The 72,089-nt window shown below is 40.1% G+C and overlaps 1 protein-coding gene across 3 annotated transcripts; it reads left to right on the top strand.

Moving 5' to 3' along the window:
* Positions 1-35,903: 35,903 nt before the first annotated feature.
* On the top strand, positions 35,904-68,963 carry PLS3 (plastin 3). Of its 3 annotated transcripts, XM_053472374.1 has the most exons (17): positions 51,969-51,986; positions 54,722-54,772; positions 55,295-55,380; positions 57,869-58,032; positions 61,443-61,572; positions 61,812-61,944; positions 62,141-62,222; positions 62,459-62,624; positions 62,912-63,054; positions 63,907-64,002; positions 64,230-64,425; positions 65,039-65,117; positions 65,336-65,450; positions 65,615-65,748; positions 66,067-66,190; positions 66,774-66,898; positions 67,141-68,963. In XM_053472374.1, exons 2-17 carry the CDS (start codon positions 54,741-54,743, stop codon positions 67,271-67,273), a joined length of 1,938 nt encoding a protein of 645 aa, XP_053328349.1. In that variant the 5' UTR covers positions 51,969-51,986; positions 54,722-54,740; the 3' UTR covers positions 67,274-68,963. The 3 variants fall into 3 exon arrangements, with proteins under 3 accessions (XP_053328350.1, XP_053328351.1, XP_053328349.1); XM_053472375.1 differs by lacking the exons at positions 51,969-51,986; positions 54,722-54,772 and adding an exon at positions 35,904-36,018; XM_053472376.1 differs by lacking the exon at positions 54,722-54,772 and having other exon boundaries at positions 51,871-51,986.
* The last annotated feature ends 3,126 nt before the right edge of the window (positions 68,964-72,089 follow it).

Genomic DNA, 72,089 nt, shown 5'->3' with positions numbered 1-72,089 from the left:
TTTCTTTACTACAAAATGGAATTATTACTCCAGGTAGGTCTTGCGCAGGGGCATCAAGCTAGTTTCTGGTCAAGGGGTACAATTCCAATTAACTGGAAATACCTGCTCTTCGTGTACCATATTACTACTCATATTACAATGAACTTTAACTTGGTCTGTGGCTCAAAAAGTTCTTAATGTGACTTTCCATATTGATAAATAACTCATGTCCTTTCATAGAAGTAATGTTTCTATATTTACATTCCTGTTCTTTGCAGCCTAATTTATTTAAAAGGTCACTATTGACTGAAATGACTTCATACTGTTTAGCCTGTCAGTTCACTAAAAATTATTACATTTTCCAAATAATAGGTACATTTTTTTCTGCACCTCATCCATCCAGAATGACTCTAGCAAGAGCGCAGAATGGTCCGAGAGCCCAAATGTTGCAAAAAAAAGTATATAAATCAAAGAGAAAAAATGATTATTTGCAGCTGGTTATGTTATTTTAAAGATTCCATTGAGAAACCGAAGAACTGAATTCAGGAAACGGTAGAGTTTATTTAACCATCGAGACAGAAACAGCTGTTTAAGATGTCAGCTCAACATTTGTCATTCTGTGACCTGCTCTTGATAACTGTTTTGATGGATAACATGGAACTCATTTATGGTTTGGTAATTTCTTAACTACAGATCAGAATAATTAAATATTAAACGTTTGCTTCTGGCATAGGTATATCATAAAACTTACAGGAAAGAGAAACTTTTCTGGAAAATATTCTGGATTTTATTTTCTGTAGGGTAAGTTTATAGTGGATCCCTTTTCTCAAATTCATGACGTTACAGTTTTGTGTACTGAATAAACTCAAGTGAATGCACACAAGAATAAGCAGTATTTATATATTTAAACCCCCTTTTCTCAGAAACGCCATGATTATCACCCTCCGTTAACTTATCCCTGCCCTTTTGTTAAGTTGCCTATTTTTGTTCCTTGGTTCAAACCTCGGCTTCCATTAAGAGAACAATTAAACTAACAATTACACTGATTGCCAAATAAAAAAAGATGAAAAAGCAGGTAGCTCACATAAAGGATGATAACATCTGTGATGGCAACAATTCTGCTTTAACATAGAAAGTTGCACTCATCTTTGTGTTCAAATATTTGTATTGATTGTCATAAAAACAAAGGAAAACATACAATGTGATATCCAAAAAAAATAGAAAATGTGATCATCCAGTATAAGAGTGATAAGCAGGTATGTCAGGGGTGCCCAACATGTGGCCACGACCCCACAGTAGTAGCAAGCGAGTTGGTGAGTTGCATCAAAGAGTGGCTGAGGCTTTGCAGGGAAAGTTGCACGCGTGTGTCTACATGTGTATGTGTCTATTTGGTTATGTTAGGCTGTGTATGTGTATGGGTGTATATCACTCTGGGTGTGTCAGTGTGTGTGCCTGGATGTGTTTATTGTATGTGTGCAGGCATGTAAGTGTATGAACATGTGTCTTTGAATATGTTAGTGTGTGTATGCTAGTGCATGTCTGGGTGTCTGGATGTGATAGTGAGTGTGTCTTAGTGTGTGAACATGTGTCTTTGGTTATGTTAGTGCATGTCTGTTAATTTAAAAAGACAGTATCTAGTTTTCTAAACTCCCTTCTCTAAGAGCCTCTCACCCATCTACAAGACAGGGCCGCCCATGGACATCTCTGGATCCCTTCACTCATGCAATTACTTAAAAAAAGATAGAAAGAGGCAACCCCCAACTCAACACCGTAAGTGGTTGTCATGATGGGGCCAGTGGCATTCCTGTTAATGATTAAACATCAGGTTGTTGATTCACTATGCTCAGTCCTTCCTACATTAGGAAATATTCTTCCCCCTGGAGGTTGGACATACTTAGGTGAATAGGTCATTAGTATATTAACTCCTGAGACTATCTAGAACTTATATGAAATACAGTTTAACAACAGAAATGATGCATCTATCTACATAATATTGCATAATATAACATTTGTTCTTTTTTATTTGCTTACTGTGCCTTAAATAGACATAAGTTCTGAACGATTTCTGTAGCCGATAATATTTATTAATAACCTTTACATATCTTAGAGCTTACAGAACATTTCCCACCCAGGAGACAGACTATTGTTTAAAATGATGGATTATTCTGTACATATCATAAATGCAATCTATCTCCACCCATGTTTCCATAGCTGAACTAGTTCCCGATGATAGCTGAAAAATACAATGCCACTCCATATTCAGTGTTTGCTCTTATCTAATATTGGCTTTTACATGTCAATCAATTTTTGAAAAAAGACTGATCCTGGTTGCTGTAATTTTCTATTAAAATGGAAACTCAGATGTTAGAATGGATGAAAAGGGCAACCAAATATATATGTTTTTATTTTAATTGGTTGTGCTTTGAAAAACAGTTATGGTGCAGCCCATTAGGGAATAAATTCATTCCGGAAACAAATTTCTAAAAATGAATGAATGAAGAAACGGCTGAGTGCACAAATGAATGAATAAACAAAGATTGCAATAAATGTTGTCACCATGGTCTAGCTTTTCCTTTTTAACAGCCATGATAGAAGACTTTTTAACAGTAACTGATAGAAGACTGAACATTATTCCTTCTTGCCATTGATAGCCCAATTGCGTCATTAACAATAATCAACATTTTTCAAAAACAATATTCTTCTGTAATAAACTATTTCTACTCTCCTGTAGATTTGTTTTACAGCTTTAATCTTCCCTAGATGTTTTTCATGAATGTTTTTCATTATCTTTTCACCACCCAAAAATATTAAGGTGCTTCTAAGGTCCATCCTTCTTCACTACAATTTTGTTAGAGGTGGACCATAACTCTACTGTCAAGCGGAAAGGAGAAGGCATTTTGTATGATGTGCGGGTCTTAATGAAGATTCTGGATTTATAGAAATAATCTAAGACAGAACAGACCCCAAACATAGGAAGTTGTAACCAGGTTTCTTGGGGTTCGGCACAGGGTTCGAAGTCCTGCTCAGTGCTAACATCTTATATTCTTTCAAGAAGTGGAAGATGGAGCAGGAGTGCTGGCATTGAATTGCTCCTCATCCTGTGATGCCATAGTAATAAGTCAGCCTTAGACAATGTGATCCTGAGAATCTGCCCCTTCACCCTGGGATTGGGGCAAAAACCCTTTGACTCAGGGTCCAACATGAGAGTTCCCAGCTATGATTATAAAGAGTATTTTTATATAGAACTAGTAGTATAGAGTATGATGAGCTCAATAAGTTATTGATTAAATACAAATATAGGTAAATGTCTTTTAGCTCTATTATTATCTTACTTTCCCAGTAGAACTTTTTTCTGCATTTCCCGCATTCCTCAGAAGCAAAAACCATTCAATCAAAATGGTTATTATGCTCTCTCTGTGTAATGAAAAGAGAATAATGTTCATGTCAAGGTTAATCTTCAGTTCCTAGATCAGAAGCCTGTACTATAAACAATCTGTGTTCATTCTGATTAGTATAATAGATTTTTAACTTGCAATAGCATAGTTCTAAAAAATATACAGAATTACAAGGTAACTAGATGGTTCATAATTTATACGAGGCCAATAGCAATTTATGAAAATAAGGCATCTGTGGTATGCGTCAATATGTATTTTCACAGCAACTATTGAAACCAATGCTCTCCTGGGGCTTTACCAAAGCGAGGTTTCCATGCAGATGAGATACTTCCCATTTATAAGCAACTGATCATAAGAGAATTTGCATGATCTCACTTAAAGATCATAATCTACCAATAACTGAGTCTGAAATAATTATTATCTACACCATGTTCTAGTTCATGTAACATAGCTCCACTCATTCAGTGTCCGCTACCTCCATACAGCAATGTCCCACTTGCTGGTAGCTATTGTTGCATGTTGTATGTATTGACTGCCTATTAGGGAATACTATTTTAAATATATATATATGTGGATCCAGCAGTTGCAATGTTGACCTATCAAAAAAGTGACTTGGTTTTATTGCCTTCCTATAAATTCAAGCAAATGCTAAACATCTACATGATAATATTGGGTTAAGACGCTATGCAGAGCACATAACTAACGAGGTATTTAAGTTGGATGCAGCTGTTTTGCATTCATACTTTCTTGTCACGTGCAAATACCCTGTTGTATTCCAGATGTCACAATTTACAGGAAAATGGATGCCAGCCAAGGCTGATATTTTATCCTTTTAACCACAAACAATTGCAATAATATTCCTTTGTCACTGTAAATAGAGATGGCGACATACATTGTATCACATGGATTCTTCTTTTCCTCCTACCAATATATTTAAATGGTTGAATTTACTGCTCCCATGCTCTTTTGGACTCAGATCTTTTTGGAAAGTTATGTGGTGATCTCATATAACTTAAAAAACAGCAATTGCTTAGGACCTTATACAGGCAGTGGGCAAATTGATATTCCAGACTAATCATTTTTTTCTTATTCTCAGAGTTTTTGAAAATCTCAAAAATAAAATTGAGCAGTTGTTGGAATACAGGTTAAAATATCCATTTTATAATGTGAGCTCTTGTCACCCAATGAAAGATGTGGAGCATGTGTGTCCTCAGCGGCAGATGAATGTTCCTACATGTTAATGCGTCCTAGAAGGTCACGGATACTGTGTACATATGTATAACTCTGTGCTATTTATCTAATATTCTTAATTGCAGTAATTAACCTTAATATGCCCTCAAGATTCTGCTTCATTGACCCTTTTAATGTAGTGTACTAATTGATTTGCTTTACCTTTTTTTCTTGAGCTTGAGTTTCTTGGTCCTTTTCTTTTTGTGTTGATGTTCATTTGATCTCTGATTTGATTGACCTCAGATGTTCCTTCAATGAACAAAACAGATTTCCGTATCTGATAAGATGTTCCATAGTAACTCCAGCATAGATCATTCATACACATTTTCTGTTGATGTTCTGAGTGATTGTGATGCTATACCCATTGGGTATAGCAGGGTATTAGCAGGGGTGCTGCCATAGGCCTGACCTAGGGCACAAGCCCCAACTGCTCATACCTCATACCTACCTTGCCAGTGGGTTCCATGCACTCTGCACCTTTGTGCAGAACACTGCAATATTATATATCCCAGTGATCCACTTCAGAAAGTCAAACAGGGAGAGCTAGGGAGGTCTGTGCCAGCTAAGCACATCTGTAGTGCAAATGGGCAGGTATCATAGGAGATCAGAAGATCTTCCCCTACCAGGTCCATTAAGAAATGGCCAAGTAGGCCAATTCCTTCTGATAATGGGAGACAGGGACTGTCGCAATACAACCAAGTCAGAATATGCCACTGGTCATATTATGTAGCCACTCTGACAGTAACTGGTGACTTTATTCTAATTATGAGTTTCATATGGCACAATAAGATGGACAGACCATCACATTTTTATAGATCAGAGGACAGAGGTTAGAGGTTCGGAGCAAAATGGAAACAATTGCTTGCTTTAATAACTATAAAGACAATACTTAGATTATTAGCAATAGCTTTAATTATCAGCTGATTTCAGATAATGGTCCAGTGGAAGAAAGACTCAGTGTTTCAGAGCAGATGACTAGGGGTGACCACGTAAAGAGAAGCAATTGAGTATTGTGCTCAATATATTAATATTATATAATACCACATTCTTCTTTTGATGCTGTTAGAATACTTTGAAATGTAAACAATACCAATCACAAATTGATCCAGTTACCAGATTAACCATCATAGTGAATAAAAGTTTGATTGTAAAGTGATGCATACATACAAGCTCTTTCCTTTAAACTTCCTAAGCAATGTTAATTTTTCCCAAGGGTTTGCAAGAAAAGCATCTGTTAAATTTCAGTTCATCTGGAGTTCTAAACTGGTGTTTAGCAATCACATTGTGTCACATGGGACTGAGCTGTAGCTTTTTTAGGAAAACATATCATTGCCCAATACCTTGCAAGTCTGAAAGTAAACATATAGAGAGAATTAAAACCAATATTATTTTACAGATACATCTAGAAAGTGAGCATTTTGATCTGCACTTGATTAAATGGCAATGTTTTTATCAGAGTGTAATTATAGCTACGATTTTATGAGGAAAGATCTGTAATTATATAAAGTTATTTTGTATCCCTGTTTTTTAAAGATTGATATAAACCTTATAAAATCCTAATACATCCATTTTGGGGTGATATGAGTGCGAATCCATGTAAACACGCCCATACATATGCTGATTTACTAACTAGTACAGCATTAATTAAAATGGTTATTAAAATGAAGTCTTCTATATTCTTCAAGTATATATAAATGTGTATACGTATATATAAATATATATATACATACATATGTGTGTGTGTGTATAAAAAATATGATATGATGTTCATCTAAGTTACAATAATAAACAAGCATAATCTGTTTTAACTACTAATACATATTATTGTATTGTTGTTGTCCATATTGAATACAGCATTTAAACATTCACCGCTTGGGTAGGAAAAAGTGGACCAATCACTTCAACAAAAGCTAATTGGAGTTAGGAGTTAGCAAACTTGGAGTCTAATCAATGAAACAGGACTGGAGGTGTGTTTTAGAGATACTTTGACATAAAATTGGAAAGGGTTACAAAGTAATATCAACAAATTTATAGAGTTATCAGTCCACAGTTAGACAAACAGTTTACAAATGGAGACGATTTAGTACTGTGGCTACTCTCCCTAGAAGTGGGCACCCAGCCAAGATGACTCCAAGGACACATGCAGAATTCTCAATGAGGTAAATAAAGAACCATAGAGTAACAGCTAAATGCTTGAAGGAACCATTGGTTAACTGTTAATCTCTGTTCATGAGTCTACCATACGCAAAATATTGAGCAGGCACGGAGTCCATGTCAGGACACCACAGAGGAAGCCACTGCTCTCCAATTTAACATTGCTGTTCACCTGGTTTGCCAAAGAGCACATCCACATAGCTATGTTTTGTGAACTGATAAAACTAAGGGTGCGTTAGAGACCAGGAACAAGACAGAGCAGAAATTATGATGCAATATATATATATATATATATATATATATATATATATATATATTGTGATCAGACAATCAAGGGTCAGGAGTATGGAGATCAGCAAAGTCAGAGTCAAAGCCAGTAGTCGGGAGCCAGAAGGGACATCAGCAGAGCCAGGTCATACACAGGAATACACTGAATAGCAGGAAATGCACTTGCTAGCCAGAAACAATGCAAAGGAGGTAATGAGTCTTGCTGCTTAAATAGCTTGGACTGAGAGGCTGGCCGATAGCAATCAGGTGAGCAACCGTGGTAACTGAGAAGGAAAGGGGCTGGTGCTGAGTAACAATGACAGGTTGAATTGTCCGGGAAGAACAAGCAGCTCTAAGTATGGTGTAAAAAGGTTGTCACATACCCACATGGAATATCATCCCAACGGTGAAGTATGATGGAGGGAGCATCAAGATTTGTGGCTGCATTGCTGCCTCGGGGCCTGGACAGCTTGCCATCATCGAGGGGACAATGAATTCTCAAGTTTATCAAGGTAACTAAAGCTCGGTAGAGGTTGGGCGATGCAGCAGGATGCAGCTTTGTCTTCATGGGGTCCTGTCTTATTAGTTCTAACATCAGCAGCAAGCAAGACATACTTCTTTTTCTTATTTGAACATTTATTAAAGAATGAATAAGCATTCATTCACTCATTTCCATATACCCATCGCTGTCGCTTTAAGGCTCCTCTTAATCCAGCTCGCACAATGTGAATGAGTATTCATTGTGTGTCATTTCCTGTTAACGTTACCGGGGAATGCAAGGTCAGGCCACAGAAAAGAAAAATAGCTCTCCAAAATGCAGTCCACAACAACTAGATAACCACACAATGAATGTTAAATAGACAAAATACTGTTATGAAAGAGAGCATTGCTTCTGAAATAACTTACCTCCTGCAATTTCCCAAATAACTCTGGATGATGACACTTAAAGATAGAAAGTTGGCAGCATGTGCAAAGTTCCAAAATGTCATCTTTTCATAAAAATACATTCTAATGGCTAGTTTGTCTTCATCCGTTGAAGTGAGGTCTTTAACAGTGCTTAAAATGAACTTGAATAAACATTTTATTCCAGGCAGATCACAAATCCGTATTGTACTTAGAAAAAAAAAACACTTAGCAATGCACTGAAGAATAAAGCGTGTGCTCTCAATGCACCATATGCCTCTAGCTACACGTACTCTCTACTCTACTTTTAAAGACACAGTTCTTAACAATTTTAATTTCAGTGAGCCCGTTAGAAACCAAAGTAATGTTTAGGTAGCTCATAACCACAAATGTAAACCTCCCCCGGGTTAGCCCCCCCATATTAAATTTTTTTACAAAAGATCATGGCATTTGTTAGATCTTTGTTAGATCAGGTTTGATCAACTGTTTTTTTCGTTAGATCAACTCTAAAATAGGCAATATTAACAATCTTTTTCAGGGGGGGCTAACCCGTAGCCAGCCCCCCCTCAACAAAAATTTCAACAAAATGTTACTGATTATGATAGCTCTACGTTAGATCAGGTTTGATCAGACAAAATTTTTGTTAGATCTAGTCTAATTACTGAGATATTGCATATTTAATGAGGGGGGGCTGGCCCCCCCTCAACTGAAATTTTGATTTTTTTTAATGGATCTTGGTAGATATTCGTTAGATCAGGTTAGATCAACAGTTTTTTTCGTTAGATCTACCACGCAGGAGGCGGTATTCACAATCCTATTTTGTGTGCGGGGGATGGGAACACATACGGTCTGGCCCCCCCTCAACTGAAATTTGGATTTTTTTTAATGGATCTTGGTAGATATTCGTAAGATCAGGTTAGATCAACTGTTTTTTTTGTTAGATCTATCACACAGGAGGCGGTATTCACAATCCTATTTTGTGTGCGGGTAATGGGTATACATAGGGGCTGGCCCCCCCTCAACTGAAATTTGGATTTTTTTAATGGATCTTGGTAGATATTCGTTAGATCAGGTTAGATCAACTGTTTTTTTCGTTAGATCTACCACGCAGGAGGCGGTATTCACAATCCTATTTTGTGTGCGGGGGATGGGAACACATACGGTCTGGCCCCCCCTCAACTGAAATTTGGATTTTTTTTAATGGATCTTGGTAGATATTCGTTAGATCAGGTTAGATCAACAGTTTTTTTCGTTAGATCTACCACGCAGGAGGCGGTATTCACAATCCTATTTTGTGTGCGGGGGATGGGTACACATACGGTCTGGACCCCCCTCAACTGAAATTTGGATTTTTTTTAATGGATCTTGGTAGATATTCGTTAGATCAGGTTAGATCAACTGTTTTTTTCGTTAGATCTACCACGCAGGAGGCGGTATTCACAATCCTATTTTGTGTGCGGGGGATGGGAACACATACGGTCTGGCCCCCCCTCAACTGAAATTTGGATTTTTTTTAATGGATCTTGGTAGATATTCGTTAGATCAGGTTAGATCAACAGTTTTTTTCGTTAGATCTACCACGCAGGAGGCGGTATTCACAATCCTATTTTGTGTGCGGGGGATGGGTACACATACGGTCTGGCCCCCCCTCAACTGAAATTTGGATTTTTTTTAATGGATCTTGGTAGATATTCGTTAGATCAGGTTAGATCAACTGTTTTTTTTCGTTAGATCTACCACGCAGGAGGCGGTATTCACAATCCTATTTTGTGTGCGGGGGATGGGTACACATACGGTCTGGCCCCCCCTCAACTGAAATTTGGATTTTTTTTATGGATCCTGGTAGATATTCGTTAGATCAGGTTAGATCAACTGTTTTTTTCGTTAGATCTACCACGCAGGAGGCAGAATTCACAATCCTATTTTGTGTGCGGGTGATGGGTATACATAGGGGCTGGCCCCCCCTCAACTAAAATTTGGATTTTCTTTAATGGATCTTGGTAGATATTCGTTAGATCAGGTTAGATCAACTGTTATTTTCGTTAGATCTACCACGCAGGAGGCGGTATTCACAATCCTATTTTGTGTGCGGGGGATGGGTACACATACTGTGAATGCAGAGAATAAAAAAATATTGAAAGTTATCTATACATTGTGTTAGGCAAACTGCAAGAAAATGCCTAAATTCGGAGAAAAATGTGTTTTAAATGTGGCTGCGGAGTCTGTTATTTATGACATTACCTCATACCTCCCAACATCTCGGCAAATTGGGACGCTGGCGCGCATGTGCATTGCTGCCATCACTCTTCCTAAACTGTGAAGATCAGAGTGTCAGCGTTACCGCGCATGCGCGCTAGTGCTGTCACTGAAGCTGGCAGTGTTACTGCGCATGCGTACAATGCTGAGCATGTCCAGTAGTCGTTTTCTGGTGACCCAGGCACCAGAGAACTAGATCAGGACCCGCAGGATTCTGAATCCCGAATTCCATGGAACAGAGGTAGAGCTCAGCGGGACAGAGCCTCCAAATCGTGACTGTACTGCATTAATCGAGACAGTTGAGAGGTATGCACCTGTGGCTTGATGTGCAAATGAACAGGCATGGATATGTAAAATCAAAAGAAGATTGTGAGTAGATAGATCTAATGAAAAAAACAGTTGATCTAACCTGATCTAACGAATATCTACCAAGATCCATAAAAAAAAATCCAAATTTCAGTTGAGGGGGGGCCAGCCCCTATGTATACCCATTACCCGCACACAAAATAGGATTGTGAATACCGCCTCCTGTGTGATAGATCTAACGAAAAAAACAGTTGATTTAACCTGATCTAACGAATATCTACCAAGATCCATTAAAAAAAATCCAAATTTCAGTTGAGGGGGGGGGCCAGACCGTATGTGTACCCATCCCCCGCACACAAAATAGGATTGTGAATACCGCCTCCTGCGTGGTAGATCTAACGAAAAAAACTGTTGATCTAACCTGATCTAACGAATATCTACCAAGATCCATTAAAAAAAATCCAAATTTCAGTTGAGGGGGGGCTAGCCCCCCCTCATTAAATATGCAATATCTCAGTAATTAGACTAGATCTAACAAAAATTTTGTCTGATCAAACCTGATCTAACGTAGAGCTATCATAATCTGTAACATTTTGTTGAAATTTTTGTTGAGGGGGGGCTGGCTACGGGTTAGCCCCCCCTGAAAAAGATTGTTAATATTGCCTATTTTAGAGTAGATCTAACGAAAAAAACAGTTGATCAAACCTGATCTAACAAAGATCTAAAAAATGCCATGATCTTTTGTAAAATAATTTAATATGGGGGGGCTAACCCGGGGGAGGTCAAATGTAATGCTTTGACATACCAAAGCATAGAGAACCCTAATGCCTCTGGTGGAGTTTTTCATTATAACCAGATGCTGGGTTCAAGTAGCCAATGATCCATGACCTCACAGGTACCAAATGTAACGTTAATGCATACGAAGAGAAACCCATTAAGATAAAAGTAGAAATATACCGATAGGCTGTGGCAACTACAGAAAAGAGGAAAAACAAGATTATGTGTCAAAATTCAGTTTGGGCCACCAACAAGACAACGAAAACTGCACAGAAGCAATAAAGAACGATGCAAGGGTTAAGGCACGCCGTGCGAGCTCATATAGATGTTATGTGTATAGATAGTTGCACATTGCTATCACGCATGAATGGTGACCTGTAACAGAAGCTGAACTCTTCTAAAGTACCCTTCCTTGCATAATGTTTGATCAAGCCCTAGGTAGCAGTCTATACAGCCGGGTTAATATTGGCCTGTTCTTATCTTAATCAACTACAGAATCATTATAAATATAGATTCTACCTGTTGTGTGTAGAGCATTTATTGAGCACTTATCTACAAATTGTGGATCCAAGTGCAAACAAGTACCAGGTATTAACTGAAATACGATTTTGTGATACAATTTAAGGAACAAAGCCTTGCTTGTACTAGAAACCCCTCTACAGTTAGCAAACCGTGGGTCCTTAGACCTCCGCAGTTCCATATGTATATTTGTTCCATCTATATGTCATATCTACAAACACAGTAGCAGGTTACATGTAATATATATATATGTATGAAGGTCCTTCCATTGGTACGCAATATAGCCATGTCAGTGTGAGTTTTAAGTGTTTTGACCTCCAGTTTTTTGAACTCATTTACCCCGATCACATTGTGATAAGCTCTAGTGTGGACTGCAGCTATCTCGACCGTGTCCAGTTCTGACCTCCAGCGTATGGCTCCAGCTACTCTGAACTTCCAACTAGTCTACTCCCCGTTGAATTGTACTCCGATAATTAAAGTCATAGTGCCACATGAGCTGGGGGACTAAACCTCTAGGGTGCGGTGGTTAGGTGCAGGGCCGGCCCTATAATGGGGCAGACTGGGGCAATTGCCCCAGGCGGCACTTTAGAAGGGGCGGCACTTTGCCGCCCCAAGCGTTTTTTTTTTTTTTTTTTTTTGAAGCGGAGGAGAGAGAGAGGGGCTTACCCGCTCGGCGCCCCTCTCTCTCTCCTCTGCGGCGAGTCTCCCTGTTCGGTCCTGGTGCCGGCTTGTAATGCAGAGCGCCGGAAGTGACGTCAATTTCCGGCGCTCAGCATTACAAGCCGGCACCGTGGCAGAGCAGGGAGACTCGCCGCAGGACTGTTTAAAGGTAAGTACCGGGGGGGGGGGATCGTAGATTATGGCGTCGGCGAAGTTTAAAATGCCGCCCCCCCCGGCGTCGGGGGGGGGGCGTCGTTTTAAACTTCGCCCCAGGCGGCGTTAAGTCTTCGGCCGGCCCTGGTTAGGTGGCTCCAAGAGACAGCTATTTGCATCTAGAACACACATTGAAAAGGGAGTCCTCAGCGCAGCCTGCAGGGAGCCGCAGTATTTTTGCTACACCACTGACTCACACCAATAAGGAAATGAGGTCTGGCAGCTTGACAAGAATCTCTAAACATCTAAAATGCAGCCTCTCACAGTGTTGGAACAAAAGGACAAAACAAAAAGGTTAATAAACAGGATTGGAGTCGTCTCGTGAACTGTGGTAGAGGCAATTGTTTCACCGACAAATATGGAGCTCAACTGAAACATTTTTGGTTTTGTAATTTTATGCAAATGGAAACCCTTGCAAGGACAACATTGTGAGATTTGAGAAGGTTGAACTTTGCAAATAATCCACAGATGTCCCGTGAGGCTTGAGAGCCAAATTCAACTCCCAAAGTGATAGACACACATCTGCAGAGGGCTCGAAATTTGAATCATTATTCAGGGCATTATTTACATACCAGGTTCCTCAAGACACCAATATAAACATTACACGTGGTAGGAATGTACTCGTTAAGCTCTAATTTATTTCAAACTTTGTCCAATGACATATCTATATGTGACATTGCACTGGCCCCTTTAAATCAAGCCAGGGTTCATGTGTTAATCAACTTTATCTAGCCCTAGGGTCTGGTCTACTCAATGGTCTACTCAATGGGCTGTTAGGGGATATCAGAGATTTCCCTTGTAACCCACACAGTTACACCATGGAGGCCTAGTAGTGCAGCCTCCATAGAAACCTTACCCGGAGATGCATGTATTTCAGAGGAATATGATGTCATGCCATACTCACTGACTAACTAAACTACTTCCTGTACCACTTACCACAGGATGTTGCAAAATGTCATTCTGCAGTAATGGCGGAAAAACACTGTTTTTTCATCAAAATTTACACAGCGCGGAAATGGCCATTTTCTGTCATTTTAACAATATGGACAAAAGCTTTAGACTAACTCTACCAGATCTACTAAGTGCACATATGACTACTACATAACTACATAACCCTACTGAAAGTTTACTGCGCAATAAAACATATGCTCTTCCTATTACCTACATTAAGTGTTACAGAAAATTCATACAACTCCTTAAGGAAACAAACACTCCAAACACTCTAAAGAGGTAAAGTCATTACTTTTTGCATGCTGTAAATATGAACCTTTCTAATAAAATTTAAACCTTTTACCGACTAAAGCTTGGATCCCTCCGGACATTTCCTAGCGTATTTTGAATAACCAGCCAACATTTCCATGCAAGTATTTGCCTTAAACAAAAGAGCTGATCATTTCTTGCTTGTCTGCGAATTAGAATAGTCAAACCATTATCCACATAAATCCGCTGGACGTCTGAAAAGGAATATTCTATAGATGGAGATATGAAGGTCTACAATTATTCCCAGTGTGTGTAGTACAATTGTCATTAATTATTATCTCTGCGGCAGAATGTCAAAGCCAAGAAGTGATGTATCCATGTGATCAGTCCGTATAATGTCCACCTTGTCATTTCTCCATTCACTTCCTTCACCTCGATCCAAAACTCACACAAGACGCCCGCATTGTATTTTCTATTTGTAGATGCCAGAAAGAATAATGACATATCTAAAGTTTATTTTGTCCTTTCCTTTGTAGTTTGGCTGCACTGCAAATAAGTTTAGCTTATTTAAAGAACTTTTTCAAGACCAACCAAGGGCCATTATGTCAAATTCTTCTTTTGGTGTAAATCTTTAAGGTGGGTGTTTTTTTTCTCCGCAAAATAATTCGTCCTATTAAAAATCCTTACCTACAAGAAGTGTTTTGTGTTCATTCATTTCAGGCTTATGAAGGTGAAGGTGCAATTAATAATTTGCTGGTGTAAATTAATTGAACCATATTACCATATTGTGTGTATATATATACTGTATATAAATAGTATATACAAAATAGCCCCACTGTTTCAAAAAAAACCCTGATTTATGTCTACACTTGTGTAGTGTGCAGTGAGATTGTATCATCTGATTGCTGAGACCATCACCCATGTTCTCAACCGCGCCCCAAAAAAATGATGTACTATTATGTCCTCGGTCACCTAGGGCTTGTTTCTGAGGATGTAATAGTACATCCAATGTAGACGGGTTCATTATTTCTCCACTGTGTTCTCCTCAAGAGTCAACCAACCCAGTGCATAGTTGTGCACAGAGAATCAGCTTGACCCAATTTCTGTAGTCATGATGTTATATATGGTGTTTTTCATTGTCATTTATGTTTTAATAAACATATATGTTGTTTGCTTGTTGCATGAACAAGGCTTTACAGGTGCAGGTAAGTTATTTGACAACTTTGCAAATTTTACTCATCTGCTTTTTTCCCTGGTGGCCTGCAGGGAATGGTGGAGAGCAGGGTTATTTTTCCTCAAGATAAAGTTCAAGGTGACCTCATAAAGGAGGGGGAAAAAAATTGTAAACAGTTAATTGAACAATTCCAAGAAGGAATGCAATGGATACCAAATATATTCAAACACTTGTAACTGTGCCTAGCTTATGAAAACAACGTTGGCGTTAAGAATTGCGCAATGATAACTGTGTCTGAATGGGTCACTTAACGTCCTGGTATTTTAAAGGAATCGAAAACAACCTGCGCTACTTGTTCCAGTTTAAGTACGCTGCCCAAGTGTTGACATTTGAAACAAAACTGCTAAATCAAACTTACCCCCTCGATGAATTCATGTTGTTTCTTGACTCTTCGCTCTACTGATGCAATCATAATACTCTTGGTTCATACAAACACAGATTAGTCCTGGAAAAAGTATTGCTGATGAGGTTTTTGTTAGGTGAATAGTCTGTAAACAGGTAACATTCCAAAGAAAATAACATTTAAAAGTCATCAGAAATATTACTGTTAAATTGCAATGCTTGGTTTAAATCACCTATTATTAAGTTTAATAATAATTATATAATAAATAATAATATTAAGTAGTCTTCCTGTTTTAGAATATTTGGTTTGGATGTTATGCTGTGTTTTTTGCTTAGCAGAGGTGAGTCTGGGGCAGTCGGTGATATAATATTATTCATTATTCAGGACTTTCTTGTCCTGGAATAATTCTCCTTCTTCTTAGTCCACCTTCTGGATAAGATTCAAACGGGAAAAGTAACATTAAGGGAAGTAATAAGTATGCAAATCCGGTGGCAAGTATTCAAGAAACTGGAGCTGGCATTCAACAGTTTTTAAGTTATGACTTCTCTGCTGCTTTTTTCTCTTTTGAAACATGGGAGCGTAATGGCTAAAAAGTTAACTTTTCTCACTTTAGCAAAAGTGGAGTGTTCCTTTGGTAATAGGACCAGGTTTTATACTCTGCGGCAGAATCAGCTTCACTTCTTCCCATAGTATCAGATGGCAAATAAGAGCCAATTCTTCTCTATCTGCTGCAAAGCCTTCCCTGAACCCAGCCCGTAGCTTATGATCAGGATATCCCTAGCATGCGCACATTGCCTCTAATAATAAATACTTCAATTCATTACACTGTATAGAGCGAAGCACTTGCCATTGCATACATTTTGCACTTTTAAGAAGGGATCGGATTTGTGATATTACAAGAATGACCAAGACCATTAATTATTTTTTCCCAATTAGTATGGCTGCTTTATTCCATGAGCGATGCTGGAATTTGTCCAATGTCCACAATTAAAAGCCTGGATCTCATTAGAACACATATGAATTCTGCTGAGGTTGAACACATGCCATGATTTTGGTTATATTCTATATATTTGATATTTGGATGTATTTTTTAAGTTGATGTTGATGGTCTAACATTAGCTGTGAGCAAATTAACAGATAGGTTCATTTATTACATCCTTGGAAGGTACTTGCATAACACTCAAGCTTTAAGAAGCTTTTTCAGTTTCTATGGCAACAGCTCATCAGCATTTGCAAGTGTTTCTGGCAAAATTAAGAAAGATGCCGAGTTTTACATGATTAGATTTTTTTTTCTGAACTTGGAAAGATGCTTCCAATGCGGTAGTTAGCTATAACCAGCGACATATTTTCTTTAGGCCCTTCATGGCCACCAAGTTCACTCCTGAGCTCTGGTACATGATGTCTCCTCGATTCATTAGAGAGTTGACCGAGTTTCTGACCTAAAGCTGTTAGATTGTTATTAATATTTAAAAAAAAGAAAGCCTTTTGAAGGTTTAACTCTTTAGAAGAAATGTTCTCCTATTCTGTTTTATAATAATGTTATTCAGCTGGTAGGTAACAACTGGGTTCTGTCTTTTTGACCCAAGCAGCCTGGGAAAAGCAAGTTATTTCTCTCTGGGCAAATTGTTTATTGCATGGTTGTGTTGAGCTGATAGCACGACCTTGCCTTCAGACAAAGCAACTTATTATTGTGCATAGCTGAACTGTTATTGATGTGTTACTTGGAATTAATTACAATTAGGATGCCTCGTTGTTTTTGTCTTTATGCTAATATTGCAGCTGCAAGCAATGACAGATCTGGTTGTGACACTGAAAATGTGTGACACCCCTGGCTTTCCAGTAATTAAAGAAATTAATTTGTTAGAAACATATTAAAAATGTATTTATAATGTACAATAAATCTGAATAAACTCACTATGGCTCAGTTTTTGGATACGCAAAAAATAAAGGGCATTGAGGAAACCGGGTAAAATAATGGATTTAAGACAATAAAGAGTTTGTGTGAAACTTGGAAGGAATTCGAGGTGACCCTGGGTTCCAGTGTATCATATGGTGGGCTGGTAAAAAAGATGACTTTTTGTTGAAAAAAACTGTTACATGTGTGCTGTTTTTTGTACTGGGAAGCAGCTCACCAGCCCAGTCCAAAATATGAGTAGGTTTTTGTTTGTTTGCCTTATTTTGTTTCAATAAAAGCCTGAAAACCTACTGGGTCTCGGATCTCTTACCTTTCCTGCAGCTGAGAAGTGTCCTGGCAGGTACAATCCTACTAATATATATATTATACATACATTGTAGGGGACAGCTCACGCATGGGGCGGCAATGACAGTATTCACACAGGTTTCAAAAGTCAAGCGTGTTTATTTAGATGCTGTAGGCACAGAGCACCTTGAAAATAAAACAAACTCTAAGCCTGTCCGGCTCTAACTAAACATCCGGATACCTCTCTAGCAGCCTAAGGTCTGGCACAAAGCAAAGTAACAGGTTTTGCATGGGTAAAGCTTCATACCTGGTGGGCTGCAGCGCTGGCTGTAGCTGCTCCCTGCCTCAGTCCCTCCTCCACCCTGCAAACCCAACAGCCCTCTCTTTTAAGGCTTCCTCCCCAGTAATGAGCATAGGAAGCCTCACCTGAGGGCTCCTGGCAGGGGCGTAACTAGAAGCCTCAGGGCCCCAGTGCGAGAATCTGTTCCATCTATCCCTTTCTCACGATCTACCCTCTCCCTCCCTACCCCCCTTCTCACGATCTACCCACTCCCTCCCTACCACCCATCTCATGATCTACCCACTCCCTCCCTACCCCCCTTCTCACGATCTACTCCTGTGTTGGGAGCGTGAAGCGTTTGTCTCTGGTGCCGGCGCTTCACTGCTGAGCGCCGGCATATGACATCATATGCCGGCGCTCAGCGTGAAGCGCCGACACCCGAGACAAACGCCTCACGCTCCCAACACTGCACTCTGGGCAGCGCTGAGGCAGGCGGCGGCAGCGGCGGCAGCGGCAGCAGCGGCGACGGCGGCAGCAGCAGCGGCGGCGACAGCAGCAGCGGAGGCATCCTGGATTTCTGTCAGTCAGGGGGGCCCAAGAGTTGCCGAGCGGTCGTTTTCAGCAACCGCTCGGCACCCCTTGGGCCCCCCTGACTGGCAGAACTCCAGGGCCCGGTCGCAGTCGCGACCCCTGCGACCCCGGTAGTTCCGCCACTGGCTCGTGGGTTTGCTACCGTGCCTTGCTGAGGAAACCAGGTGAGATATATATCCCATCCACCACTTTCCCATACACTTTACCACAATATATATATATATATATATATATATATATATATATATATATATACAGTATATATATTTAATATAAATTTATATACATGCAGTATATATATAACTGTTATTACAATAACTATTCAGAAAGCATAGCCTTTACTGTATCAGAGTTAATATAATCAGATTTGAACCAATTTCCCAATTATTGTCAAACTAATAATAAATGGAATATTTAGGTGTCTCTGTTAAAAGGACAGTCTAGGAAGTTGGAACCACCTATACAATCAATACATGTGAAAGTATCTTATAAGTACTTACATATGTATTACTCAAAATGTGAAAAAATTTACCTTATGGAGCCCTCAGCACTTGGAGATGAAAAGGTGAGTGCAGTTCTTTGTACACAGAGTCCTGCACCAGTTACCGATGCACAAAGGAGGTGGGATTTTGGTCTCCATTAAAATTTCATGGCTTTCGATAATTTTGTGGCTGGACGTGCAGAAGATATGCAATCATTAACCAAGTTAAAAGTCCAGAGCTAACTGGTTTTAATTGAATATGCTAAGTATAGCACATGCAAATAGGCAATATGACTGTTTACAAATATTACACCAACTTAAATGTCATTAAAATACATAAAAAATCTGCTAAACCTCAAAATTAGAAAGAAAACATAATGCATATTTTTTTAACAGTTTAGCTCTCACACTTGAAGTTCCGGATTATAAATCAGCCTTAAAGTCACAGAAAGCAAAAAAAATAGTATAACGGTTAAAAGACAACATCAACTGCCAGACAGGTGGAGATATATAGAAAGAAATTGGAATAACGTGGATTAAACCTGCCCTTGAGTGGAGACAGAAGGGCAATGACATCTGGGTTCTAAGGTTACCAAGTACATACAGCTGTTGGCTGTTACATAGAACAACAATGACACGAAGGTCACCTGCTGCTGTGCTGGGCGGACTCCTGCTTACTGATAACACAATGGTCTGAAGGACAAACGCTAGGAGGAACACAAAATCAAAATAATACAGATTTTACCCAGTCTGCTGCAAAATAACACATACAATGTCACAATGACACAAATACACAAATGTGTCACGCTGAACATGGCGGATTTCTTTGTTTTTAGAATTTCACTAATAATATCAATACACATGCTTATGATGGATAATCATCAAGTTTTTTCATCATTTTAGGCTAGGAAGTGTTTTAGACCATCCTTGTTCTTTAATGCGTTGTGCAAAGTTGCTATTGGTTCTATAAAGTGATTGATCAGGAGTGAATTGGCCCATGAGCTGAAAGACTTAAGAAATTACCCAAACACAATTCAGAGTCGGTGCAATTCTGGTGCGTTTCGAAAAGTGGAGCAATTATCATGATCATTGTTGCTTTGGAGAGTGCTCCACTTTTACAACTTTGTACTGGGATTACTCTATACTCATTCTACAATCTACTTTTCTTCTCACGGCTGTCACTGATTAGTCATTGGTCTGTATACAATGATAGCACCCTACACATTAATTTAATATAGAACATTTTAGATCCTTTTTGTTCCTCAAATGTGTTGATCATTCTAGAATCTATCAAGGTAAGGTATCTGTGTAACTTGAGGATGGGTGGTAAGCTCAAAAAAATATGTCCATCTTGTCCTTCTGTAGCAGTACATCTTCTGCGCGCTCATGTTATCGTTAATGTTGTATAGTGTTGATTTTAATGCTATCATTAATTTGTATTCTCATCTCAATAGTGTAATGGAATTTGCCCGCTCTCTAAAAATAGAACATAATAATTGCATTACTTCAGAAATCTGAGCCATGAATATGACTAAGAAAACCTATTATTTGTTTTAAATTACCAAAGGCTGTGATCCTTAGAACTGTAAAAAAAAAAACACAAAAAACCACATGAATTATTTGCAATTCATCAGATAGATGGCTTTAAAAAAATAAATATGTTAATTTATTTAAATAAAGACTGGATGGTTGACCACAAATATGTCAGAGTTGATTCTTGTTTCACCAGAACGTTTACGTATATCTAGAGCACCAGATATGTTTCTAGAAGTTCTCCCGCTTTTAACCCCTTAAGGACAATGGGCGGTCCCAAAACTCATTGAAAACAATGCATTTTGAGCCTGTACATGTACGGGCTTTGTCATTAAGGGGTTAACATAATTAGCAGAGACTAAAGAGAATACTGCAGTCTACTTAACGTTTAATGAAATTTGTCAATTTAACTAATTTGTACGAATGTATGAAAACAAGGAAGGACCCCCAATGAAACAACAGGAACAAAGCAGAGAGCTCAGAATTTTTGTTTTCATTTCATTGGTCCCTCTTACTCACACTCTCTCGCATTCTTTCTCAGTGTCTTACTTCCTTCTCCACCGATGGCTTCTGTGTCCCTGTCTCCTTTCCTGCAACTCTGCTTCTCTTGACTCTTCTTGTTCTTCTACCTTTTGTCTTCTGCGCCTCCCTGTGTCTTCATTCTTTGTCTGCCCTTCTGTTAACAAAGGCCGCCAGGCACACGCAATTGGAGGAATGGGGGAGAGGATGTCCCTGTGGCTCCACCCTTTTGCTGAAGTGCACCAAGAGCCCAGAATAATGAAGATGGATTTGCTGAGAAAGAGAAGCGTCTCTGCATTTTTCTTTCTCTGCAAATTTCTCTGCATTATCTCTCCCCCTACAATCAGGGGAGAGGTTGTCCCCGTTGTGCAGGCCAAGGCTCCACCCTGATGCGGAAGTGCTCCGGGAAGCCAGCGTAACGCAGTGGATCACCAGAGATGGAACAAGAAGAACAGAAAGAAGAACAAGATCAAGAAGGGAAGATGTGGAGACATGGAGAAGGAAGGGAGACATTGAGAGACAGATAGTGAGTGCGGGTAAGTGAAAACGAAATTTGTTTCAGAATAAAAAAGCCCTCTCACCTGAACCAGGAGACAACATTTGTTGTCAGTAAATGAATGGGTTTTTGGTCCATGTGCACAAGTCTATTCTTTATTGCGTTTCCCCATAACACAGCCGTTCTTATATCTAGGTTTTTATATACATTTTTACCTGCTTATTCTTTTGGTTGTTTTGGTTACTCGATGACCTTACTCTTCAAGTGCAAAAGTTATAAAAAACTCTAAGGTAGCTGAAAGAAAATAAATGTCAGAATCTGCAAAGTAATGAACGGAATAAAGCACGCTACCACAGTTTTCTTCATTTCTATAAATATGTGCGATCTGTTGACTGAAGTAATATTTATGCTAGATAACCGCTTAAGCACAATGCAGATCCCTTTTTAGACCTGACGTCAGAAGGCCATGGAACGCACTATGCAGAGCAGCTGATACTTTGCGTTATTCAATTATTCAGTGAAATTGCAAAGATATAAATGGATCAATATATGCATGACCAGATTAGCCACAACCTGAGCTAATGCACGTGGACTGTGAAGGCTAAGATTAGCAAGCCTTGGATACTTATGGTGGGCTATGTCCCAGGTAAGGGGGATAATTAAGAAACGCCTTACAAATACCATGAATAGGATATCCTGTAATTGTATAAAAAAAAGAGGAAAAAATATATATTTTTTTTTTTTTGACACAGTGACTAAGCACTGAGACATTAACCAGTGCCATACCCAGTGGTTATTTTGGATCACCATAAAAATACTTTTTGAAGTCATGTATTTCAAATACAGAAGAGTATTTTACCACTGAGATTTTCCACTGTCCTGCTTTTGGAAAACAGACCGCCAACATAGTTCCCGCCATGCAATATATGGAATCATATCGCTGTGATATGATGTCAATACACCGCAAGGGGGTTGGACATGTAACTTAAGTGAATGGTCCTCTCCTAGGTCTTGCCTCCAACCACATCCCCCAACGAAAATGTTTTCCAGATTTGGGCACCTGAAATGCCGGGTTGGGGGCATGTCAAAATCCACTTCTTAAGTTCTCTCCTCCCCCTACCTTTATATAAGCTGCCTAAATGTTTCAACAATAGCAACTGAACAGTAGAGGAGGTATAACTTAATGGGTGAAATGATCATGCCGAGTATGAGAACAGAAAGTCAAGATGGCAGCCCCTGTTTTATACACATAATTGGGGTTTCCGTTGCATAGGTACTGCTTTTTTTAAAAATTATAATTGCCAACAGGTTTATTTATGTACAGAAAATCTATGGATTGGAATGGTACTCCCAGTAGGCAGTAAAGTATTTCTATAATGGGTTCAGAAACTTACCATTTCATTGTTCCCCATATTTATACAAATTGGAATCCCCTGAGTTTGAAGAAAGATCTAAACCTGAAATATATGACTATTACAACACATTAGTATCCAGGCGTATTATATCTTCCAGAATTCATGTCTTAGTCATCGGTTATAATTACTTATAAGTACTACCACAGGAGTCCGATTATTTGCCTGCCAAATGCTACCCAACAAAGATCAGCATTTATTACATGTGCCTGCGAGCGGTCTAAAAATACAGAGACAGCCAGAAACGTCATATCTCTTCCTTCCTCTCCTCTTTCTTTAGCATTTCAAAGCCTTTGCTCTATAGTGGCCATACTATGCAATTTCCTTTTACTTGTTTGAGTTTCACATATTCATTTATAATGGGGAACATTTTCTATACAGAGAATTTGCAGAGAACTTGATATTCTCAATGTTGAATGTATCACTTTCAGTCACTCGAGAAAACTTCTAAGTAGCCTGGGGCTGGTGGAAACTTAGATGTTTGACTTTAATGACCACAGGAACTTCAGGGACTCACCAACAGCCAGTCTTGGCGTGATTTGGTTTTAAATGGGTATTTCACCCCAGCCCATCAGTACAAAGGATAGGCTTATATTACAACTCATTTAATTATTGTTTTTTTTTTTTGGCAAAATAAATGTAATAATAATAGTATTCACAAAAACTATTTAATGTATATAATTGGTAAATAAAAATACTGTAAAACATAAAACACAAAAATTCTTACGTGACAACAAATCAGGATCTGCCCAACATTTGGGAATCAAAATGAATTGCAGGCAAATGTATTTTACTTTAGAGCAAAATAGTCCTATAGACAATTAGACTTTTTTACTTTGAATTTAGATTTCCACTTTGTTTTCTTTCTTTCTCTGTCTGCATTATTCTGGCCTCCTGGAGCACTTCTGCATCAGGGCGGAGCCTCAGCGCACCCCCCAATCAGGGGAGAGTTTGCCTTCATGGTGCGTGCTGAAGCTCTGTCCTGATGCGGAAGTGCTCCAGGAGGCCAGAATACCGCAGAGGAGATTGAAGACGCAGAGAGAAAGAAGCAGAGCAGCGGAGACACGGAGAAGGTAGAGAGGCATTGAGAGAGAAGGAGAGAGAATGTGATAGAGAGTGACGGTGAATGACAATAAATTATGTTTGCAAATAAAAAAGCCCTCTGATTTTCATCTGAACTGAAAGGGCAGGAAACCAAATTATTTGTCCGAAAATTCATGGAAAAAGTGTCTAAGCATTTTTGCAGAAATGTGGCCAAAGTATACCCCAGGAGTGGTTGTTCTAGGAGCTTCTGGATGTTTGATCTGACCCATTCCATCATCCAGTAATAGTTTTCACTTCTTCTTTAATTATGCATTATTAGGATTAGATGCTTTACAAAGAAGTTATATCCTATTAACAAAGTTATATAACGTACAAAAACAGCTTCCTCTTCAGTTGGGAAACAAAATTGGCTGAATAGGCCTATAATCAACAATACACAAAGGCTTTCTTTTTATTTTAGGGATTGCATTATTTTTACCTTGTATAAAAAAGGGAACTTAAAGCACAGCGCACAAAAATTAAAACACAATTAAACAATTGTAACAACCTTTGTATTTGAGTTAAGGAAGTAATGGGTCAGAATATCAGCACTTACTATACATTTAAGTGGAACAGGAAAGAGAATAAGTACACATGGCCTTGTTTTATTACAGAGAACTATTTCTTCCGCAATCCATATGGAAATGAGGAAGTCATAACATAATGCTACATAACATATAGTTATCTAATTAAACGTACAGCAGAGCCATGTCCTTTACTCTAAGCACCAAAAAATCCCTAAGGCCACAGGGCATATAGAGAATAAGGCAGAACATGAAGGCAGCCAATATACCCAATCATCTTATAGGGTTGAGCATTAATTAACGCTCACCCAAAAAAATCTGTAAGTAGCTCTCTCGTATCGTTCATAATTGGCTACTCCCATGGTTTTGTACTGCTATAGCAACACATCATTCCAACCAATCAGTGCCATGCAAACAAGCTATTGACAAAATCATGCATGGAGCAAAATGTGACATTATTAAGATCAGATGTTCCTAATGCTGTATTTTATTTAAAGCAGGTTACATTTAAAAAAGCAGCAAGAAGAGTTCCAATTCTTACATGCCATGCCATGCAAGTGCCCCAACCTTAATACCAAACTTTGGCATTTAAAGTAGACTTGAGTACCAGCAGAAAGTTCATGTTCGTTTCTGTGGAAAAAAATTCGGTCTTCTGTTCGTTTTTGGAAATCCCATTCGTCTGTCCGGGTTTGCCATGGAAACAAGAAATAAACGCATAGAAGAAGTTGAATTAAGATGGCGAGATTTTCCTCTTAGTGTAGTTAAAATGGCAGCGCCAATGAACGAATGAACAAAGATTTTCATATTGTGTACGTTTTTCATTTTTTTTCGCCCCATGTTGTATTTGTTAGTTTGGTAAAATTCGACCACAAAAAACTACCCCAACTTTAAAGGCCAAATATAGGTTACTGATCCATCCACGTTTCTCATGCAGCTTTAAAGCTTTGTTTGGGCAAAAAAACAGCGTCCCCCAACTATTACTGCTTACATCCACGTGCCTGGAGAATCCACGCCGGTCATTGACAGCCCCACAGGGTACATTCTGGATCTTTCAAATCCAGACAAAATGCCAGCTGCGGTCACTGAGGTTTCCTGAATAGCATAAAAGAACCTGTTTAATAAATCAATAAAAGTATAAATAAACTCTGTCCAGATGGGTGACTTAAGAGTGGTGTGGATAAACTTTTAAGAAATGTTTAGATGAGAACTATATAACTTCTATAAATACTGGATTTCTGGATTTTCTGGATTTTAGCTTATAGTCCTCAACCCTTACCAAAAAGCAAAGACAATTTGAAGAATTACTGTATTTCTAACATATTCTACTGGGGAAGTCTCAGAAAGAAATAAAATAATATGAAATAATGATATTGCATTAACCAAAAAAAAACTGCAAAAAATGCATGTTTGGGTTAAATAAGGTATACAACCTAAGGTACAGAATATATATTGTTTTTTTAAAGACAGATAGAACTTTCTTTTGATTTTTAGATGTTTAGTCCCACATTTAGTAAGAATAATACCTTAAAATAAGGAAATATTTTTTCCTAATATTTTACTATAATGGTCCCCAAACTAGTTTAGTTGACCAAAACACCACAACATATATTAATGTAAGTGTCTTGATTTAGAGAATCTGTAGGTTTTTTAAATTTGAATATAACGCACACAATGGAAAAGACACTTTTGTTTTTCCAAACATTTTCACATTTTATTTTGAGAGGCATATTATTTTAGAGCTGAAACAACGAATCGATAAAATCGATAATAATCGATAACGGAAATCATCGATAACGATTTCCGTTATCGATTAATCGAGTGATCGATTCGTCGTTGGAGCACTAGGCTCCTTTTACTTACCTCCGCCAGCGTTCCCCGCTTCTGCTCCACGCTCTGCAGTCTCCGCCTTCTAGCTACGTGACGGATGTGACGCGCTTCAATCGAGTTCAATAAAGTTTTAAAAGTTTGAAGTGGAACGAGTCCGTAGCGGAGGTAAGTATTCTTTATGTCTATGTGCGAATCGCTCTGTGCGAGTGGCTCCATTCGCACAGAGCGAATCGCTCTGTGCGAGTGGCTCCATTCGCACAGAGCGAATCGCTCTGTGCGAGTGGCTCCATTCGCACAGAGCGAATCGCTCTGTGCGAGTGGCTCCATTCGCACAGAGCGAATCGCTCTGTGCGAGTGGCTCCATTCGCACAGAGCGATTCGCTCTGTGCGAGTGGCTCCATTCGCACAGAGCGATTCGCTCTGTGCGAGTGGCTCCATTCGCACAGAGCGATTCGCTCTGTGCGAGTGGCTCCATTCGCACAGAGCGATTCGCTCTGTGCGAGTGGCTCCATACGCACAGAGCGATTCGCGGGGGTGGGGGTCCACGGCGGGGTGGGGGTCCACGGCGGGGTGGGGGTCCACGGCGGGGTGGGGGTGGGGTTTCAGGGCAGGGTGTGAGTGTGGGTGCAGGGGAGAGTGGGGGTGCAGGGCAGAGTGGGGGTGGGGGGGCAGGCCAGGGTAGGAGACTGGGTGCAGGGCAGAGTGGGGGTGGGGATGCAGGGCAGGAGACTGGGTGCAGGGCAGAGTGGGGGTGGGGATGCAGGGTGTGAGTGTGGGTGCAGGGCAGAGTGGGGGTGGGGGGGTTAGGGCAGAGTGGGGGTGGGGGGGTTAGGGCAGAGTGGGAGACTGGGTGCAGGGCAGAGTGGGAGACTGGGTGCAGGGCAGAGTGGGGGTGGGGGGGCAGGGCAGAGTGGGGGTGGGGGGGCAGGGCAGGGTGTGGGTGCAGGGCAGAATGTGGGGGCAGGGCTGGGTGCAGGGCAGAGTTGGAGACTGGGTGCAGGGGCACAGTGCAAAGTGCTGGGTGCAAAGTGCCAGGGCTGGGTGCAAAGTGCCGGGTGCAAAGTGCCAGGGCTGGGGCAAAGTGCTGACTGCAAAGTGCTGGGTGCAAAGTGCCAGGGCTGGGTGCAAAGTGCTGGGTGCAAAGTGCTGGGTGCAAAGTGCCAGGGCTGGGGCAAAGTGCTGGGTGCAAAGTGCCAGTGCTGGGTGCAAAGTGCTGGGTGCAAAGTGCCAGGGCTGGGGCACAGTGTTGGGTGCAAAGTGCTGAGTGCTGGGTGCAAAGTGCCAGGGCTGGGTGCAAAGTGCTGGGTGCAAAGTGCAAGGGCTGGGTGCAAAGTGCTGGGTGCAAAGTGCTGGGTGCAAAGTGCATAAATATTGTGTGGGTTCTTGTACTTTGAAAATATTGTTTTTTATTACATCATAACAAAATAAGAATGTTAATGTAAATTTTAAGTTGTTTTTTAACATCCAGTTCATTAAATTCTTTTAAATAAACGAAAAATTTGCATATTGTTTTTTTTTATCCGATTAATCGATTAATCGAAAAAATAATCGGCCGATTAATCGATTATTAAAATAATCGTTAGTTGCAGCCCTATATTATTTATAACAACGTAAAACATCCCTACAAAAAATTATATATTTTTGGAGAGAAGACAAGTCAGGGTATTTCACTAGGAGCATTCGGACTCTTAACATGCAACCAGTTGGTCACTATACCTTGGCAAAGGGAGGCTTTGATTTTCGTAGCTTTTTTCACCAAGCTTTCTATGTATTTTTTTAGGATGTTTTGCACAGATTACGTGCAACTGCAAAGAAACCCACCAAATGTATTCTGCTTCCAAATTACAGGAATACCCCACATGCATAGTTTTTTTTTAATGTTATTTGGAACAAAATAGAACATCCCGATATCCTTTTCCAAACATGGAATTTTCTGTCTCATTTGAGCCCACCAGCTCGAAATACCCCCACAAAAGTAAATATTTTTGGAGAGAAGACAACCCAGGCTATTTAACGAGGAGCATGTGGACGCCAAGCTTTGGCAAAGGGAGCTGTAACATTAATTTTAGTTGCTTTTTTTTCACCAACCTTTCCATGTTCCTTAGGATTTGTACCACAGATTATAGGCAACTGCAGAAAAAAAATACCAAAATGTATTCAGCTGAAAACCCCACATGCAGTGGCATCTCCAGCTTTCATATTTAGGGGGGGCACATGGGGGGCCAGGGACCAAAGTAGGGGGGCCAATTATAAAATGGTAGATATACACTATATATATATATATATATATATATATATATACACATTAGACGTGCATTTTTAACTACATAATATGCACTTATTACCCCCTGCTTCCGATATATATTAATATTAGCTCCTGCTGCTGATATATATTAATATTAGACCCTGCTGCCGGTATATATTATTAGTCCCGGCTTCCGATATATATTAATATTAGCCCCTGCTGCCAATATATATAAATATTAAACCCTGCTGTCAATATATAAATATTAGACCCTGCTGCCAATATATAAATAAATATTAGCCCCTGCTGCCAATACATAAATATACATATATATAAACATTAGACCCTGTTGCCAATATATTTTATAGTGAAAAAATTGGACCCTACCCAAGCATTTCCTTGGGTCCTGCTCAGCGCTCCCTTGCATGCAATCACTCCCTCCGCTACCACACCGAAAAAAATATATTTGCCACACTGACTGCAGATCGGGAGAAGACAGTGAGAGTCAGTCCTGCACCGTGACAGTGAGAGGTCCTCTCTCCTGTAATCATCCCCAGAGTCCCTTTGTCCCCTCATTCACTAAACCATACCGCTCTTTTACTTACACCCTGTAGTTCAGGTATAGATCAAATAAACAACACATGGAAACAACACATGCAACTGAATTAGACAAAAAAAAACCTGTATTTGCATGTATACATAAATAATGTATGGAAACATAGCAGATACAGATCAACAGAATTATACACACTATTTGACATCCAAACAACTATAAATCATTTTTATCACATTATTAAAATCCCAGAAATCAAAAAAGTTAAAAGGCCCAAATAAATTAAGATTAGACATAATGGAATCAAACATTTGCTACTGCAAAAAAATTTAGATGAAAAAGTCCAGTTTTATTCAGCGCAACAAAACAGTGATAGCATTATTCTTAACAATATTAATGCATTAATGCATCACAACCATCTTAGCACTGCGTCACCAAATGAACAAATGAACACCTCATTACAGATAACACAATGCATGCAGCTGCATATAACTAAGCTGAGTAGCACTTGGTCTGAGAAGGCCTGTGAAACCAAAGGGGAATAGCGTCCTGTATAATGAAATCAAGAACTGAGTTTCACAAACTCTGAACCAACATCTACGTTTCCTTTTAATAATATATTCAGACTGAAATAAGAGTAAATAACACAAAACCTCTTTCCTCTCACTGATTTCTAGGCCTAGAAAGTTTTGTCCTCTGAAGTGACCACAAAATCTGGATAAATACAAATTACAAAGTTCTATTTAACCCTCTACAGCAAGTAAAGTGCCAGGAAACAGATGACCAAACACATATCAGGACAGGCTCTGCCACACTGACACCCAAATACACACCCCAGGGCAGGCTCTGCTGCCACATGGACCCCCACACCAGGATGGGATAACCTACTAATATTATTAAGTATATACTACTACTAGTATAAAAATGCTTTCCACATTGCTCTGTTTGTGTCTATTGCCCCTTGTGTATTTGAGCCCCCCCAGCCACCCTCCTTTGTGCATTTTTGCTATACACCCTTGTGTATTGATTTATTTGATGCCCCCAGCCAGCCCCCCTCCCTTGTGTATTGATTTATTTGATGCCCCAAGCCTGCCCCCCTCCCTTGTGTATTGATGCACCAACCCCTTGTAATGGTTATTATAATGGCCCCCATACAAATGTGTATTAACCCCCCCTGATGTGTAATTATGTCCCCAGCCTGCCAGCCACCATCTTTATGTATTTTATTTTCCCAAAGGCAGCCCCCCCCTTGTTAATGTGCCACCTCCAGTGAGATCTGGTGTACTTGCTCTAGTGCACTGCTCCTTGCTCTTAGAGCAGGGGCGTCCAACCTGCGGCCCTCCAGCTGCTGCAGGACTGTATCTCCCAGAATGCTCTTTCAGCTAAGGGGCTGGCCGAGGAGTATGGGAGATGCAGTCCTGCAGCAGCTGGAGGGCCGTAGGTTGGACACCCCTGTCTTAGAGCAAATAACACAAATATTAAATAATGGCATTTTTAACCCAAACATATTTAATTGGGTCCTTTTAATTTCAAATGACATTTGAAGACCCTCAACTATTTTTTTTAAAATGAAATAATTACTTTTTTGAAGTCTTCGTTTTTCCGCCTTAACACCGCTGCTCTTGCTCTCCTACCGCGTGCTCCCTGTCATAGAGCATCTGTTCCGAAAGTGCCGGCCCCCTTGAGCATCACGGTGCATCTTCAAAGGGGCGGGACGAAGAGCCTCAGCGATTGGCAAGCCATTAAACGGCCGGCTGCTGACAGTTTCAAAGCGGTTTTAAAACCGCTTCGGTTTTAAAACCGCTTCGGTTTTAAAACCGCTTTGAAACTGTCAGCCGCATCGGCTGCAATTTCAGCTCAGACAGTTTCAAAGCGGCTGTAAAACCGCTTCGGTTTTAAAACCGCTTCGGTTTTAAAACCGCTTTGAAACTGTCAGCCGCATCGGCTGCAATTTCAGCTCAGACAGTTTCAAAGCGGTTTTACAGCCGCTTTGAAACTGTCTGAGCTGAAATTGCAGCCGATGCGGCTGACAGTTTCAAAGCGGTTTTAAAACCGAAGCGGTTTTAAAACCGAAGCGGTTTTACAGCCGCTTTGAAACTGTCTGAGCTGAAATTGCAGCCGATGCGGCTGACAGTTTCAAAGCGGCTGTAAAACCGAAGCGGTTTTAAAACCGCTTCGGTTTTAAAACCGCTTTGAAACTGTCAGCCGCATCGGCTGCAATTTCAGCTCAATCTGCCGGCACACCGGGAAATGTCCCGGTCTCCCGGCGGTGGGCCGGGTCAAAGCGGCATCGCATTTCAATTGGGGGGGCACACTGGGGGGCACAGCATAATGTAGGGGGGGCCATGGCCCCCTCTGGCCCCCCCCTGCCGACGCCACTGCCCACATGTATAGGTTTTGGTATATTTTTTTAAATCTACAGGGCATGCTGACACACTCATTTCACTGCACAACAGCACACAGAACAGGGCAGGCTAGGCACACAGAACATAAAGGGTTACATTATAATACACTATACAAACACAGTTTAGATAAAAAGATACATTTTCACAAGTATGCCGGAGTTTAGCTTTTCTCGTGCACCCGCTTTCATGGGCCAGACTTATCATCAACTAGGTTGATAGGTTTTTGGGTTCATGTCGGCATAGAACATCATGAGGGTTCTAGGGGTCTAAGGGACAGTATAAATTCCCAGACAACCTCACCAAAACGGAATGCATAAAAAAGTACTTTATGAGTATTTTAACATGCATTCTTAAAAACAGTAATAAAAAACAATAAAGCACTTAACCTTACGGAGCAGCTGCTCATCAACCTCAACTAAAGGCTCCATTTTTTGGGGGCTAATACAGGTGTAGCCATTTTTCTTATAAAGGAAAACCCAACATTATGAAGGTTATTGATATTACAAACGCAATTTGACCGACAGAAACAAACAGGGAGAGCCCTACTAGCGACCTCAGAATGTGTGTTTATGGGGTGTGTGTTGTGTGTGTAAGATGTTCGGTGTGTGTACGGGGTGTGTATGTAGTGTGTAAAGTGTGTATGTGAGGGTATATAGAATTTGTGAGGAACATATGTCTGGTTGATGTGCTTGGTAAGAATTATGAGAAATTCCTTCTTCTAGCATTAACAAAGAAAATACAACCCACCATTAATGGAAATGGAAAAGAAGAAGCCAATGGCAGGAATCTAGAACAGCGTCTAGAACCTTGGCAGTGAGGAATCCAAGCGCGTTCCATCCGGAGGACTCTGCTACTGCACATGTAAATAAACCATTACAGTCACATAAACACGCACAAATTCAACAAACAGTTTTGTTGATGTCATGCCATGCGATCTGTATAGAACCACAAATTACGCAATCTCTTATGAAGCAGGGCTCCTGGCTTCTTATGTTAAACGGCTCCAAACCAGGCTAAACACAAGGTTTATTTAAAGGGACACTCATACACACTTTAATGCATATGATAGTTATGAATGGACCAACCCTTTGTGAACATTTTTGGACCAGCTTGGGGAGGCAGGAACACAGCAGCATCACATAACGCAGGGCTACTTAACTCTATGGTAAATGTATGTATAAGTGTGTATGTGTTAACAGAAATGTGTATGTAAGCATGAATGTGTAAGCATTTGTGTGTGTAAGCATGAATGTGTAAGCGTTTGTGTGTTAGCATAGATGTGTATGTGTGTTAGCCTGAAGGTGTAAGCTTGTGAGCATGAATGTGTTATGTGTAAGCAGTGTTAGAGAGAGTGTGTGGTAGTATTAGTATGTAAATTTGTGTTAGTATGAGTAAGTGTATGTTAGTGAAAGTATGTGTAAGCATGTATATGTGTGTTAGAGTAAGTGTGTGTACATATGTGTCCAGAAAGTACAAGCCCTCCCCTGGTTGAAGGATACATCAGAATGCATCCTATCCATTTGCTCTCCCTAGCCTCAGCTATTTGCCTTGCAGGAGATGAGTTCATCCAAACACACCTTCTTAACAGCAATGCACATGCGCACATACTCTTCTGACCAGGGGAAGTGACCAATCCCCTGAGAGTTCCAGGGGGTCTAACATGATCCTCCTTGTCCTTTATGTATTCACTTTTTTTATAGGTTAAGAATTACAAAGTGCATTCCTCTTTGGCGAGACTGTATGGGGTATTAGACTGCACCTTTACGAAATAACATAATGCTATAGAATAGTTAAGTGATCTGATCAATAAGACTATTATCGTAAATACATTACTTGCTAGTAAGTAAGAGCAGCAATCCTTGGGATGCACAGAAAGCCTGGTCCCATAATAGTAATATATTTATCTTAAGGCAGATCCACAGTCAACAGATCACAAAAGCAATTTGCTTAAGGATTTATAGAAGGGTGTAGAGAGGATCCGGACATGACCAGGCTTCTTCAGAAACATGACAAATCTATACAGGCATGCTAATAAATGATGTAACTCCCATCACTCCCACTTCACTTTTATTTGAGCAACGCTTGAGGCGCTCACATGGGCGCAGCGCAGTCAATGAACATACGTAGAGTCAGTTCTCTCGAAACACACACTTGTAGCAAGAGGTATTTTATTCTCTCTAAAACCAGATTAAAGTCACCAAAAACCTATTAGGTTACAAAAACATCCTACGCAAACAGAATCGCTAACACAAGTACAATTTATAGGAAAAGGGTTTTTTTTTTCCTTTTTCTCTCAATCATCTTTGTGAAAAGTGTCTTGAAGCTAACAAAGGAGAATGGCATATTCACTTACAGGAATCTCAGGTATGTTTAACAATGTGTATGTTATCTGGAAACACAAGATATTTGCTGCACCTGTGTGTAGGTGTGACGTGAAGCTATGTGCTCGGGGCTGACACCTTGCATCACGCAATGCTATGAAACGCAAGCGTCAGAAAACATTCTTATGCTGAATTTTCACTCTCAAAAAAAATTATCTGAAAAAAATGACTCCCATATTATATTCAAGGTTGTCTTTTATTCAGACCTCAGATCCGTGGCACTGCCGACTAATCCCAGTGGCTTCTCACTCATCCTTACACTCTCATGCTCTCTCACATTCTCTAATGCTTTCATTCACTCACTCTCTCTCATCTCCGCTTCTTCTCTTGTCTCTTCTGTCGTCTTTCTTCTGTCTTCTTTCTGCACCTACAATATGCATGATTTAACTCCTCTCTAAAGTGCCCCTGCTTGCTAAGCCACCCTCATTATTTCTCCATGGGAAAAATATAGGATGTGCTGGAGAAAACAATGAAGGCTGTGTGTCCTCAGGAAGCGTTCGATGCATTTCTACTTCATTCCATAATTGATGCCTATTAGACATCTCTGCTATACTGAAAGAGTCTGACAAAAAAAACAAAATCATCTGTACATCTTGTAGAAGTGTGAAAATCATACAAAGTGTACCTTTCTTCTCAAGATTGCCCCGACTTGTAGCCTCCAGTGCATCATTACAAATGTCACTATTAAGAAGAATGCATTTTGAATGCCTTGTGAGAACATGGGGGGTAATTTACCTGAGCTGCAGGATTTAAAAATAAAAAAAAGCTTTATTGATCTTCTTACACAACCATACTGTACGAGCAAAGCGTCTTACGCGTTTCGCCCATATGGGCTTACTCATAGACATATGGGCGAAACGCGTAAAACTGATGGGAGATGTATCTGAACGTGTATAGTCCGCCACGGTGCTTTTATCCCTGTAAACAATAAAATATGACTGGTTTACAAGACTGGACCAAACTGGTTATGGGGATGGGACACACAGGAACATGTCTGCTGCCGTACAGTCTGATGTCACACAATGTCACCCGAAGGTCTCAATAGGAATGATTGTGTGGCTGAGCCTGGTCCTGCCGGCCCTTGGGCTAGATAACCACTGTGCAAACAGGCATTGAAATCACTTGGCACACTTCCCAAGGGTAAGAAGGCAATTTCCAACCCATTGTCTGGACATTTATTCTAGAGTGTGCGTAGAGTGACCAACAAAAGCAAGCTTCATTCCTGCTACTTTGGAATACAACTCTCATCATCCTCTCCTGGAAACCGGACGGCCAGAAGTAACCTCTACCTAAACATCTTTTCTTTCCCTCTCCTCTTTTTTTTCTTCACTGTGTAATCTAAAGCACATGACACAGGAATAGTCAAGTCTGACATGCAGTCTGATGTGGATTAAAACGCCCATCATCCTCAACCAGCCGAATACTTGTAGCAGAGCTGAATAAGCAGTGTGCACTTTTTTTTGATCTGTGCTATCTATCCTGCCATCATGAGTCATATCGCTTGCTATGTAAATATGCTGTCACCTTTAGGTTAATAATAATCTGACGAGTTGTGAATCTAATACCCCATCTGCCTCCACTTCCTACATGTGATGTATAATCAATATATATATATCAATATATTGAAATGTATAATCCAATCACAGCATTCTACTGCCCCATATAAGCACATAGAGGTTCCAGACCAGTCATGTGATTATACAGCCTCAATAGGTCATGATTAAGCCCCCTAACCCAATGCATTATTCAGAATGAAATATAAATACAGTTACACTGTAATCACAAAGGACACACCAGGGAACTCTGTCCAATCATCGGCAGTCTGGGGACACATTGACAGTTTCAAGGGCCAGTCAGAGGGCTGGCTTGGCTGGGGCAGGCCTCCTGTAACACCCAATGACGAAGAGAGGGGTGTGGCTAGGTCTTGCTGTGCCTGGCTGGGCTGGGTGTGCTGAGTGTGGCTTGTGCTGGCTGCGGGGAAAGCGCGGAGGGTTGCTGGCTGTGCGTGTGGATACCCCGGGGAAGCTGCAGCAGGCACCGGACAAACTTTCTGTAAGTCATCATACCAGCTGTTTGCCCCTATGGGCCCCCAGACACCCCCTGGAGGGGGTATTGTCTGCATCACCTCTCTGGGTCTCCCCAATTTGGCTTTCATCCTAAAACCCACTCTATAGCTGCATGCTCTAGTGATCAGTCCCATTACTTCCCCGCTCGTGGCATTAGCTGCATGATGCCCCCCCCCCTGCTTTCAATATTCAAAGTTTTTTTTCCCCCTCAAAAAACAGGCTTTTTATTTGTAATCAGTACTTAGGGAGCATCATTGCAATTGTGTTGAATGAGCAGGACTGGCTGGCGATGGATTGCAGGGACTGGATAGACTATTAACCAAAACAGTTACTAACCTTATAGTTACTAATATTGCTTCTGATGGATCCTTAAAGAGATCATTAGAATTAACGGTATTAACTATTTCACTGCAGGGAGATTTGGGTGTGGGCTCCGCCACAGCAACACTAGCACAGTTGCATCAAAGGGTTTGTAAACTATGTGTATTGTAGATTTTATATATTTAATATATATATATATATATTACGCTCAGGACTGCAGATAATTGATGTTGATGTTTTTTAAAATTAGTATATATTTTTGTGATTGTATTACAAGGCATGGCTGTGTTCCTTTATATCCTTTTATACATGTATATATAATATTATGTGTACTGCTCCTCTCTCTTTCCTGGGTATTTAGTCTAGTAGCATGTGTTAACATAGTAAATAAACCCCTTTGTCTTATGTGATCCAGTCCTGGCGTTCACATGATTTTAGGATCAGAACGTCGGCGCTGTGGCCGGTACGGAGTTAGTTCATGTAACCCGAATGTATGTTTGATGTTGCTAAGCTCTAAGCTTTTACAGAAGATGGTTTGTAGGCAAACAACTGCTATTGTCTTTTAACGGCACCCTTCATATACCTGTCTGGTAAGACCTACGTAGTGGGACATAAGCTTGATGTTCGAATGCTATTTAAGTGCATTGTAAACCTATAGTTTACGCTTATCTTCCATCTGCTGCCCTTGATGGGAATATAAATAAAATATATTCTGTGTCTGTTTGCCCGGAGAGGAGTCGGTGTTAGGAATGCGTCTATTGCCCCCGGGGCAATGCTACGTTTTCTTGTGGATTTTTACGAGAAGTTAACCATACGCTGAAATTTCAGACTCTCACACAAACCCCGCATTGTTTGTGCCCTGGAATATGTTAATCTCCCGTAACTTCCTCGTTTGTAAAGTGCGGCGTTAACTTTTGGAAAAGGGGGCATTCTTCTTCTCCCTTAACCAATTCATTTCTTACAGGTATGTTTCAGACAGGAGGAGCTGTGACTTCTCGGTTTCACGGGTACATGACAATGATTTAAGGTTATGCTGTTTGCTCGCTATTTATCACCGTTCCCGAAATAAAGACCGATGTATGAGGGCATGTAGATCATTAACTTTATTAAAATCAATAGAAAACTCTCATTGGGTTGGAAAGCCTTTGTAGGTTAAGCGGTGGCCTCTTTACTTTCACTTCTCCAAATGAAGGTGTCCTTCAATCAGAAGGTCCGTGGTATTGTGTCGGCTGCTCGCTTCACGCTGGAAATTGTGGAAAGACCTTTGTTTCAGATTTAAGGAATTAAGACTATGCAGACGTCATTGCGATCTCTTTAATAGTATTCAGGTTTTAAGGTTTTTTTTATTGCCAGTTCCATCTTATGGGTTTTTGCCCATAAATAGAAATCCCCAATCCCGTTGGTATTTGCCGTGGTAGACTTTTGGTGGTGGCCTAAGTTGATATTTTCTAAAATGTTTCTTTATTGTATACCTGCCCTGTAGGTGTTGATTTCGTAGAGCGCACGCCATGTGAATAGCATGTCCTGGTTGCATCAACTGGTAATTAAAAGGTTTGGATAAACACGCTGATTTAATTGTAACGGGTACTTGGTCTTCTATGTCTAGGATGGTAGGCAGCTAAAAAGATACTATTTGGCCTAATTAGTGCTATACAATGTGAGATGCGGAACCTGGGCATATCTCTCTCAGTCAAAAAGATGGTGAGAGAAGCTCGCGGACCAGTGTTCATAAAGTAGTCATGTCATCTTTTGATGACCTCAGCCATTCCTTGTAGATGCGTCGACATCACTTGTTTCATCCGGTGATAGAAACTCAGATGCCTTGATGGCCTTTGGGTCTTTATGTTTCTCTATGAATGTTGGCCCGCTAGCCTTTATCTTATATTTGGCTGCAACAGGTTTGTCCCTAAGGGCTGTAACAAATAATTATGGCAAGAATTTGAGTGTACTCCAAGATCCAGGTAAAGTATTTTAAGTGTAAACTATGCTGAAGTGAAGGTTGAAGGCTGTCTGCATAGATCAAAAGAACTTCCCTTACGGACAGTGACCTCTCCATAACATGCTTTGATCCCACCACTGACTGTGGTCAAGGCAGGATGGTCTATGAACATCTTTGACTTCTATAAGGTACCGGCACTTGAGAACCTATAGAGTTAAACCACTCTGGTGTGCGACATAAGACCTTTGTATATGTGATGTTCTTCATCATACGTGCAGGGTGACTTTTGAAGTCCCAACATTCCAGTTTAAACAGATCATTGGAATTGTGGTGGGGGTACCTTCATAAATCACCCATGTTGGGTTAATATTTAGCCCTCTCTTAATATTACAAGTAGTCAAACAATAAAGAGACTGCAGTACATGATTAGTCTGCATAGCAAAGGGGATCCAATTCTCTTGTCCTCACTTCTTCTGCTAAGGTCTGCTAGAATCAGTTGGCTTCTGGAGAAGAATAATTAAGTCAGGTGACTAATAGCAGCCATTGGGCCTCTGATATGCAAATATTGAATATTTGCAGACTCAGCCATATGGCTGCATTGTATATGTTGGCATCAAAGTGCCACAAAGACGTTTAAGGGGCCAGTCTGATTTTCAGAGATGTATGCGCGTGAATTCAGCGTTTGTGGCTTCTAAAGCTGCTGGAATGTGTAACGTAATATTTGTAGAAGTCGGAGTTCTGTTACGTGCCGTTCATTGGTTCTTCTCGATAAATCATTACGTGCTGTGTTCTTGCCAGAAAAAAAAACCGTGCTCAGCTTTATAAGCTGAATGTAGTTTACTTTGTAAATATTTGCTGTTACTGAAAGTTTGTAACGAAGTTATCCTAAAGCCCTGTAATGTTTGGGCTGAAGGGTTCTTGGCAGGGGTATTACTTTGTTGCTTTCTCTTTAATGCCAAGGATTGCTGCATGGACCCTTTAAATCCCCCCCCAATAAATGCCCCCACAGATGTGTTCCCCAGCGCCCATTCGGCCCATCTACCCTGTCTAGATCTCGGTCCTTGGTCTTGCCTTAGATTCAGGAGCCATATGCGTATTTACATTTCCTTGCTATGTTAAGCTCTGCCACTTCTGCCGGGAGGCTGTTCCACGCATCTACCACCCTATCAATAAAGTAAAACTAACTTACATTACAACTAAGCGAATTTGCCCTTTCCGACTGCCCCTGTCATCATCGTAGTTTTCGCATTGCTTTTTGGATAATGCTGAGCGCTGCGTTGCAGTGTTATTGGCAGTAAAGAGCTTCCACTGTCTTTGTAACGACATTAATGATTGCGGTGCATCCCTGTAATGCGCTAAGTCCCCATCATAATCCTATCACATGATATCATAAAATATGATCTGGTGACTTTGCTTCTCCCGTTTTATTTCTGGATCCCCCATGAAAAAAAAATAGACTGTTCCTGCTTTCCCAAATGCCCTGCTGGTTGATATCTACCTGTTATCATACCTCCCAACTGGGGGGCTGGGCTTGAGAGGTAGCGTGTCTGGCAGCGCTACTGTGCATGCGCAGTATTCATTCTACGGTGTCCCAGTTGCCAAAGAATGAAGTCCTGTGGTCCCAAAGCAAAGCGGGACAGTTGGGAGGCATGTGTTATATACGGCGATATCACGCCGAGTGATGTAAAGCTTGGAGAAGGAGATGTGATAGAAACATTTAAGTCCATGACTTAACAACGTAGAGGATTATTTCAGAGGAGGAATGTTGGAACAAGAGTCCATGATCTAAAACCAGAGGGCCAAGGGCTTAGACGTAACGTGAGAAAGCTTTATATTACTGAGAGGGTGGTAGATAAATGGACCAGCCTCTCATCGGAAGTGGTAGACGCTAATATAGTGAGGGCTTTAAAACATGCATGTTAGTGCACGGTGAACGTTGTTAATGTTACAGAAGTAGGGACTTATTTTTGGTCCGCTTTCTCCTGTTATGTTATACTCTGCTTATTAACCCTTGCTGTGTATCGGCGCTGCAGTTATTAACATTACTAAAAACGTCTGTCCCTTTTTGAGTCTGCATCTCCTGGCGGCGCGGTCCACGCTGTTACATAATCCCGGTGGAATTTGTGCGACGGGAGCTGCACTTCCTGTTTGCTGCCGGAGGAAGTCACGGAGGGGGATGCAGCCCCGGCACTGAAAAACCCTCAAGGTGTTAACTGGTTCCAGTTGCTCTTTTCTTGGTGGGAGCCAATAATCATGTCCACGGCTTACTTTTTGTTACCCGACAAAGTAACTAACGGGAAATCCTGCAGCCCCAGACGCCCCATTACTTTGTTACTGAAATCTTCCATTATTGTTACTCATGGTTTTTCTTTTTTTTTCCTTGTTTATAGTCTTTTCTCGTCTTTAATCATCGTTGAAGGCCTGTTGGGTCATCACTTTACTGGCATTTAAAAAAAAAAAAAAATCGATAGCTCATATGCTGAAACCTTAATGTACGTGTCCGGGGAATATATGTTCTAGAGCACATAAAAGCGTAGCCTCCGCATTAACCTGTCGTATGCCGGTTCTTTCCAGAACGTTAAATGACCAGTACTGCCCAACTGCCTCTTTCGTTTGGGCTCAGTGACCCGGCGGCTGATTCCAGGCCAGTTGGCGGTGCTTGGTTTCTACGCATGCGTGTTTTCTATAGGTTCTCTACAGAAACAATTTTTACCCCTTTCAGTGCCTTTGATATATTTGTAACCTTTAAAATGAGGCGTTGATGTTTACTGAATAGCAGATCTGTGCTGTTTGGCAGAGTTCTGTAGATCTCTGGCTTTCTTGCAGCCGTCGGTGCTTTACATTCGCCGTGTCACCTTCCTCCCGCGAGCTGATCACATTTCAGTCTGCTTCTCAATTACTTTTCTACATTCCTAAAATTCTCCACTAGCTGCCCTTTTTTTCTGCCGAAACGCAGCCGTTCTCTCTTCTGCATTAAAATCCTTGCTTGCAGCCGGTGGGATAGAGCCTTTCTATATTATCATTTTACTGATTCATGTAGCACCATCATATTCTGTAGCGCTGTACAGTGTTTATCCCGTTAGCTGTAAGCAATTGAGTAATTATTAGTGTTACACAAAACATATGTAATGCTTTCCATGCTTCTTGTGAAATTAAATTCACTTTCTAAAAGTAGAAGAACTTCCCCATCACCGCTGGAAATGTAACGGGATTGATGGTGAGTCTTGATAAGACGTGCACCGTTTGGGATAAACGTAGGCTGAAAATGACCACGGTGGAACCGGATCCCCCTCTATACATTTGCACTATTTTTTCACCCCAGCCCCCGGTATGTTTCTGTATTCTTTGTTACCTTTCCGTTAATGCGGATTAGTTGTTGGTGGGGCTGCACGGGACTCTGTGGTGTCCCTTTAAATCCGATTTGGACGTTCCTGGAGTTCCTGCCATTGTTCCTAAAGCATCTGTAAATAAATATTTGTGCTATTGAGCATGCACGAGCGTGTCTGCTGCAGGGTTACACGCATACACAGGCAGTAACTCGATGGATTGGCTTTGTGCACAGACAAGTTTGGCTGCAAGATATAGATCAAGGTTGGGCAGCCTGCGGATATCCAGCATTTGGAGTCAAATGACCGGATCCTCTCTTTTCCCAGTTTCTCTCTTCTCCTGCTTTAAAGACTCGGACCTTAATCAGTCCTTGGTTCAGGATTAAGCCTGTCCCATGTATGTTTAAATTTCCTCACTATATTAACCTCTACGACTTCTGCTGGGAGGCTGTTCCATTTATCTACCACCCTATTGTTACAGTAAAGCTTCTTTACATAACCTTCAACCTCTGACCTTCAAGTTTTAGATCATGACCTTTTGTTCTAACGTTTCTCCTCCTATGAAATAAACTCCCCTCCTGTACCTTGTTAAATCCCTTTATGTACTTCAGTGTTTCTATCACACCCTTCTCTCCTCCAAGCCGTACATATTGGGGTTCCTTATTCTAATTATTATAACCTAAACGCTATACTAAAAAATGCAGTAGAAGTATCAAAAAGTATCATATTCTTAGTTATTTGGAAACTTTGTATATTTTCGGTCCAAATGTGTCTTATTTTGCTGGCTTAATAATGTTCATCTAAAGGCGGCATTTTTAAAACGAACCATTTATGTATCATTTCATTGATTTTGCGTTATTTTGAACATGATTCTATGGATTCTAAACCCGATCACCGACTTAACGACCGGTTTATTTCTAAATGGCGAGGGCACCGGTCTCCCCGGGTGGTGGAACATGTCTGCTGCAGCTGTTCTGTTTAACAGACCAATTCTCCGAGGGTTTAACAGAGAAAAGCTCTTTGATGCAGTTAGAGAAGTAAATGCATTAGTAATACTCTTTAACAGACTTCAGATCTCTCTAATATCATTTGGCTCCAATGAAATATGACAAGCTGTTTAGCTGGAAGCTCTTTAGGCAGTTGTAGGTAGACTTACGTCTGCAAATTTCATTTGGTCAAATTTGCTGTCTTTTTATTATGTTTTTTTTCCAGGCTTATGCCCAGGTTTAGTAGTAAAGAGAACACAACACCCATCATATAGTTTAAGCCTAACAGGTCACCAAACTCTGCGTAGCGAGCAGGGTTATTCTACATCGAACAGTATAGGTGCCACCAGAGTTTATAAGCACCCCAATGCCCGTTCATGCCTTCCAAACAGTGATGCCCGTTAGAAGGTAGCCAGTGGTCTTTGGTTATCCAAACACCAGTTGATGAATAGCATCAGTGAGCCATTTTTTCTTCTTCAATCACAGATTATTATAGTCAAGAATCCAAAGTTTGCTCAGCTTCTGACCAACTTTCCCCAGGTCTACGCAGTAATGCTTAGAGAGGAGTCCATCGTGCTTCGTCCTATTCTTGATACGTTGCATACAGAGGAGTTTTCTATGATTACCCCCTTACTTTGGTCAAAGGATCATTCTTTTTATGAAGAGGTTACCTTTTTAATCTGAATTTAAAAAACAATAACAACCCTTGATTTTATGTTTAAAGTGCTTCTGCGCACAGAAACAGAGGTCACCTCTCTTTTTCCAGCATTATTCTGCATAAAAGAGCCCGTTCATTCCAAATTACAAATAGAACAGACCCTGTCAATTCAGCATCAGTGATTAGAAACAATGTTATTTTGTCTCTAAATCAACGGGACACTAAAATGGTTATCGGTGCGGATCACGGGGTGTCTCTTATAAACACTGCCATTTTTATACCTCTCGTTACTGCGTTTTTAACCCCCTCCGACCATTGTCCATTTAAAATACTTATAATAGTGGCTTTTGGGTAATTCTGGAAAACTTTTATTTGGTAATTGTGAAGTTATTCAGATGCTTGGTGACACTTTATGCCACCGTTACCAGGCTTGCCACTCTCCACTATTAGTATCCATATATATGCAGGAGAACAGGTAATTTTGGTTGTTAAAATGGTTTTTCTGCACATATTGTATTTATATACTCCATGTACCACAGCGTGATGTACTGAGATCTGGGGATGGGGGTAAATACTACTTAGATTTCTCTAAACAATAGGATATTAATGTCTTGCTTGGAACCCTTTAGCGTCCAAATATATATATTTTCATTATAAGGCACCGGTTATCGAATAAGTGTTGTTGTTGTACCCTTAATTAACTGCTCATGGCACCCTATTTTCACTAATAATACTTTAATTAAAACAAAGGTTTATATTGTGCTTCCAGGTTGTGCTGGGTAACTAGGGTGTGTATTATAATAGCGCGTGTGCGTGTCATTATCAGATCACCTGTTGGTTTCATCCACACACGCGCACGCGCACGCATCTGTTCTCTTCCATCAGATCTGCCACCCCCTGTCCAGTTGGTTCTGGAATAGGTTTTTAAAGCTAGGACTAAATGCTTAGCACATGGAACAGATGTGTTTAGCATGTGTTGTGTGATTCTTTGCACTGCTGCCGATCACAAACGGCTTCTGTGTCTACTTAGCACGTGTTGGGAACAGGTGGCCTGGGCTGATTGGAAGTGATCCTTAGCATGGTCTGCTATATTTTTATATGTGTGGTCAACGGAGTAAGGAAAAGACCGCTCTCCGGTCACACCATGAGCTAGAACTCTATGACAATATCTTCTGCAGGAGAATGTCAAACGCCATATTGTTATATTCCCAGTCTTCTTATATAGCAGTTGTAGTAGCTGCGGTGCGCGTCGCTCTTATGAAGTGTAATTTCTGTGTTGTTGAAGGTGTAGTTGTGTTTCAGGCTTAAGTGAAGGACTGGCTTAAAGACGCCGTATCAAGGGCCAACTCTTAGTGAGAGTGGTGTAGACATTAAACGGACCCTCCAGCAATCATATGAACTTTAATGAATGGTCCCTTTTTAAAGTTCCATGGTGCCCCCCCCCTTTAATTACAATAGAAGCGCTTACCTTTTGTTTACTGTTTTTCGTAACGCTTATTAAAGTTTTCATAAAGTATTTGAATAAGCATTCTTCTTCAGTAGCGCTGCCAGGGACAGTTAATTTACCTTTACAGTAGGATTTTGCTGAAGAGGTGAACATTTCATGGCATTATGACGGGCTAATGCCAGCGGGAGCTGTTTGCATAATGGATATTTAATTTAGTGATATGACTTAAAGACTTTTTCCCCCAATATAAACTATGCCTTGTACTGGGCCAGCCCTGCCATTCCTCTCATTGGAATTGGCTTTCTTTATTGCTTAGTGTAGTAAAGGAGGTGAAATTTAGTTTTTCTTCTACAGTTGCTCAACTTAGGGATGACTCAAAGTGCTGCAGGCAATCAGGCTTATCGAGACATGGCAGAGCCCGAGCAAGTCCTTTATAATAATGATAATAAAAAAGCAACGTGATATTCTATTATGAGTTTTTTTTTCTCTATATTTCAAACTATAAATGTCCATTTTTTGATAATATGATGAATCCTGGTATTCCTATTCAGCCTTCATGCAGTATAATTATTTTGTCGCTTCATTGAAACTATGATGTCATGCCTCTGTGGGCGACTTTGCATTCATTAAAGCTTCGTGATGACTATTTACACAAATGCTACTGTCAATATTTCCTGACAGCGGCGGTATAAACAAACACACACACACACCTGTTACTATGTGAGCTGACTGTCCCGGTGTGACAGCATCTTCTACGCAACTTTTCAATGATTCACTTTCCATCCGTTTGTACGAGTTCGGAGCTGTCCACTTGTGCTGAGTAGTTTGATGATTACCTGAATGTCGAAACGCCCTTTATAATAATCCCTTATAATCAAAAAATAACTAGATGGTTATATCGGTATCCATGTAGTGTGGGTGTTAAAGCGCTTGATTTGCAAGCGGAAAAAGCAGAAAATGTTGCCTTTCTGCATCAATAACTTGGATAATTTTTTATATTAAATAGTCATATACATTCCTCGTCCTGTAGATTGTAAGCTTGCGAGCCGAGCTCTCTCCGCCTAATGTATCGGTTTGTCTTTCAATTCTCTTCTTGTTATACCCCTTGAATATATGTATTGTTCCTATGCGCAGGAATATTAGGATTGCGTTCTGGAGCCGCCGTTGGAGCCGACTGGTGGTTGGTATGTCACCCATCGTCTGGATAGGATATAAGGATGGCAGCCAAATTCACTTGGGGGAATTCTGCAGAATCCCCTAATATGCATTTACAAGGGGGGACACCATGAAAATTTAAAGGGACCACACAGCTATCACATGCATTAAGCTGCATACAGTGCTTCGAGCTTCCCTTCAGTGTCCCGTTTAAGACGTTTCTTATTTTTCTAATCTATTTTACGTTTTTATTATTCTGCCGAGTTTTATGTATAAATCGATTTTGACAATAAACGGCTTCCAAAGCCATGGAAAGCTTCTGTTAGTATAGCAATGAGATTTGCCTCAAAGGATCACACTAGAGAATGTTTCTCCAGTGTGTTTCTGTTTTCATGGGCCACGGGATGTAGCTTTCCATATGAAAACATCACAAAACCCACTTGCCTTTTTTATTTTCAGGTAAACTAGTACCTATTATGAATCCCCAATTTAAAAAATGGTCTAGGAAGTGAATACAAACCCTGGTAAGCGAATGTGGCTGTATTTGCTTATACAAATGTGGATTATAATGTTGATCGCGCCGTATTTTAAAATGAATTGGGTTTGTAAGCTCCAGGTGTACCTACGCTTACTCCCCTTCCTGCTTTGGCTCCTCGCTCGTCCCGAAGCGCAGCGAGGAGCCTTGACTGTTTCTGCTCTTACCGTGCTCTGGCTGGCTCGCTCCTCTCTATAACTAGCTAAGATAGAGGACACCGAGATCCCTGTGTGCCGAAGGATACTAAAATGTAGCCAAATATATTTCATAACCGCCTTTATTGATGTCAAAGACCATTCCAAGCAATATGTGTTACAAATGTTGTTCATCTCCTCAATCTGGGTAAAGGTTAGGCAAAATGGGGAAATTAAAGCAGTATTTATCATATTGCTTGTTGATAACACGATCTATTCACATACTTTTTCAGTATAAATGACAGCCTTTCTTGGGTTGCCCAAAAGCTATGTCCCAGGGTTTATGAAAACTCTATACCACACACATTAGACTCCCTCTGTGGCGACCTGTGTGTTTTCATGTAACTAATGCTTCTCTGTTTCATATCAAGATTCATTTGGTTTATATCTAGTAGCCAGCCAAAAAATGTAGATTTTTTTTTTTTTTTTTTTTTTTACCTGTTACTAACACACATACGGACATACTTTCACATGCATACTAAAGCACTCTGTAACGTCCTCACATGCATACTAACACACACATACATACTTGCTCTATCTAGTAAGGTTACTGTCTGTTGAATGATTTTAGGCTGATAAATGTACTTTATTTGAAAAAGCCTTGTGTATAGTTTGTAAATAAATCTGTTAAACGGGTAAAAATTATGTTTTCTGTGAACTAAGCAAGCCTGTTCAATAATCTATTAATTAAAACCCTAAGGTGTATAACTGTTACTTTATGAATATATCTTAGAAATCCTGGCATAATCTAGTTTTTACCATGCCCTGGTTTAACCTTCACCTGGTTAGAAAGATGAAGCTGTTCTATAGCTATAGGTGACGGATTTTAATCATTATTATTCTCTATTACGTTTTGATTTATGGATGCTTTTTGTTAAGTGGCCCCTACCCTGAGCCAGCAAGAAGGTGCGGCAAAGGATTGCTCATACAATTAGCTCGTTCTAGTTTTAGAAAGGTCAAACATATCTCTGAAAGTATCTTCATTAGTCTATAAGTACTAGGTATTTTTTGTATGTATATATATATATATAATATATATAATTTCAAATCCTATAGGAACATACAATGCATATACCCAAGTTGCATTTCCAGGTTTATTCTCTATACATACTTGTATGACCTATGAAGATGTGATTGTCCAATTCCGTGCCGATAAATCATTTTTTTCCCCCTGGCCTTGGGACTTCTCGTGAGATTGTGTTTAATAGTTACATGAACTTGGCTTCAGCTTTGCTCGTTACATATGCCAAAGGGTCTAAGGGTCAGTCTTATTGAGCATTTCTAAACTGCTGTTTGCTCTGCACATACCTTCCTATTAACGAGGAGACTGCAACACTCCATTGAAATTTCCGTGGATCAAACAGCCTTTAAACTGAAATACGGGATACCCGCAGGAAACTGCACCCATGAACCACACGAAATCCATCTAGAGTATGTGTTAGCCAGAGTAGGGAGTAGAGATTGTGAAATAGTTTCTATGAAAAAGGAGCTTCCTCCTTTCTAGGTTTTTAATCACGTCGTTTAGTATAGAATACGTTTAAAACCTTTAAATCCCAGGGTATTAGAACAACATGCACAAGTTTCGGTGCAAAAGTTTGGAAGGTGATCCTAAGAACCATTAGAACGTTCCATGTAGATGTTGTCGATGTAGCGTGTAGACAATGTCGGTCACCTTGGGCAGAACGATATGAATATTAAAAGTATAGAATCTTATCTTATCGTTATAGGTGTAGAAGGGATTAACGTGAACTGACCCAGTATAAGGTTTACCAAGGTGCACCATGTAGTATGATAGTATCTGTAATAAGAAACCTGTAGCATTGGTGTAGTGAGGCTTTTGATCTATGTAAATGTGTCATTGGAAACGTGATGTCATTACCCCTATAAGAATTGTCTCCCCTATACTTTGTTACATTCTTGTTGTGGTTTAGTTACATCTGTTACATCCCTGTTACCTCTGTCTATACCCAATGTAACCCAGTGTGTTAGCCTTTCACAGCCTTCGTCGCAGCATTAAACCCATTTTCGTATCAAAGAAGTGGATTTAAACAATTTTACCCTAGACCAAGTTTTCTCAGTACCTGGAGACCCCTTATTTGCCCAAATATATATCCCATTTCCGATGGGTTTAACCTCAGTTTGGGCTGAAAATTGCCAAGTAAGCTGTTGGCCTGTCTCCTAGTTCTTATGGTTTGATAGATCACACTCCAGTTCTACTTCTTGGCACCACAGTCGTAGGCAGACATCCTATCTAATGACGGGTCCTTTTCTTTCCTGCTTCTGTAGTTGCATGCTGTCTCATTGAAGGTTGTTGGACACTGTGGAGAGTCAGTGGCCAAAACCTGTGCCATTTTGGCTCAGGAAGCTTCAAAATCTCTCTAGTGTGTAATTACGGTTTATATTTAGGAACTTGATTCTTTTTTTTAAACTTTAGAGGAGCTAGATTCCAGAAATATCCCCTTCTAATGATATGGGCAGCAAGCTAATTACATATTGGAGAAATTAAAGTGGGCAGCAAGTTGACCTGGACAGCCATGCTTGACAAAGCTGTACGTGGTCAACCTCTAGAACTATTTCTTATTGCGTTTCCCCCTCCACATATTTTTTTGTTTGCGTGTTTTCATGGCACAGCAGCTAATACAGGTGTCTAGTGGTCTTGTTTCTCTCTGGATAAACCTACATTAAGCAGAACCTAAGGGCATTTTCCTCTAGGGAATGGAAGTAATTACTTGCACTGCGTTGTATGTAATGGGCCTTCTGTGTAGTTCATAACCCTAATGGGAACGCCTTTTGTTTCCTGATCTATTTTTAATGTTCCATTTCTCACCATTTATAATTTGGTTTGGGGAAGCTGCAATTGCCTAAACCGCTTTATTGTCCGGATATGGCTGATCACCGTACTTTAAAGCCTCTCCCGCACACCAACATTAAAAATGCAGAAGGAATAGTCATTAGCAGCATCGAAGTAGATGCTCCGGGTCCACTTTGCTTTGTCCACTCTGAGTGATAGTGAGCAAGACTTATTTACATTATTCTAAATATCGCTCTTATTTGTTTCTCTGGCTAATCAAAAGTAAGTTTTATATGACGTCCTTACTATAGCCGGCTAGTTTTGTCTTGTAGCGGGTGGAAAATTAGTTAAAAGGTACGGTTTACCTTATTGAAACTTTATTTTAATATGCATTCAGCATTTATTGACGGTTCTGTAGAGCGTTGACAAATGGCATCGCTAGATGATTAAATGTAACAAAGATTAGCTAATGAGGCGGCGGTATTCTTATGACGCAGATGGACATTTAATGCAGTACTCTCCTTTAATTAGTGGGAATATAAAGGTCATTCATTTAATTCACTTAAATAATTCTGATGCATATGGAATATGCATTTTGGGTGGAATATATGTATCTATGGTTTCGTAAGGTAGATACAAGTTATATCTGGAATGGGTGTGAATATCACTGCCTTACTGCTCTGATCAAACTAAAGGGTGTGTATGGGTACGTGTATGTATATGTATGTATATAAAATATATATATATATATAATGCCGTATATGTATAAAATTAGGTGAAGACCTCCTCAAGCTGAACTTGTAAATGTGTCAAACTTTTTTTTTTTTTGCTATCATTTGAGACAAAACCCTGATCTGTAGCTTAGGAGGGTACAGGTTTATTAAATAATTTATGTAACTAAGTATGTATCATTGGTAATTGTACTCCGGCCTTTCATGTTATACATATTATTTTAATTAACGTGCGTCACGCTTCCTTATGTCTTTTCGGTTTGGTAGACTGAGCAAATCTTTGTACTTTTGTGTGTAAGCAGAATATATGTATTACGGTATGTACGCCGTAAGCTTCTACCATATTCAGCTGTGTTCTAATTCTTATTGTCTGCTGTTTTCCTTTTTTAAGGATAAAAACATCCACATATTTTTATCCCTTTGAGGACGTTTTGCAATCATGTGGATTTTTGCCAGAGAGAGAGAGAGAGGTTTTTTTTTTGCAAATATTTAAGTTCTGTCTGGTCCTTTTTTGTTTAAAAACTAAAAGGTCTCAACTTTCAAGTGGGGGTTGGAAACGTAGATTTTTAGAATTCTCTAAAAGTTCACATGTATATTGTGTTATCCCCCCTATGCCCTGCATCAGATGAAATGGATACAAGGAGCTGCTGGGTTTGGGGCCGAAGCCATTCCCTAGGAATAAAGGAGACAGACCCTGATGCGCAGGCATAACATGTGGAGACACATTTTTTTGTGGTCTATGAGGGATTGTAGATCTGGTATTTACCCGCAGTGTGTTGCATCTCGTTTAAGACAAGGGCTTGGGCTAGCCTGTAAGTCAAGCTTTCGCTAATCATAGCGCAACCGAGCAGTTGGAGACGCGTGTCCTGCCCCGCAAGCGCCACCAAGCGGTCCCAGGGGTGTGTGTCCAGCCCCGCAAGCAGTCCCAGGAGTGTGTCCAGCCCCGCAAGCGCCACCAAGCGGTCCCAGGTGTGTGTCCAGCCCCGCAAGCGCCACCAAGCGGTCCCAGGTGTGTGTCCAGCCCCGCAAGCGCCACCAAGCGGTCCCAGGTGTGTGTCCAGCCCCGCAAGCGCCACCAAGCGGTCCCAGGTGTGTGTCCAGCCCCGCAAGCGCCACCAAGCGGTCCCAGGTGTGTGTCCAGCCCCGCAAGAGCCACCAAGCGGTCCCAGGTGTGTGTCCAGCCCCGCAAGCGCCACCAAGCGGTCCCAGGTGTGTGTCCAGCCCCGCAAGCGCCACCAAGCGGTTCCAGGTGTGTGTCCAGCCCCGCAAGCGCCACCAAGCGGTTCCAGGTGTGTGTCCAGCCCCGCAAGCGCCACCAAGCGGTTCCAGGTGTGTGTCCAGCCCCGCAAGCGCCACCAAGCGGTTCCAGGTGTGTGTGCGCATGTCCACCCCTGCAAGCGCTACCAAGCAGTCCCAGGTGTGTGTGTGTGTCCAGCCCAGCACCACCAAGCAGCCCCCGGGGGGGGACGGTGTGTGTGTGTGTCCACCCCTGCAAAGGCCACCAAGCAGTCTCAGGTGTGTGTGCATCCAGCCCGCAACATCTGCAGTTGAAAGGGTGGCTTCCACGGTTTCTGTAAGTGGCGTGACCAGGTGTTTAGTAATAAAAGCCCTTGATATCAGCAGAGTAAATAGTGCTTCGTCTGGGAGGCTGCGCCTGGACGGACCGACGGAGCTGTATTCCTGCCTTTAAAACCATAACTATGCGCGCAAATTGAGTGTACCAAGGCGTGTCCCGAGGATTATCCTGTTCTCGTCTTTTCTGTCTATATTTACTGCAGTGAGCTCACGGGGAACGCCCTGACATTTCTGTGGCTTTTTAAATCGCTGGTTTCATTGTGATTCTTACACAGCGAATGGGAGTTGTGCCTCAGGTACAGATTCACGCTAAGCTGGGCTTTCCACGAGTATTTACTTATTTACCTAAATGGGAAATCGCCGACTTATCTAAGCCTATTTTTTATAGTTAATGCTAACGTAAGATTTTAAAGTATTTTATTTTTTATTGCTGTTGACCAGATATTCTTAGCGTTGATACTTGTATGCGCCTTAAGGGTCTGTCTTTTCTTGCTTATCGTAAGACAGACACGCGAGTTAAGGACTGATGCGGAAAGTGTGTTAGTCGCATTTCGTTCTGTATTTCTTCAAAGTTAGATTTTTGTTCCTAGTTTAATCGCTATGTATTTAGAGGTCTCATCTATATTATGTATTTTTATTATTATATTACTACTTAAATTGAGTGGTCTGCAACAGCTATAATGCCTTTATTTAACCTTCCTGGCTCAATCGAGAAAGGGATAACACTAGATCATTGCGTGTGTGTGTGTGTGTGTGTGTTTATAAATTTCCATTTTTTATTTATATATATATATATATATATATATATATATATATATATATATATATATATATATATATATATATATATATATATATATATATATATATATATATATATATATATATATATATATATATAGATATAGCTATAGATAGATAGCTATAGATAGATAGCTATAGATAGATATATATAACTGGAGGGCTTTTAAAGTCCTTGTGAGACTTCGGCACAGATAAGGGTTGGCACGGATGACAGACGCCTCGTAGGCAGAATTTCCTGGGTGTGTCGCACCTGTCTGTCCTGATTATTGTTTTACCTCTGAAGCTTTTTCTTCTTTGTTTTTTCAAGTCAATAATCGAAAACCTATTTAGTGCATCCGGACCTTTTTGTGTGAACAATGCTCCGTACTGAAAAAAAGTTTTTTAAATTCTGAAATAGTTTATCGCTGACTGCTGCCGGTAGACACTATTATTATTTTACGGTATTACTTCTGTTAGTATAAATGGGTCACATGCAATGTTCCATCTAATTTTTCTTAGTTGGCGTGCGCAGAAAATTTCTCCTGTGCAAAAATTTTCAGAGAGCAAAAATTTTGTGCGCACAACATCCGCGCCGCATAAAGTTCCAAACAAATTATAAGTTTTTTCTTTTTTGGGGAAAAACTGTTGTGCGCAAAATCTTTGGACGTGTGCGCTCTCTAAAAAAGCTATGTGTGCGCGCACAAGTGCACAGCTTAGAGGGAACACTGGTCACATGGTGTGCGCTGCTTATGCCCCTTTGGCCATTGTACAGCTTGGGCTCGCCATGGAGAAACTCCGGGTCGTGGAAGCGGTACGCCCCACTCCTCGCCCTATGACCGTGTTTTGCCGTTAGCGGGACAGCTTGGCTGCATCCCAAAAAGGGAGGGGGCCGGGTAACTGAAGCCTGGATGTTCCCAGGTGCTAGTTTCTGGGGCATTCCAATAAGGCTGCCTGGGTGCTGCATGCACATGCGCGATCACCCATACACCCTGCTGTTCAGTCCCAGAATGCTTTGTGTGACATAGCGGAGAGCCCACCCAGCCATATTTTGAGTTTGTATCTCCATGCTGGTTTAGTGCTTGGATTAAAATTAAGCGTAACTTTTGGCCCGTGCATATGCTAGCCAATTGGCTAGCACAACGTATAGGAGAAAAGTTCTCCTCTGCAAAGTAACATAGATGCACTTTAAATGGGAGTTGTCCTGTACCTGAAAAATGCATTTTGAGCAGAATAAAGTGCGGCTTTACGAGATTGCCGTGCGCCGAGCTCTGCTTTATGACTGCAGCTCTACAATATAAATTCTTACGTTTTACCGGCGGAATAAACAACATTCTTGGTTCCATAAATCGGGACAACATCGGCTCTCGTAAAACTCGCCCTTTATAGAAAAAGATTTGGATGTTCCGGGTTAAGGTTTACATTTTTCATTTAGAAAACTGTTTTGCAAGGAATGTGGGATGGACTGACGTGATGAGACTCGTTATTAAGCCGGGCAGAGCCTGCGGGGTTTACTGTCTCATAATATACAGATTGCTGAGCTTTTCTGTACGATATTCCGAGACGCCCCAATTAGTTAGTAAGCGGCTTTTGATACCGTATAGAAGGTAGGATTTAGAAGCGTATAGTTTAGAGCAGACGTGTCATGGCGTGTGTTTTGACGGCTGGCAGACTAGTATGTAGTTGCGTTGAATAGGGCATATCGGGGGGCATAAGACATATCTGGGGGTAAAAGGTATATCAGGGGGCTCAGTTGGATATCACTGGCATATAAGGAGTATAAGGCATATCGGGGGCACAGTGGCAAGCTGGGGGTCAGATGTGCATAACTGGGGGCAGTTTGGTAAATAAAAGAAAATATAAACAAGGCTTTTTTTTCCTCAGTTTTTATTAAATATTTTTTTAGTTTTTAATAAATATGAAAATATGAATTAATACGAAGTTATTAGTAAATATTAAAACCTAGTTTGAGAAACACCGTGTTTTGGTTCTTGTAGCTTTTATTATTATGTCGGTAAAATAAGAAGGTGAATAGAGAAATGCCATAGTGATAAAGAGATGAAAGTGTAAATTTGTAAGTTTTTTATTACATTATTTTAACTAAAAAAAATTAGCTTTTTTATCGGATTAATCGAAAAAATAATCAGCCAACTAATCGATTATTAAAATAATCATTAGTTGCAGCCCTAGTCAATACCTTTTATCAATTGCCTTTTGGACTGATTTTTCTACCGATTTTCTTTTCATTTAGGTGAAAATCAAAGCCTAACATGGAACCTACAAAGTATTTGCACCTATTTATGTGAGGTTACCTGCGCATCCTATTATGTATATATTCTTAACCAAACTACATGTCGACGTGTAGAGGCACAAAAATATATATATGTGGCCTGCAGTATAAAGGATGAGTATATTCACACAATGGTATCGGTTACTGCTATACATCCCACACGCTGCAATGAACCATATTGTCTCGGTTATAGGCCACAATTTTTTCCGCAATATATATTTTCTCACAATATATATTACGTATATTATCATGGAAGCAACCACCTTAACTTCCTGGTCGTGGGATCTGCAGGATTATTCCTCCTCATTTAGTTCCGTGCCAAACTATAAATCTTACTGACTGGTTTGGGCAGCCTTTTCATTGCACTTATAAACCGTAAAGCACCAAGCACATCTGCGTCCGTTTGGCCTATCTGAGTCCACGTAAATGGCTATTGGATTTGCTCTGCGGATCCAAGCAGTAATTATTCCGGTTCGGGTATAGTGTGTATGTTGGGGTACGGCTTGTATTAATTCATACGTGTTTCGTTTTAAGGTGCCTCTGGCCAGTAGTAATGGCGAACACAACGCAGATTTCCAAAGATGAGCTGGAGGATCTTAGAGAGGCGTTCGCCAAAGTCGGTAAGCAATTAAATGTTTATTTTTGTGTCTTTTATTTGCACAATGATTTGCGTAATAGTTTGGGCTATCATGTATATCACTAGAACAGATAAAGGCTGCAATCGGGGTACAGGGCATAGCACCTACCCTATATATATCTCCCCTCTGGAAATATCTATATATATCATTCGGTTATGGCCTTCCCTCTGGATGATACACGGCCCACCTCATTTGAAAGCTGGACTGTCCTGTGTCAGACAGTAAGCTGGTGCTTAGCCACTGGTGGCTTCGTAACTTTCTTCTTTTATGCCGTTACTTAAAACTAACATTCTTTATGATGGTCGGCTCGGTTTCGGCAGATTCGGTGAGTCACTCAAGAGCAATCTGTAATTTCCTGTCTTAAAATTCAGCAAAGGAGTCATAATATAGCTTCAGCGTAGGAAATTCATATTCATTGTGCAAACATTACTCAGACAGGCTTCATTGTCCTCACACAAAGTATGGGTGTAATGTGAGATAAACAGACTATAAGTGGAAACACATGCAAGCCGTTTATTGGTTTGCGGGCTACCGGGAACGGACTCAAAAGAATAAGCAAAGCGAAGGAGCTGTTACATTGTACCTTGTCCTTAATACAGTCTGCCCTATGCGGAGAGGACATGGGGCATTGAGAAAGCCGGCAGTCCCTGCCAGACTACGCTATCTAGAGATAGTTCTTAATTACTGGTGATCCGGGACTCTCTGGGTTTAGCAACAGAAGTCTGCTTGCCAGGCACAAGGGTGTGGATCACGGCGTGCTGATCATAAAGGGACAGTAACGACTAAATTGCTTTCCAGGGATTAGTGAAGAAATCAATGATAGAGTCGGGGCTCGTTGTAGGAGACCCTGACTGGCGTTGGCCCACAGTGAAGTTGGCGCATATAAAAGTGCAACTAGTCATCAAACTCCCAGTTTAGTGAATAGTACCCTCGGTCATCACAGGTAGAAACTTTATAGTCATAATAGAGGTAGTCTGGGTTCAACATCAATGCGATGATAGTCATTACTGCTCCAAGTTTTACCGACCCAACTCTGCAGTTGTCTAAAACATAATGAACTAAAACATAATGAACTATTCACTAATCCCTAAGAGCCAGTATCGGTAATATTTAACGGCTGGAATGATGGATGTCACCACCGTGATCAGCAGAAATCTCCGCGCTTATAACATTATTATGGTAGAATGCCGGGTTACCCGCAGAACTTCCTCTACTGTAAATACTTGTATCGAACGTCATGGCACGGCATGTTATATTTTCTTAATGGTAAAGGTTTTCGTTTGAGACTTTTTTGTTTTACCTTCGTTAAGGGAATTACATTTATGTACAGAGTGCCGATACATGCAGCTGAATTTACTGCTGAATCAGGATAAACTGCACGGCCTTATTTTTGGCCATGTTTTTTTTTCTCTATTTTTTTTTAACGTGCATCTTGGTCCCCATCTGGAGGAAACTGAACCAGTATGAGACTGGTTGGTTTTCTTTTTATGTCACCTGGAACATTAAATCAAATTTTTCTCAGTAAGGAGATTCTGTTTTCCTGTTTTAATCCTCAAGCTGTCATCGGACACAGAGTCTAAACACACAATATTCCAGAATGGGCAGCTGTTTTCGATGCTTAACTCTGTTTCTGTCTGGCTTTGCGGAAAATCTTCTAGTTCTGTAAACCTTTTTTTTCCCCTGAACTACCAAGTTCCTTTTCCACGCAGGACACACATGTTTGCATTCAAGTGGCTACTTGAGCAACCTAATGTAACCCCGCATGCACAAAAGACATACTGAGCCCTCAAGAATTATACCAAAAGCCAGTATCGTATGTCAGAATATAAACAAATCCAGCATTTTCTGTCGGTTCCGCAAACTGAGCAGACGCGGCGAGGGAATAACACGAGAGGTTATTTGTATAGGGTATTCAAAGCATTTACGAATGTCTTTTAACTGTATGAATGCCAGAGTGCTGTGCATTGTGTCTCTTATATTGTGAGGTTTAGAGTATAAGCAGCGTCTGTAATATTCTGTCGTAAATAGAAGGTGATGCATCTTATTGGGCCATCATAGGGAATGAAGTAGAGTCACGCTTTGGGGACATCTGAGGTCACCCCTTCAGAATCTGCCTGAAGAAGAAACCTTTAGAGACCCGAAAGCTTGTTTCTGTGTTGGCCCAATCACCCTCAACTAAAGAATCCACCTTCGCATGGATCTATGACTGAATCATAAATGCATTTTCCTTGTTAATAGAGAGAGATATTGTTGTCATCAACAGAATTTTATCATCTCCTCTAATGATCGCTGGACAATTCGTAGTCATTCAAGAGTTCTCTCTGGCTTTGTACCAGTGACTTGACCACATAGCTGTCGGTTACTGACTTAATAAAAGGGTAGTCTCCACCTAGGAACACCATTCTTCATGACTGGTTTTTAGAAGGACGTTGTTCATGACCTCACCTAATTGTCCTCTTTCCTTTTGTAGATCTTGACAGCAGTGGGTACATTTCCGACTATGAGCTCCACGATTTGTTTAAGGAAGCCAACCTCCCCCTTCCCGGATACAAAGTGAGGGAGATCATCCAGAAGCTAATGAACGAAGGAGATAAAAACAAGGATGGGAAAATATGCTTTGAAGAATTTGTTTTTGTGAGTATTGTTGAACATGTCATCTAGGGGGATTGGAGACGATATCTTGTAAAAAGTTGTGATTCGGTTTCTTGGTAGATGGAATTAGGAGCACACACATATTAGGAGGACAGTCTCACATTGGAGAACTGTCTAATGATTCGGATTTATAGTTCTCATTGTCTGCGATCTTTCTTTTGTGGAAAACTAAGTTCTTCCAGCAGACAATCGGAGACAATTCTTGGTTTCCTTTTTATATTGTCCTCTGGGATACACATGCAGTAGAAATTTTTTGTTGTAAATCTTGTAGTACCACCTTAAAACGATGCCACTTTTTAGAAGAAAAGACAAAAATGTCTTTTATATTCATATAAAACGGTTATTATTGTGAATAGTTATTTTTTTTCTCATTTTGCTACATTGAGCGAGTGATTCCTGGAACTTCAAGTTTTGCTGCAAAATGCTGATTCAATTTCTAATCAGTCACCTAGATGTCTTGCAGTAAGATCCACCTGTTCGGCTCCGCTGAAGCATGAGAACCATGAAAACGGCTAATTTTTTATGGTCTGTTGAGAAAAAGAGGGGAGCATCAGAATAGTTCACCCACAGATAGGCTAACCAGTGTATGCAACCTAAATAAAGACTTTAACGCTGGTCTTACTGTTGAATAGGACTCCTGCGTATATTCTTTCTTCTACCTTTGTACGCTTTTTAGGTTTTGTTGTTACAGCTATCTTACGGTCTACCTTTTTTTTTTATTTTTTGCTGCAATGCTGTATGTTTTCCCGATCACCCATTACTTTTGCGCTTGGGTTAAATAGTAAGTTGGAACGGGTTCCCTGGTTTGTCAGCACATCACACAATGTGTATTGTGCATATAGAAAAGCCTCAACTGCACAAGCTACCACTGCTTTTTTTTGTTTTTGTCTCTGCTTTCTACAGACCGGAGCGATTTTCTTTTTCACATAATGTTTAAAGGGATACCAGGTCTAAAGATAAAGACAGACTCTTTGCATGCTAGGTTTACAAATGTTTTGATACTATTAAAACACAAGTTGAGTTATGGGTTCCTTTAAGACCTTGGTTAATGTTAAAGGCAGAACAACAAATTTTGAATATTCTTCCAAAAAAGGCATTCTAAATAGGTTGACAACCTAATGCCGTAAAGAGATAAAATCTGCTGATTCAGAATTTCTGTTCAGGTTCTTACAATCCGCTTATTATACGATTTACCCCATCCTTTATCATCTGATACCACCATGTGATTTATTTATTTATCTTTGCTGCGTGCAAAAACCCTGTGAAGCAATTTACAACACATCTCAAGTTTTTTTTTTATTATCATGCAAAGCTGTGTGTTGCTGCTGAGCACATCTGCATAACATCTGTTTCAAACCCAAGCCTTCTCCTCAATAGCTGTTTATTCAAAAGCATAAAGTGATATCGTGTTCCACCCTTTTATGAACCCAAAGTTATGTATTTTGTCTGATCTTAATTAGGAGGACATTTGTCTGAATCCTATATGAGGACAAATCCTAAATATGGCGATTTGGCGCCCGGTGTTTGTCGAGCCCTGGGTTAAAGGCTATATTTTGAATCTTTAAATGGATCATCTTATGTACTTACAGATTTTTTTAAATCTGTTTTGCTGACATTACATAAGAGGTCTAGCTGCATAACAGATGTCATTGATGTACCTTATTACGTTTTGGGGGAAATTCCTCGCAAATTCATCAGAGAATACCTCCTACAGATTTACATAAAAGCAGCTACTTCATCTTTTTGTTTTTGGTGTGCAAAACATAAATTCCGCTGCTTGGCCTCAGAAGGTTAATGCGAGGATAGACAAATTTGATTTGAATCTAGCAGCCAGCCAAAAAAGTTAGGAGCCAGCTTTTTTTCTTTCCAATCATGTTTGTCTAACCTTACCATACATTAACGTACATGTACACACTAACCATACAGTAACACACACGCCAACATCTTATTCTCACAAACATTTAACACCTCACAGTAACATACACGCTAACATTCTACGCTCGTGTACACACATGCTAACACAATACACTAATACACACACTAACACTATGTGCTACCATACACACTCGTGCTAATGCCATACTGTAACATGAACAACACCTAAGCACCCTCACAAGCATAGGGTTAACGGTGGCAACCCTGCAAAACCCTGGACGCCAGGAAGTGGCTTCTAGTCGCCTTGGCGATTTGGCGCCCGGTGTTTGTCGAGCCCTGGGTTAATGGCTGCTGCTTGGATGCCTGAGGACTGGACATACACAAAATGTATATTTGCATGGGCCTAGTGGGCAGTCTTCATTTCCTTATTTTAATATCAAGAGAACATCGCAGAAATTTAAATTTTCAATAACATTAAAAATTTTACTTTGTGTCAATCATAACAAAAAAAATACCACGCGCACATGCGGTGTATAAAAGAATGATTCTAATCATTCCATTGATACTAATCTAATCATTCCATTGATTGATTTCATTGCTTATGATTTTGTAAGCTGGTCAGAGCGGTTTTTGTTCATGCTATTTTACCCCATCCTCTGGTGGCGGTTGGCTGGTGTTTGTGCTTTTGTTGACTGTCTTTAGAAGGCATTTGCTAACAAGCACTTTGGAATATTCCACGCTCAGGACCGCTTTTGTTTTCAAGAACAAAGACCCTCATTATATGTTGATCTCCTGTAACGGGAATGATCTGAATTAGTTTGTACCTGCTACATATAAATCAATCAAATAATGATATATATGACTTTATATGACTTTGTCCTAATAACTGTACCATGGCAAATAGCAAGGAGTTCAAACACTGAGAAATGTTCTACGTCAGCCACCAAATAAAGACAATAAAACTAGTTTCTGATATTTGTAAATTTTTCGACCCTTACTGTGGCCAAAAAAAAATCAACATCCATAGGGTAGCTTGTAGTTTTCAGGTTCCCTGGTAAAATAATGTCTTGAAGACATAAACAATGTCAGAAAAACAATACCACCAAGCCAAAGCTGAATAGGGCAGCTAACAATAATAGAAGAATTATCACCTCCAGGGTTTCTGTCTAAAACTTCATTATATCCAGAGATCTACTGATTCATACAACATTGAGAAATAGTTATCAGTGGTAAGAATGTGGTGCTGTGGTGGTACCTATGAAACTGAGCCAGGACTCCTCAATTTAGTATCTTCTAGGACTTGTTACTTGAGCAAACCTGGACTAAAACAATTAAATGTCATGCTTAAAGACCAAACAAGTAGAAGCCTTATATCGCTATTGAGAAACATGCCGAGTGGTAATCGAAGCCTCATCATATCCGCCGCGACTCTAAATTGCTTTCACAGTTTCCATGATACGTTACATGGGATTTTATGGATCATGGCTTCTGTTTTATGATTTTGTTTTTTCTTGCAGATTGTTCAAGAGCTGAAAAGCAGCGATATTGCCAAAACATTCCGAAAAGCGATCAATCGTAAGGAGGGAATTTGTGCGATTGGAGGGACATCAGAACTGTCCAGTGAAGGGACCCAACATTCCTACTCCGGTACTGCTTCACTATTAAATCTTTTTTTCTTCTCCTTTCATCGTTTTTTTTTCCTCTTTTATCCAACTCCCCTCTGTATTACACGGTTTATGTAAAATTACTTGAATGAAGTATTTCATTCACACACATTTTTATTGTTCTACACATCATACTGCACTAGTATCGCTCTTCTGTTTAAGTGCCAACCTCCAGTCTACCGATCACCAAGCGACTCACATTATAATGGTTTGTATTTTTAGAGGAGGAAAAATATGCCTTTGTCAACTGGATAAACAAAGCCTTAGAGAATGACCCAGACTGCAAGCACGTTCTCCCTATGAATCCAAACACTAATGATTTATTCCGAGCCCTTGGGGACGGCATCGTACTTTGGTAAGTAGCTTGTGAAAATAAATTTACAAATAAACACGCATTTTTAGTTCACATTTTGTGGTTGGTAACCTTTATTACATATATGAAAATACTAAAAATTAGTTTAATAGAATGACGAAGTAAAGTGGAGGTATGGAAATATATATATCTTGATATATATATTTCACACCGTTTTTTGTTTTGGATTTTTTAACAGCAAAATGATCAACCTGTCTGTTCCTGACACCATTGATGAAAGAGCAATTAACAAGAAAAAACTAACTCCGTTTACCATTCAGGTGACTTATTTTACATTTTTGCGGCCTTCTATGTCTTGTGCTTTTATATTTAGTATTGTCTGTTGTTTTCGTTTGGATAAAAAAGGGATTTTCTTTAAAAATAATCATTATTAAAAAAGGAAAAAAATATTTTCTAAAAGCTTCAAATGCTGTCGGTTTATATATATATATATATATATATTATGATGCTGATGATTCTTTTGCAGGCTTCATGGTTTTTTTTTTCCCCTGTGTAGGAAAATTTGAACCTGGCTTTGAACTCGGCCTCAGCCATCGGGTGTCATGTTGTCAACATCGGAGCAGAAGACCTCAAGGCTGGAAAACCTCACCTCGTGCTTGGACTTCTTTGGCAGATTATAAAGATCGGTTTGTTTGCGGACATTGAACTAAGCAGGAATGAAGGTAAAAGGGCATGCGCTTTGCCAGGGACAGTTTTACTGGCTTATGATTAGCTTTGGATACTTATGGTTTCCAAAATCAGATCTTTTTTTATTATACGGCATAATAGTCCAATAATTTAACTTGGGCAAATGTTTTATGGCATCTTACAACCGTTAATTGCCAAGTTGAGTCTGGTCTTCCAACACAGAGTTCAGTTATCAATCCCATGCTGCAGGTCATAAATTACACATCCCTCCATATGCACTATTAATAATAAAATATTTATATTTTATATTTTTATGTTTCAGCCCTGGCCGCTTTGCTTCGAGAAGGGGAGACTCTGGAAGATCTGATGAAACTGTCCCCTGAAGAACTGTTGCTGAGATGGGCCAATTTCCATCTGGAAAACGCAGGCTGTCAAAAAATCAATAACTTCAGCTCGGACATTAAGGTATATACAGATATAACCCAATCGTTCAAGTATAAGTTGCCGGCAAGGATCCGGAATGTTTATGGGTATGGAGTTTGACCTAAAGTGGGCAGAGTTCACCAGGTGGACAGCCACCGATTGCTTCACTTCTGGCAAACATTGAGTTTTTCTGCAGAAAGGCGTCTTGTTTTTGCAAGAAACATACATGATGATTTTATGCTGGGCTCCAAGCAAAATTTAGCAATTTAACATTTTACTGCCATTTGTGGTTCTGTATTAACTTCATTATCCCATTTGTTTCTTTCTTGAATGCTTTCGATGGATTTTACGGCTTTCCTGTCTCCTTTGCTTCTTTTCAGCTTACTGACTTTGGTAATTCTGTCAAGGTACATCCTAACCAAACTACCATAAGATATGCACATCGAGAAAAATATAACCTGAATAGTCTAGCTATGTGAAATAGCCTCACGTAGAGAGAGGGACGATGACTTGTTGTTCTTTGTACAATTCCGTTGATGAGCAGGTCACTGGAAAGCTCTTTATACAATGTTATAAAATATGTAGATGCAACTTTCACAGTGTGATCAGCAATAATAGTAATAATAAAAAAGGATAAGATATGTTAGTTATTCGAATTAATTAATATCCTGGACCCAAATGTCCCTGCTAATTGATCCATTCTTTGCTAAATAAAATGTGGGGGCCAAAGGTATTCCGATTGCATGCGAGTGCTAATTGAGGACACATGCATTATAATAGAACGCTGTTTAGCAAACATTAACTAAATAGTTGATAAAAAAAAGTAATTACAGTTAGTACTGTGTATGAAAACACGTGAAGAGCCAAGTTTAACTGAACTTTATTATATTACAGGACTCGAGAGCCTACTTCCATCTGCTCAATCAGATTGCACCCAAAGGGCAGAAAGAAGGCGAAGAGAGGATAGACATCAATATGTGTGGCTTCAGTGTAAGTGTCCAATGGAACCTTTAAAAGTGTTCTTTTTTTCATGAGCAAGCAACTTTAACGCTTGTATTCATCAACATAAGGGCCTGTTATGATCAAGAAGTGCCTGATTCAGGACAAAATCCAAAATCGGTTACATGTAAAAAATGTTTGTTTTAATCTTGGATGGACACAAAGGTCACGCCTTTTGAGACCTTCTGATGAGTATCTCATTGTACTTGTTTCTGCAGGAGAAAGATGATCTGAAGAGAGCGGAGTACATGCTCCAGCAAGCAGATAGGCTTGGCTGCAGGCAGTTTGTTACTCCAGCTGATGTCGTCAGTGGAAATCCTAAATTAAACCTGGCCTTTGTAGCAAACCTGTTCAACAAGTACCCAGCACTTACTAAGCCTGAGAACCAGGATATTGACTGGAATCTTCTGGAAGGTGAGGATCTGTATTCGGTTTGTAGCCATCAGCCAAGCATATGAATTGGTTGTGTTTGCTCCTTTGCTAAAGAAACATGTAAGGAATAAGTGCTTAAAATAATAATGAGCTATGCAAAGCCCTTAAATCTTTTTTACACAATTGCTTGAGTGTACTGTTTGAATGTACCGTGTGATTGCCAAAGTACATGAGATTCCTGCCACCTACTGCTGAATTTATGTAATTCCATTTGTACAAATTATAAGAATTCTTCAAAGATTATTCTTTTTATGTATGTCTGATTTGCATATTTTTAGGGGACGATACCCCAACACAAACCATTAAGAATCCCCCCATAAAAAAGAAAATAATAAGGTCCTCATAGCAAGAAAAACAGATTAATTCAACCTGATTCTACACATACCAAACAACCGGCCACAGCTTCACCACCCCAGCATCTGCCCCTTATATACCCAAAGCTCCAAGACCCGGGAAATCAATTGAAATACCTGAATGATTTTTTTTTACTATTATCCTTTTCTTTGCCATCATACAAATTCCCTGATGTGTCCTGTAACTGTCTCACATTGTATGCACTTCGGTGACCTCATTTAAAATATTTATTCTTTTTCAGGAGAGACACGGGAGGAAAGAACATTCCGGAACTGGATGAATTCACTTGGTGTGAATCCTCATGTCAACCATTTGTATGGGTTCGTATCGATTTTAAAACTCACATTTTTATGTACAAAGGCTTTTGTTAGTGAATGCTTGATCCCCCCCCCCGATTACCAACTCTACAGCAGCCATTTAATCTTGGTAAATAAACCTGTAGCTGATGTTCTAGATGAGGACCCTAAGATAGTTAATTTATATATGCAATGCTTTCACTGAATCTTATCTAGAAATAATGTGCCTTTTTGTTATTTAGTGATCTGCAGGATTCCTTGGTAATCTTACAGTTGTACGAGAAGATTAAAGTTCCCGTTGATTGGAACAAGGTGAACAAGCCACCATATCCTAAACTCGGAGCAAATATGAAAAAGGTAAGAAAAAAATCGCTGTGGATTGTCCTTGAGTTCAGTGAACTGCAAAGCTAAAAGTAGGCAACTGTTGGTTTGCTCACATAATATTTGACTCTGTCCAGTCCAAATATAGTGTATTTGCGGAGACAATTTGTTTCTGAGTGGCTGTCGGTTTGATCTTCCAGCTTGAGAATTGCAACTACGCAGTGGATTTGGGGAAGCAACGTGCAAAGTTCTCACTGGTGGGGATCGGAGGGCAGGATCTCAATGATGGAAATCAAACGCTGACCTTGGCTGTGCTCTGGCAGTTGATGAGACGGTGAGTGTTCCCCTGCATGTAAAGGTGTCCGTGTGCCTGTGTTTGTCTTGGAGTTTAGTCATACACATTTATGACTATTTGAACTGTTTAAAAAAAATGGAAAAATGTCAGAGTGAATATAAGGAATAGGTGTTAGATAACACTTTGGGGCTTCGAAACTCCTGCTTTTAACTCCTGGCTAAACAAAGGGAACGTTATTTCACATTGCCTACTCATTCGTAACATCGCCTTTAGCTCCTGCCATGGACATCCCGACCAGTCCTTTGTGCTTGCGGTTGTAGCTGTTTTACATTTTAACCCGATTAATCTTCTTTGCAGGTATACCTTAAACGTAATGGAGGATCTTGGAGAAGGAGAGAAAGCAAATGATGATACCATTGTGAACTGGGTGAACACAACGCTATCGGAAGCTGGGAAATCGACCTCCATTCAGAGCTTTAAGGTAACGGCGATATTAATTTAGAAAGGTTCACTTTTCTGTTGTTTACTGTGAAGTTTTAAAAAATTCTAGTGGAAGGCACAACTTTTTTACCACATGTCTACATCATCTGATTAGAAGTCCAGTTAGCGCACACATTATAAACCAAGGCAATGGATATTCTTTTCTTATTGTATTTGTAGCGCCGTACAAAGGGTAGACAGGACATCACAAGTAGTATATAACATAAGATGACATACAGAAACAGGTGAGGAGGGCCCTACTCAAATGAGCTCACAATCTTGAGGATTTATGCTCAGCATCTTCTTGCTACTTGGATGAATTCAGACTTGCCGCGTCCAGCAAAAGTTGCAGGTTTATTCATTTCTGGTGAAAGACTAGAAACTAGACAAGAGATGCCGATTGGTCACTTCTGGTAGAATGGGCCTTGCAGTGGGTGGAGCTTAAAGTGGTCTTCTGTCCAGAGAGATCCAGTAGAAAATTCCTAGGTGGGGCAATATTCCTTAATTTGAATTATGAGAGGATGTAGTCGATATACGTATTTGATTTCTTTACCACTATTTTTTTTTATTTGTTTATTCAATAGGACAGATCTATCAGCTCCAGCTTACCAGTAGTGGATCTGATTGATGCCATACAGCCTGGCTGTATAAATTATGAACTGGTAAAGACTGGTGATTTGACTGATGAAGACAAACATGAAAATGCCAAGTGAGTTTCCAACCATGTGAATTCAGTGGCAATGTACAAACTCCTTGGGAGTGGCTGGTGGGAATTCCTCAGGTCTAGACATTCTAGGTCATCAAGGCTTCCTCCATGATTGCACGATAGAAGGGCATGTGGAGCAATTTTGGACATCTAATTTTAACAGTTAATTTCATTATTTATCTATCTGCATGTATACATACCATATTTTTTTTCCTCTAACTCTTTTCCCCATCCGTTTTCTCCAGATATGCCGTGTCCATGGCTAGACGTATTGGTGCAAGAGTATATGCTCTTCCAGAGGACCTTGTGGAAGTGAAACCCAAGATGGTTATGACCGTTTTTGCTTGTTTGATGGGCCGAGGGATGAAGAAAGTTTAACTTTACATTCAAAGTAACCGGAAGAGTGTGATACGCCCAGAGTGTATGGCCCCGTTTTGGCAGTTCCAGACCTAGCAATACACTTGGCGTAAGAAAGTTTCAAGACTTTAAGGTTTGCTTTGCAACATTAGAGACCTTCACGACTCTCAGGACCATTCAAGTTCACAACAAAATGCATTCTTGCTTGGACTGTTTGGCTTTTCCAGCTAATATATATATTTTTGTTTTCCTGCGGATAAAACCTTCATTGTATTGCGGTGCAAAATGATGGAGAAATCTGCTGTAGTAAAAGGGTTTGAAAACTGGATACCTGCCATGAGGTTTTTTTTTTTTTTCCTACTGCAGCCATATTTTCATAAGGTGATGGAATTTACTATACATATCTAGTGTCCTGTCTATACATAAGTTAAATATATACAATAACTCTCATTCATTTTATGTCTTGGTCTTTTGTTTTCGGAAGTAAATAAGGAATAATAGAAGCCCTGTATGAGGTCTATTAAAAAAAAAAAAAAAAAAAGTATTACTTTTTTCCACCCTTTATGTGGATCTATGTCTACCTTTATCTACCGGTGTGTAGGGCCACAGAACCCAGCTAGAAGATAGCAGGTCCAGCTCTCCTCTCTCCCTTTACTGATGCAGTTTGCAATCTTTTGATTTATGCTACAAAATAACCCAATTATTGCATAATGAGCATGGGAATGAGTCTTATGGCGGACCTTTTAAGAGACTGCTTTCCTTTGTGTTGGCATTTAAATCCCCCCCCATTTCTGAATAGGAGTAATTCTCTTGAAGTTTATAACCTCTAGAGGTTCCTGGTATCTACGTACTGATTTAGTACTGTTCATTTGTAATGGAATGATCATAATTATATTATTGGCACATATAATGTAGATATAAATACTGGGGATTGTGTTTTTGGTTCTACAACATTAATCGCCTTGATGATATAATGGTGTGACATCATTTGATGGTTTGTGAATCCCCCTACAAGCACAGACAGAAACATCCTTAAGTCCAATGATAGTATATTGAATTAAATAAGAATTTCCCAGCTTTCAGTCCTAGGAAAAAAGTTTTTAAACGGAGATCAAATCATTATATTTAAAGAAAGAGAGAAAAAAAAAACATACACCAACTTCCTGCAAATACCTACGGTATATACTATTTCATTAAAACATACTTTAGTACTTTTTGTGGCTTTTGTTTTCTTAAACTTAATTTGTAGGTGTTGGAGTCAGATTGCATGTTGTAAATCTTAAACTGCACAACTTTTTTTTCTTAAATGTTGGTTTAAATACTAAATTCATTTTTTGGTTGAAAGCATATCCGTAGATCATATTTTTTTCTCTTATTTTGTATAAGGCCTGCATGAACATTTTTATGATTTTTTGTAACAATTTGTATTTAAAATTCTATCGGCTATGAAACATTCCTGTGTTTCCAGGAAAAGCTGGTTCCGTGCCACAGAGCATAGATTGCACGCAGACGTGGATATATTTTCTTTGCATCTGGAAACAAAAGAAACGCCAAAGAGTTAACTCTTACATTAACAGCTATATACGCAGGATTTGCTAAAGCTTTGACAAGCTGTTTGCTGGATTTTTAAGACCATGCTGCAATTTATAAGCTGTTCAAAGTGACTTTGGAGGCAAAAGCAGAATTCTAATAAAACATCAGTTTCAGCACATTATGGCCTTCACGTGTCTTTTTGATTTCATGCTGTGTGTGGGTCTGCTGGGTCTGAAGAATGTTCAATGCCATAATATTTTTAGCAATTCCACATATGGCCACAGGAGGCAGTATAGAGATACATTTAGCACTTTAAGCCAGTATGTCGCAATTCTATTGCACACAGTGTATCTGCTAAAAATTGTTACAATTAAAGCGGTATTTGACTCGCCTCGACTTGCTTGCTTTTTCTTGCATAGAAAAGAAGCCCAGTAACCTCACAATTAAGGATATTGTTACCATCCGTTTACCATTAACAGTTCCATTAATAAAGCAAATGCTAATTTGTACATCTTGGAAATCAAATCCATGTCATTAAATTGTTATGATTGATAATGGCCTCTTGTTCTGGCTTGTATAACTAGTTAAATGTAGGTATGCTACCTAGCAGATATACCTAATCAAGAAAAGGAAGCGGTGTGCATAATTCATTCGATGCATAGCTTAATACTGTACATTAAGGATTTCTTTCCTGTCTTGCTCACATTCCATGAATTAAGTACCTCTCGCTTCTCAAGAGCACGTTAAAACCTCTCGTTTCCCACCTATGGAAATATCATACATTATGTCTGGTTAACTACAAGAGAAAAAACTATCAAGAACTTGGCAGATTTCAACCCATTTGTCATAACATAGATGTGTTCTTTGACCATTTTGAATATCGAAAGATTAACAGATCTACTTTAACCCCTACATGTACGGGCTCGCAATGCATTGTTCTTAATGGGTTAACATGAACAATATAAAAAGCGGGGAACTCTGATCTCTGACAGTCGGGGAAGGTTTACGCGACGGACGCAGACAACCCCCGCTGCTAGCCACGCCTCCTTCCAGCTGCAGCGGACGTTGTCTACGCGGATCGCGTAGACGTCAACCTGCTGCCCCGGCAACACAGCAGGAAGCACCGGTAAGTGTGTGTGTATGATGGGGGGAGGGTCGGGGGGTGAGACAGGAGGATCCAGGTCCCCTGCAGCGCTGCGGGGGATCTGGATCTTAGTCTCCTAATCAGACCTCTATTTGAGGTCTGATTAGAAGACGACCCCGATTAGAAGACGAGGGGTATTTTTCAGAGCATTTGCTCTGAAAAAAACCTCGTCTTATAATCGAGCAAATACGGTATTTCACAATGAATAGGAGAATAGTTGTGTTGAATTTGTTTGAAAAGATACATTTCTAGGTTGTAGGTGTTCCTACCAGCTCAGCAATCATTTCTGTGAGCTGTGGATAATAAATCACTAAATCAATATAAATCAATATGTAAAACGTGTTGTTCACACCCTGTGATATGAAAAATTAATATAAAAAATAGATACATATACTTATATCCGAATGTGGAAGGATCTTCAGTCCGAATATTTAGAACTCGTAACATGAAACATAAAAAAACAAATACATAGCACAACCTCTAATTACAAGATGAATAAGATCGAAAAATTGTGCAGTATCAAACTCACACTTTACAACAGCACTAATAAAGTGCTATATGTGTGGATCATAAAGAGTAGATAAGATCAGTCAGGGTCCCGCAGAATAAGCTTCTATATGTAGATTTAATTCCGGCAACAAATAAATACAATAAATATGCTTACAGGACCAATGTATACAGCCAGCATAGAAGTCCCAAACGGAAGGTAGGAAACCTAAGAAAGTCCGTTTTCTGTACATATGCTTTTATAGCTTCAGTGGAACCCTCTGGGAAAACGTTACTGCAATAAAAGTTTGCATTATGATCCATTATTAATTTAATTATTGCTGGCAAATATAGTTATCAAGAAAGAAACAACCTGGAGTGCATTATGCTCCAGGCAGACAGGAAAATAGATAAAATTGCTTGTATGTAGAAATAACAGCCTGTTTGTAATTCTCTTACGTTAGCGAAGAACCTATGTGGATAGTGTTTCAGGTTATTATGTTATGCGCTGTCCTGCAGAAAATGGGTTGTGTATCTGTTAGCCGCGCTCCTTTCCAGTTTGGCCACTAGGTGGCAGCATTGGCTGCAACCATGTTGAGAAGGTTTATTCCAAGAACACACACATCATCGACAATGTAACCAAACATAATCAGATCTATTCACTAAATGGAGCGTTGACAGGAGAATTTGCAAGAGAGTTGTGCTTTCAACTTCATGACGTAGCTAAATGTTAGTAGATTGGCCAGACTATGTGGACATGAGGACGTGCAAAGCCAACGCTATGCAATGGCTGTTCGGTTTAACTACCTCTCACGTATGCGCAGAAGCAGTGTAAGCATTAATGAATTTAGTAGTCAGCATGCAGGTGTTAACATGCAAGGGCGTGCAACTTTAGTTCAGTCTACTAATTCTAATTCACTCTGCTTTGTAGTGAATTTAGTTACAATATGATCACTGTTGGTGGCCCTTACATCAGGTTTATCTATATATATATAATCATTAAAGACTGGATTGAAAATCAGTACGGGTATAAATGTTAATGTTAGGAGGAGTATAGAAAATGGACAGTCAAATGGATGGGGGCAATTTCGTAGAATACCCCCATATACATTTGCCTCTCCCCCCCAGCTCTTTTCCATGTAAGAAATGTGTTCTGCCAAACTACATGTCTCTGCACCTCATATACTTACCGCTAGTCTACCTCTGCGTGCGCAGCGAGCGCTGCCATTGATCAGTGGCAAAAGTCTTTGGAAATTACTAATGCTCATCAAGTAAATTCCACAGACATGATGCTAATTTACTTATATAATCAGAGCGTAACACCTATTTGATTATAATTATGATTATAGGGTTACAGATTGGAGGCCTGTAATCTTCTCTAGTCTGCTGCCAGTGATTTAAAGTCCACTTGGATGAGGTTAGTGCGCGGATCTCTGCACCTCCTAGAACTAACAGTGCCTTAATTATCTAGTAATTATACCTTATCACCCATCAGACACCCAGGCACTGTATCTTCAGAATATATTATTTTCATTACACAGTAAGATGACTGATTTCACATTGTTCTCATTTTCCTGTGAAATATATTTTGAGGTCCATATATTTAGATGAAGATGTTCTCACAAAAGCCTCCAAGAACCTAGCATTTGAAATGCTCATTGGCGCTCGTACTTT

This window comes from Spea bombifrons, chromosome 8 (assembly GCF_027358695.1).
Source record: "Spea bombifrons isolate aSpeBom1 chromosome 8, aSpeBom1.2.pri, whole genome shotgun sequence".
NCBI classification, from domain to species: Eukaryota; Metazoa; Chordata; class Amphibia; order Anura; family Pelobatidae; genus Spea; species Spea bombifrons.
This window is presented reverse-complemented; position numbering and strand designations above follow the sequence as displayed.

Coding starts and splice junctions, on each gene's coding strand:
- PLS3 (XM_053472374.1), top strand. CDS start 54,741: ATGGAACCTACAAAGTATTTGCACCTATTTAT. Junction 65,749..66,066: donor CTCTGGCAGTTGATGAGACG/GTGAGTGTTCCC, acceptor TCTTCTTTGCAG/GTATACCTTAAACGTAATGG. Junction 66,899..67,140: donor GACAAACATGAAAATGCCAA/GTGAGTTTCCAA, acceptor CGTTTTCTCCAG/ATATGCCGTGTCCATGGCTA.